The sequence below is a fragment of the Gossypium raimondii genome, chromosome 5, assembly GCF_025698545.1.
Source record: "Gossypium raimondii isolate GPD5lz chromosome 5, ASM2569854v1, whole genome shotgun sequence".
NCBI lineage: Eukaryota > Viridiplantae > Streptophyta > Magnoliopsida > Malvales > Malvaceae > Gossypium > Gossypium raimondii.
Window position 1 is genome coordinate 19,316,249 of NC_068569.1, and position 72,089 is coordinate 19,388,337.

Genomic DNA, 72,089 nt, shown 5'->3' on the forward strand with positions numbered 1-72,089 from the left:
TCTCAAATAAAATAAAATTTCTCTCAAATTTTTATTAAAATATGTTTCACTTTTCAAGATCAATCTTATATTTTGGATCCATAATTTTCTAGACATATTAAACATCAAAAACTTGGTGATAGAGTATATTTATCATTGATGGGAACAAAACACATTAAAGTACATTATTTTTGGAAAAATAAGAAATTATTTCATTATTACATCCATATATTACATTTTATATTAAACACCAAAATTGTAAAAGAGAAACAACGTTATGCTACTTGTTGATCTTCATATCCACCAAGGCTTAAGCACCAGCAAATGGTTTCAATCTGAAATACATAATAACCATGCTTCAACAATAGAGGTATGTATTACTTCAAAAAAAATATAGATATATGTATATCGTTGTATCTTTAGCATTGCCTGTATTCTTTGGTGTATTTCTTGAAAATATATCTGGAAATCCTGAACTAATATCTGCAACCAATTAAGCTATTCATACCACAAGTATTAAACCATGACAAATTATTCGCTGCTTTCTCTCTTATTAATAAATTCTTCCCCAATTTTTAAAGGGTTTATATATACATATATAAATTTACATTGATTGGGGAAAAGATTCGAATCTACCCTTTCTATTATACCCTTATCGAACCTAATGTTTGGAGTGAAAAATAGATAATAATTTAATGTATTTTAAATAATAAATCGACACGTGGTAAGTGATATAAATTCTTTTCAAGATCATCATTTTTTTTTGTCAAAATTGGATAGGATAATAATTTTTGTAAAATTTTATTATAATACCAAAAGAAAAATACTAGCAAAATGTAAAGGGAAAAAAAAATAGAATGAGTTTTTTCTTCACCTCTTCAGTATTGTTGATGGTCACTAAACTAACTATGATTACGACAAAGGCAAGCGCGCCTATCGAACAATAGTATAGCTATGGTGAGTAGGGAATATCGTATCCACGAGAACTAAAAGTACTAGTAATTACTGTTTTTCTATTATTTAGCCGATAAATTGGGATGATTTTTTTAATTTAAATTTACTAATCTAATTAGTTAAGAACGCAATAGAAAATAAAACAAGAAATAATCGAAGAATACTAAAGAGAAAGACAATACCCATGAAAGAATTCACCTAGACTTCACTTATTATTCTGAATCTGAATTAAACGATTTATTCACTTGTGTCTTGATCCGTAAAAATCCCTAAATTATGTTAATATCTCTTTCGAGAGTAAGAACAACTGACTCTAGGTTGATTAATTGAAATCTCTTTCTAATTAAAACCCCTATTGTCGCATTAACTTGATCTATGGACTCCCTTATTATATTTGACTCTAATTCGGTAGATTTATGTCGTCATATTTCTAGGATTGCATGCAACTCCACTCAATTATGCTAGATCTACTCTTAAACAGGGACTTTTGCTCCACTGAAATAAGCACATTACACATGAATTAATAACCCAAAAATATTAAAACATGAAATAAGCATACATAATTGAGAACAAGAATCAAGTATTTATCATGTAAATAAGAAATCAAATAATAAGATTCATTATAGGTTTCATCTTTCATAGGTATCTAGGGAATGTAGTTCATAATCTGAAATGAAAACATCTCGAAGTCAGAAAAACTACAAGACATAAAGAAATTCAATAAAACTTCGAAAGAAGTTAAAAGAATATCTTCAATCTTGAAGAAGATTCGCTTCTGAGTTGGCTCCGGTGGTGTTCTTCGAGTAATTTCTTCAATCTTCTTCAAGTGCCCCCTTAGATCTTCTTCTAATTGATATTTATAGACTTTAGAATGCTCAGAAAGCCTAAAAATTGGGTTTTTCTGCGTGTTTGAGAAACAGCTCTATTTGTTTGATTTTGGCTCGTTTTTTGCTCCTTTTGCTCCCAAATGCTCTCCTAAGTATAGAAACATGAATTTAAAGGATTAGGAGCATCAAATTCACTAATTTACATAATTAATCATCCAAAAATGCATTAAGAATGAGATTAAAATATGTTACTTTTACAGCTTATCAAATATCCCCACACTTAAGCGTTTGCTTGTCCTCAAGCAAAATCCTCAACTCACAATTAAAATTAATCTTTCTCAACTCATAATTCTCATCAATGATGTTTCGTTATAATTCACAAATAATCATACATTGATAATTCAGCTAAAAGAGCACTAAAGATTCAAACAATCCAAGTCGAACATTTTTAAAGCATGAAAACATAGGTATTTCCCCTTATCTAAGTAATTACCATTAATTCAAAATCGACAAGAATCGACATCCTCACTAAAGATTCACTCAAACCATTCAAAGTGTTTAAGGTTCAAGAATAAACATTCAATAGTCAAACATGAAAAGTCATTACCATAAACTTGCATGAAAATCAAATCTCCACCACTATAAAATGAGAAGATACACAAATCAAAAGATTTTTAAGAGGTTGCAATGGGGCTTAGGTTAAGGGTGTGGAGAAAGGCTGAAAAAGTTGGTTAAAATCGAGATTGAATTGATAAATTACCAAACTAGAAAAATAAACAAATGTTGAATTAAAAACAATTACATCAATCGAAAACTATTCATGAATAACACGAGCTTCTTCTCAAAATATGAATTTAACTGTTTAAGCTCAATTAACATAGAACTAAATAATAATCAAGATATATGTTTTTTTTAATTCTCTTCTCTTTTTTTATTGAGAACAATAAGAAATAATTCAGTAAATTAAACAAAAGGCTTAATCAAGCAATTAACCAAATTAAATTTCGATAAAAAATGGAATCAATAAAACGGGAACATTTCTCAATGAGCAAAAAATGAGTTATGGGTTAATATTAATGGGTAAATCAAGAAACGGTGTGTTAGGCTCAAAAGGGTTCACTAAGGGTTAACTATGGAGGTAGGCTTTTTATGGTATAAGTGGGTTAAAACCTAAGTGCCTTCATCATATCAGTGTATCAAATCAAAGGTGTGGTATCGACATGCATAATCTAAGCAAGTTCTAGAGTAACAAATCAAATTGACACACTCATAACCAATAATAAAAATGAGCAAGAAAAATGTATGCTCTAAAGGTTTAAAATCTCACAAAAAATTATGGTTTTTGATGTCAAATTTGTAAATTTAAAACTTCAAGATAATACTTCAATCCAGGGAAACAACTTAAATTTTTTAATCTCGAAAATAGATTTATCATGCTTGATCCTTTCATGTCTTAAAGTTTAAAACAACCAATGCATAAATATCTATGAACTTAATCCAAAACACATCAATAAAAATCACAAGTCGATAAAAATTCATTCTTATAGAAGTATGAGAAATTTACTTAAACACAAGACATAATTCAGGGATTTTCTAATAATTATATAAATAACCTCCCCACACTTAAGATGTACATTGTCCTCAATGGACAAGCAGATATAATCATAGTATAAACAGCATATCATAAGAAAGGGAGAAAACTGAAACTGTCTTGAATATTGGATGAAATCCCCAGAATAGTGAAAAGCAAAATTGTAGTCAAATCTAAATGTAGAGCATGATTCTGAGTAAACTAATAAGAAAATAAACACAAATAGTGAAGAAGATTAAGGGATTAAATCTCGATTAGAGACAACCATAAAAATAAAAATATAGTTCAAAAGATAAAAACAAAATAAGTTTAAGAAAATAACAATAAACATAAAAATAAAAATAAAAATAAAATAAAAATAAAATAAAACAAATGGACTCAATGGTCCTCATCATCAGAAACGTCGGTGTCGTGTGTCGTCGGTGCTGAGGAGGAGATATGGGGATGCTGACAAATCTACTGCAATGTGGCGTCAATACTGTCAAACCTCTGAAAGCAATGCTGCTCGAAGCGAGTGAACTGCTCGGAGAGGTCTGCTAAAGTAGCAGCAGAAGAAATAGGACGGTGACTCGAATGTGGAGGCTGAGGTAGGTCCTCGTGATGGAGAGGAACATCATCAGTGAAGTCCTCGGGTTCATTCTGAGCGTCAGAATAAAATAATCGGTACTGAGAATGATCTACTCCACGAAACCGCTCGATCATCCTCATATGTGTCATGCTCGAGATTTCCTGTGGGGCCATCTGGCCGGTGAGTGTAAGCATAGAGGATTGCTCCGGTGTGTCGAGGAGACTAAAGTATCGAGCAAGTCGAGTCACATAAGGGCCTAAACAGATAGGACCCTTCCTGTTGTGGTCTGTCTGATGGCGGAAAGCTAGGACGATGAAGTATGCTAAATAAAAAATATGTCCGGTGGCCATGCTCCATAGAAAATATGCATCGGTAGTACTAACGACTCCGGTGCTCTCTCTCCTACCAGTTAAAGTGTGAGCTAAAACAGCATGAAGATACCGTAAAGCCAGAGAAAGAGAAGTCGCATTCGAGCGACTCGCGTCATAAAGTGTCCTACTCGCCGTAAGCTCTGCCCAACAATGAGATGGCGAGTAATGGATGTGCCGATGTAGGAGGATGAAATTTTCGGCACTCATAAACTCCTCAGTGTATAGTCCCATAGCAGCGCCAAACTCGTGGACACTTATATGGCGCACCAAGCCACCAAGTCTAAAAATGATGGTGCCCGGCTCGTCATGGGTCGTCATCACCTGCTGGAGAGTGAATGTTAGGCAGAACTCCAGAGTCAGCTCCGTGTATGTGGGCTCAATGATAGAGAAGAATCAATCCTACGAGGTTGTGGTAATAAAGGCGCGAACGTGATCAACTAGGTAGACCTGCTCCAACGCAGCTCAATCAATTCATTGGCCTAGGCCGAATGGGCGCTATCAAAGTAGCTGAAATAAATCCTCCTAGGACCCACTAAAAATCAGAGATAAGGGTGACGGGCCTCGGCAGAGGCGCCCGAGGAAGAGGCCGCGCCAAGTGTCTTCCGCTTTTTTGAAGTGGGGACAACGACCTTAGACTTGCCTTGTTTGTTCATTATGGTGCGCCTGAAAAAGTAAGAGAATTCATCAATAAATAAAACATCACCAAATTTCAATAAGATAAAATCCAAGTAGTGCTAAATAGCAAATTACTCCTAAAACATTATGTACGAATACTCAAGCATGCAAAAACCAGAAAGTGAAACCATCATGAATCAAAGTGGTGAAAAATAAGGAATAATAAATCAAATAACGAATTCGTAACTAAAAGACAAATAATGACATTCTGAAAGCAAGTATAACAAAAAGCATAAAAAAATAAAAAAATAAACAATTCTAATACTAAGAAAAAATAATAAATAGTAATAGAAACAGTGAGCAATAAATGTAAATAATAAACCAACGATGAATCAAAATAATAGCTATAATAAGAAACGAAAATAGTAACATTAAGAATACAAATTAAATGGTAAAAATAAAATGATATAACTAATAAGAAAAATAGATAAGAAACAAACAAATAAATAAATAAAATAGGCAAACGGTGATGGATGGTGATTGGAGGAAGGGTTGCGCATGGTGGTTGGGAAAGAAAGGGGAAGGGTGGTTTGCGTGAGCGTGGAAAGGTCGAGGAAGGAGTGGGTCGACGAGGGTCGGGTCGTGCGTGGTCTGAAGGGAGGAGAAAAGGGAAGGGCGGGGCTTTGGTGGCTAGTCGGGGGGTGGATGGACGTAGGTGAAGGCTTGGAAAAGGGGATGAGAGAAATAAGAGGTAAAGGATGAAGCGCAAGGGTTGGCTCAGGGGTACAAGGTAGAGGCGGCGACGGGGATGGCTGGAGTAGGAAGTTGAATTGGGCAAAGGGAGGTCAGCGGCTTTGGTTGAAAATGGGAGGAAGAAAATAAACTTAGAAAAATAAAATTGGGGCTAGGGATTTTTAAAGGTGACACGCCCGTGTCGCTCTCCCCAGCCCGTGTGTGTTTTAAAAAAACCAACCCAGTCTTCACAAAGCCTCAAACACGCTTTCATATGGCCGTGTGCAACCTCCTTCTCTTCTCCCACGCCCGTGTGGCTCGGCCATGTGGCTTGCCCATGTAACTCTCTAACTTGATTTAAAAATGAAAAAATTAGCTCTAGGTTTCACACGGCCTAAGACACGCCCGTGTGTCCAGGCTGTGTGAGTCACATGGCCATGTCGCCAAGCCGTGTAACTCATTGTCGGACCCCTTTTAGTGTACACAGCCTGGGACACGCCTGTGTGTCCAAGCCGTTTGGGTCAAAAATATTTTTTTTAATTTTGAAAATTAATTAATTTTAAAAATATCATGAGATAAAATTAAGAAAATTAGTAGTGTTAACACTTGGGTTGCTTTTCGAGAAGCGTTTATTCAAAGTCTAAGCTCGACTTACCTCAAATTTGCAAGGTCACGGTGGTTCGTAGAGTTGAAACTCGTTTTTCTCGCTATTAATTTTATTATCAAAATAAGGTTTGAGTCGAGTACTATTTACCTTAAAAGTGCCGAATTCAGAATGAGTTACCTCGACTGTACCGTGTGGGAAGACATTTAGTACCGTAAAAGGAGTTGCTCTGTTTGCATTAAGCTCTGAAGTGGCAATTCGAGGATCCGTTTTATCTAGTAGCACCTGGTCCCTAACCTTAAATTGGTTTGTTCCATCCACATACTCAGCATGGCGTCACTTTGGTTATGTATCGTGTATTCTCAGTTTCTCCTTGATATGTGTCCGTCATTTGTCTAGTTCATCGATTTGTAACATTCTTTCTTCATGAGTCGTTCTATTTTTATCGCATGGACTAGAACGTGGCTCCATCACGTTTTTTTAGGGGTTTCCTGTAAAGAAGTTTGAGCCACAATGTTACTCATATTAATAGAACTCGTATAATCATCTCGATCATTAGATGTCTTAACAGAATCACGAGCTTGGAGTGTAGTCGTGTCATCACCTACACGAAATATTAATTCACCTGTACCAACATCAATAATAGTTCTAGCAGTTGCTAAAAAGGGCCGACCTAGAATCAAAGGTACGTCACTATCCTCATCCATGTCTAAAACAACAAAATCAACTAAGAATATGAATTTATCAATTTTGACAAGAACATCTTCAATTATACCACTAGGAAATCTAATGGTTCTATCTGCTAATTGAATACTCATCCTAGTTTGTTTGGGTTTCCTAAGACCTAATTGCTTAAACATTTTATAAGGCATGACATTAATACTAGCGCCTAAATCAACCAAAGCATTATTAACATTTAAACTACCAATTAAACAATGAATAGTAAAACTCCCTAGATCTTTCAATTTGTTGGGTAGTTTATTTTGCAAAATGGTTGAGCACACTACATTTAGCTCCACATGCGACGAACCATCTCACTTCTGTTTGTTTGCTAATGCTTCTTTAAAAATTTAACAGAATTGAACATCTGTGAAAAAGCTTCAATAAATGATAAGTTAATATGTAATTTTTTTAGAAGTTTAAGAAATTTACCAAATTGTTTGTTTGTGTGGTCTTTCTTCGTCGTATTAGGATATGGCACTCGAGGTTTATAATCGTTACTAACCAATTTTTGTTCATTCTGGCGTACCTCGACCTTATCGTTACTTACCACAACTTCTCGCCTTGGTTCTGATTCAGATTCAACTAACCCTTCTTCCTCACGAACAGTAATTGCATGAAGCTACTTTCTTGGGTTAGTTTCGGTGTTGCTAGGCAATGTACCTTGTGGTCGTTTTGAAATCAACTTCGCAAGTTGACCGATTTGGTTATCGAGTCCTTGAATCGATGCTTGTTGATTCTTAAGTGTTGTTTCAGTGTTTTAGAAGCGAGTTTCAGACACCAAGATAAACTTCGTCAACATCCCCTCAAGGTTTGACTTTTTCTTTTGTTGGTAAGGTTGTTGTTGGAAGCCTGGAGGGGGTTCTACTCTCTGATTTCCTTGACCACCCCAAGAGAAATTGAGATGGTTCCTTCAACCTGCATTATAGGTGTTACTGTAAGAATTATTTTGAAGCTTAGAATTATTACCCATATAGTTGATTTATTCATTTTTTTTGAGCTAGGACCGTAGGGTAAATATTCAGGATTGTTCATTCCTCCTCCATTCGTATTGCACTATATCATCGGATGTACCTACGTAGAAACACATAAACCATCAATTTTCTTATTTAATTGTTCTACCTGATTTGATAACATGGTGATTGCATCTAGATTGAAAACACCGGTTGCTCTATTAGGCTTCGTCCTCATGACTTGCCACTGATAATTATTCAGTGCCATTTCCTTTATAAATTCATAAGCCGCTTCAAGTGTTTTATTATTCAAAGTACCAACGGCTGCTGCATCGATCAACTACCTAGTTGAGGGGTTCAAACCATTGTACGAAGTTTGAACCTGTAGGCATAGAGGTAACCCGTGGTGAGAGAGCACCTTCTTAATAAATCCTTATACCTCTCCCATACATCATATAGAGTCTCTAAGTCAATCTGCATAAAGGAAGAGATATGATTCCTCAGCTTAGCTATCTTCGTCAGTGGGAAGTACTTTAGTAGTAATTTCTCGGTCATTTGATCCCATGTAGTGATAGAACCTTGTGGTAAAGAATTCAACCATTGTTTAGCTTTATTCCTTAACGAGAAGGGAAACAATCGTTGGCGAATGGCATTGTCAGAAACGCCATTTATCTTGAAAGTATCACAGACTTCCAGAAAATTAGCCAAATGAGTATTTGGATCTTTGTCCTGCAAATCATCAAACTGAACAAATTGTTGTATCATTTGAATAGTGTTCAGCTTCAGTTCAAAATTGTTCGCAGTAATGGTGGGTCTCACAATACTCGGTTCAGCCCAGTTAGAGTGGGCTTGGCATAATCGTACCTAGTATGAGGGCAGAATTTGGATTTGCTGGATTTGCAGCAACCACAGGGGGTAGCTGATTATTTTGATTACCAGTCATCTCCTCAGTAATAATAATGTCCTCTTGCTCTTCCACTATACTATGTCGGCTCTGCCTTGCTTCTCTACGGTTTCTGTGAGTTGTACTTTCAATTTCACTATCAAATACTAAAGGTCCCGACGGGTTTCTTCTAGTCATAAACTAAAAGAACCTGTCAGAATCAAATAAAAGAAAAATTAGAAAACAAAAATTAAACTAAAAACAAAAATAAAATGCAATAAAAATAAATGACTAAATTAAAAAAATCGAGTGTTATTAATATTTTAGTCCCCGACAACGGTGCCAAAAACTTGATGGTCACTAAACTAACTATAATTACGAAAAAGGCAAGCGCACCTATCGAACAATAATATAGCTATGGTGAGTAGAGAATATCGTATCCACGAGAACTAAAAGTACTAGTAATTACTATTTTTCTATTATTTAGCCGATAAATTGGGATGATTATTTTTTAATTTAAATTTACTAATCTAAATTAACTAAGAACGCAACAGAAAATGAAATAGGAAATAATCGAAGAATACTAAAGAGAAAGACAATACCCAGGAAAGAATCCACCTAGACTTCACTTATTATTCTGAATCTGAATTAAACGATTTATTCACTTGTGTCTTGATCCGTATAAAGCCCTAAATTATGTTAATACCTCTTTCGAGAGTAAGAACAACTAACTCTAGGTTGATTAATTGAAATCTCTTTCTAATTAAAACCCCTAGTGTCGCATTAACTCGATCTATGGATTCCCCTATTAGATTTGACTCTAATCTGGTAGATTTATGTCGTCTTATTTTTAGGATTGCATGCAACTCCACTCAATTATGCTAGATCTACTCTTAAGCAGAGACTTTTGCGCCACTAAAATAAGCACATTAAAGAATTAATATCCCAAAAATATTAAAACATGAAATAAGCATACATAATTGAGATCAAGAATCAAGTATTTATCATGTAAATTAGAAATCAAATATTAAGATTCATCATAGGTTTCATCTTCGAACTACTGAGATTCTTCGATTTGATGAGTCCGAGACCTAACCTTGCGTTTTACCTGAAAAGAGGAAATTAAAGGAGTGACCTGTAACACCCCCTACCCTTATTCGTCGCTGGAATAGGGTACGAGGCATTACCGAATTAATTTTCAGTTATTACGAGTTAGTTACTATTTATTTACCGAAACATGTCATGACGTCCTTTAGATGGGTCTCCAAAGCCCAAAACATACTCCGGGACCAAACCGGGATTAAATCGAAACCATAGGGAATTTTTTGAAAAATCCCCAAAATTTTTTATGAACTCAATATAATCCATTTATAAATATCCAACCTTCCCTGCAATTTTAAAACAGAGACCAATCCAAACCAACCAATCCATTTCAATCAATTTGATACCAAATCATACTTCTAATATAATTGTACCATTTAGCATATTCATCACTCTTTACTTTAATACATATTCATTAAACATTTTTTGGCATTTATATAATCATCAAACCATATACATGCCATATAAATCAAAAAGGAAATTTACAAAAGCTACCAGAGATAATTTGGATAGTGTGTTCCTCAGTGTTGATCCGATCCTCTGTATATTTTCACATCAATCTACAAGAGACTTTGAATACACTCAAGTAAGCTTATAGAAACTTAGTAAGTTCATAGGCATAAAACATAAATCTTACCAAACATTCATACATTTATTCATTATACACCACTACTAAGTTCACCTGTCAACCACAATCATTAGTGAGTCCCCTTGTATAAACTCACTATCACTTATCCATTTACTGTAATTCTTTTGAGTCCATTTGTCACTTACCATCCTTAATCAAATTAGGAAACGGTTAAAATTGAGTACTTCACCTCCACTTTGCCATAGTATAACTATGGTCTTGCATATGATCACTTATCACTTTCCGAAGCCATAACCCTGCCACGGTCTTATACGGATCACATTTATCACTTGTCACTGATTAGATAAGTGTAGCTAAAGCTACCACTTATCACTTGTCACTTTTCATTTGTCACTGATCAGATAAGTGTAGCTAAAGCTACCACTTATCACTTGTCACTTGTCACTGATCAAATAAGTGTAGCCACTTGTCACTGATCAGATAAGTGTAGCTAAAGTTACCACTTATCACTTGTCACTTGTCACTGATCAGATAAGTGTAGCTAAAGCTACCACTTATCACTTGTCATTGATTAGAAGTACTCAAATCCGACGTTCCGCTCAATTTGATCATTTATTCAGTTTTCGCATTGTTATTTTATTCTCAATCCATCAACAAATATATATCATCATACACTATATAATTCATGAAATTAACATTTAATCATTAAATTTCAGCCATATGAACTTACCTGGGTTGATTTGCAGAATTTGTGAAAGTTCAGGGACTAATCAGCTACTTTTTATTTTCCTCGATTTGCTTCGGGTTCTCGATCTATCATTGTAAAATCATTCACTTATCAGTATTGACTTCACCTTCACTCTATTTCACATCCTTAATGTTTATAACCAGCTTATAAGTAACATTATCTATAATTTCACTATTTACTTATGTATATTCAATGTTGTCCATCTGTGCCATAGTCACTAAATTATTTTTATCTTAAGCTACAGAAATCCAAATTAGGATTTGCTAATTTTTCCTAAAACTGGACTCACATATCTTTTTACTATAAAATTTTCAAAATTTTTGGTTTAGCCAATAAGTACAGTTTATTCTTTAAAGTCACTTTTGCTCTGCTGTCTGACAGTTCCGATCCTTCTTCACTAAAAATTAATTATCTCCTCGTACAGGATTTAGATGATGTTTTTGTTTGTTTATCTTGAAAATAGACTTATTCAGGATTTTAATTATATAAATTTAAGCCCCTAATTATTTTTATTCAATTTTTTATGATTTTCCAATATCAAAATAGGGGAACCTGAAATTATTCTGATCTTGTCTCACAAAATTTATTATATCTCATGATTTACAATTTCATTGCTTACACCGTTTCTTCTATGAGAAACTAGACTCAATAAGCTTTAATTTCATATTTTATTTATCCTCTAATTCGATTCTAAAAATTTTTGGTGATTTTTCAAAGTTAGACTACTATTGCTGTCCAAAACTGTTTTAGTGCAAAATGTTGATTTCCATTTTTGCCCCAAATTTATAGTTCATACAATTCAGTCCTTGCTCAATTAACCCCTCAATTAAGCTAATTTTTTCTCAATTAGTAATTTACCTAGACATTGTAAGTTATTTCACAACTATTGAAATTTATAATTTTCACATAAAACCCTAACTTCAAACTCTTTTACTATTAGGTCCCAAACATTCACTCTCTATTCAATTCTTTCAATAAAATCAGCATATAAATAATTTAAAGTTCTAATTCCATGCTAAAACATCATATACTTCCAGCACATATTCATAGCAACTTTCAACTTCTTTCATAGAATCAAAAACTAATGAATTCAACAAGTGGACCTAGTTGTAAAAGTCACAAAAACACAAAAATTTCAAGAAATAATCAAGAATTGAACTTACTTGCAGTAAAAATATGAAAAACCAACTTAGGAAAACCCTTATATGGCATTTTTTCTGATGAGAATGCAGAAAAATAAAGAGAAATCTAGATAATTCCACTCCAATCCTAGCTTTATTAAGTAAATTTTGTAATTTTCCAATTTTGCCCTTAATTCTCCTTATTTTCTTGCTGATTTCATGTCTTTGCCGTTTAGCCCAAATAGACCTTAGGTCTATTTACCCTTTAAGCCCTCTTTCTTTTATCATTTAAGCTATTTAACCATTTCCCAAAATTTTGCATTTGTTACAATTTAGTCCTTTTTGTTCAATTAACTATCGGAACTTTAAAATTTCTTGACCAAACTTTAATACTAACTTTTTAACACTCCATAAATATTCATAAAAATATTTATGGCCCAGTTTAAAATCTCTGAGGTCTCGATACCTCGTTTTCGATTCTAATTATTTTAATATTTATTTCTAGTACACTATTCACTATTTTAAAAATTTTCCTAACTTTACATTTAACTTATACTCACTCACTTGTCGGATTTAGTGATCTCGAATCACCGTTTCGACACCACTGAAAATTCAGGCCATTACATGAGCTATGAAAGCTCAATGTGATTTTAAAACAAACGTAAATAAGCAGTGTTAAACGAATGACCAAACACACGAAAATCTTAGCAGTTCAATATATCTATACACATTGTATAAGAAAATTAGTACACTAATATTATTATCATAAGTGGATAAAACCTAAGACCTCTAAAAAGTGCACTAGCTACTTAACCATTATGTCTAGGTCATTTATTAGTTACTTATTTCAATTAACCCTAAATATTTTGGGTCGTTAAAGTTTAATGCATACAAGTATTTTGTTGGAACATTGATACTTAACTAATGGAATGCCTAGATCATCTCTATTGCCTGATAAAATAATCTTGTCAGTATCGGTAGAAATGATCTTTCCTTCATGATCAGCTATAGCGGGAACTCCCGAATCTAGAGCCAATTGGCATTCCAACCCAGTTCCAACAATGCACTTCTTGAAATGAGAAAGCGAACCTACTTGGCGTTGCATATTAGAACTCCTTAAAGCCCGATTCGCATCATTATGCTCGATAAAAGGAATGAGGGAAGCTCCAATAGAAAAATATTGAAAAGGAAAAATACTATTCACTACTTTCTCTCTTACTAATAAATTCTTCCCCAATTTATAAAGGAAAAATATACATTGATTGGGGAAAAGATTCGAATCTCCCCTTTCGACCATACCATTATTGAACCAAGTGTTTGGAGTGAAAATTAGATAATAATTTAATGTATTTCAAATAATAAATCAACACGTGATAAGTTACATAAATTCTTTTGAGATCATCATTTTTTGTCAGAATTAGATAGGATTATAATTTTCGTAAAATTTTATTATAGTACCTAAATAAAAATACTAGAAAAATGTAAATCGCAAAAAATTAGAATGAGTTTTTCCTTCACCTCTTCGTTATCGTCATCATCATAAACATCTTTCTCACCATCACTTTGTTGCATGCAAACAAAAATTTGAGAAGAATTTTTCATTAATCAAAGAAAATTAAGGGAATAGAATTGTAAATCCAATTTTTTTTTCTAATCTATGGAGAAAGGTGAGAGATTTACCTGCCCATTGTGAAAATTTAACACCAAATCATGTACAAATTGCGTCAGACCTAAAGTCACAGATTAGAAACATAAAATTACAAACTACCCTTGTTAAAAACATGAATTAAGAAGGAATTTTAGATGATTTTACTCATAAATTTAAACCTACTTCTTGGTGGTAGGCTTGACAATGTTAGGGATTTAGTAATGGAGACAACTGAAGGTTTGATAGTAGCCTCATTACTCACTTTTTCTTTCATCATTTTAACATCAACTAACAAAGAGAAAATGATAAAGAAATGAGAGAAGAGAAGAAATAAGTTTGAACGGGAGAAGAATTAAGTTTATTTGAGTGAGAAGAGAGAATATATAAAGGTGCATACTTGCATTGAGTAATGCCAGATATAAATATATATTGTTAAGGATAACATTTTTATTTAAAAAATCAACACCCCAAAACAAGGTTACAACATTGAAAAACACAAAAACCCCGAATAAAAAACATACATAAAAGAATAACAACAAAAAAAAAAAGCAACTACGCCAACTTTTACACTAATCAACTCAATTCTACAACTTAAAAGGCAGACCAAAGGAAGCAAAGAAAAAAGAAAAGAAAAGAAAAGATATGCCATAAAACTCAAAAACCAAGCAAAGAAGCAAAGGAAAATCTAGGGGGCTAGTAGGGCCCTTTAAAAAGTTCTAAAATTTTAAATTAGTAAAGGTAAAATTACACTTTGGCCCCCTAAAATTATAAAAAATTGATTTAATCCTTTAAAAATATAAAGATATAAACTATAAAAAAAATTAAAATTTCATTCATCCCCTAAAAAATTGTTCTGGCTTCGCCCCTACAAAGAAGCATTCAAATTTTTAAGACTTGTTAAGATTTCAATAATTACATTAAATCCCTAATTATTTTGTAATCATATTAAATCTCACATAAAAGAAAATTTCTATCAAACTTTTATTTAAATATTTTCGATCTATAATTTTCTAGACACATTGAATAACAAAAACTTAATAAGAGAGCACATCTATCATTGATGAGAACAAAACACATTAAAGTACATATTGTGTTTTAAAGGAAGAACATTTTTTTGAAAAATTAAGAAGTTATTTCAGTATTACATGCATATATTTCATTTTATACATTATGCTCTTTGTTGATCTACATACCCGTCAAGGCTAATAAGATTTTAAGAAAAAAATTTTAAGAAAAAATGAATATTGTTAAAATTGATGTTGTCAAAATCTCGATTTTTAAAGTTTTCAAAGCTTTTACTAATGTTTTATCGTCCACTCTCTCTTTTTTCAGTTTTACTTTTAAAAGTTATGTTCCAACGTTTTATTTTTCAAAAATATGATTTTAAATTTAGTTTACATAGATATGGTATGTCATTTAATAGCAATCGATATTGTTGTCAATGCAGGAGGATGTGAGTTTGGACACACTAAAACACATTTATCCTCTTATTTAAATGTTGTGGAGGGGATACAGGTGGTTTTAGGGATGATAGTTTCGAGATATCTCATGCAATTAATTCTTATCTTCTTTTCATTAAAACAAATGAGGCTAATTGATTTTGTAATTAAAAATTATAATTTTTAAGAATTAAGTTAAATCATTAATTATTTTATAATCATATTAAATCTCATATAAAACAAAATTTCTCTCAAACTTTTATTTAAATATTTTTTATCTATAATTTTCTAAGAATGTTCAATAAGAGATCACATCTATAATTTACATATTGTTTTTTAAAGGAATTGCATTTTCTTTTTAGAAAATTAAGAAGTTATTTAATTAGTGTATGCATATATTGCATTTTATATTCAACATCAAAGTTGTAAAATAGAAACAATGTTCTGTTTTTTTGTTGATTTGCATACCCATCAAGGCTCAAGCACCGATGAATAGCTTCCGTCTGAAATATAATTATTAAGTTTCTTTCGTCAATATGTATTTCTTCAAAAAAGGAAAAAGAAGAAGAAGAAGAAGAAGAAGATAAAAACAAAATAGATATATGTATACCGTTGTCTCTTCAGCATGACTTGTATTCTTTGGTGTATTCGTAAATTAGATGTCTTCGCTAATCTTGAATTAATATTTGCAACCAATTAAGTTGTTCATACCGTTAGTATTAAACCGTGGCAAATTATTCACTACTTTCTCCCCTTTTAATACATTCTTCCCTAATTTATAAAGGGTCTATATATACATATATAAATATAAATTGATTGGGAAATGATTCGGATCTACCCTTTTAATCATACAATTACGGAACTGAATGTTTGGACTAAAAAGTAGATAATAAATTAATATATTTTAAATAATAAATAGAAACGTGCATAAATTCTGAAATCATATTTTTGGTCGGAATTGGATAGGATAATAATTTTTTATAAAATGAAATTATACTGTCTAAAGAAAATATTAGAAAATGTAAAGGAAAGAAAATTAGAATGATTTTTTTCACCTCTTCATTATCGTCATCATCGTAAATATCTTCCTCCTCATTATTTCATTGCATGCAAACAAAATTTTAAGAAGATCTTTTCATTATTCAAAGAAAATTAAGGTAATAGAAAAAAATTTTCTGCCAAGCTTTTATCTTATTTGGTCGGGAAAGAATCCATCTCCACTTCAAAATTCACTAAATTGAGGTATCCATTCAAAACTTAAAATACCATCACCAATGGAAAAAAAAAAAGGTGTTGGAATAGAACTTTGAAAGAACAGTTTCAAGAGGAATTGTAAGTTACCATTGCGCTTAAGTCTTTACAAAAAAAGTCACTTCATTTTGAACTTTTTAAGTAAAGGATGAAATCTCAAATTTTGTCAAAATACAGGGACTAACGGTATATTTTACCTTAAAATTTTAACGTCGAAACTAAGGTCTTACCAGAGCGAATGTTTTTCAACTTGGAACAACGAAACCACACTCAAAATTAATCTTTTGGTCAGTTACACTACACCAAACTAATGTCAGGTTTCACACTTTGAAACAAAGATTCCTTGTTTTGTTTTAGGGTGTGCCTTTTTTAGGGACTAATAAATAGTATTAGCCCACTTGCCTTAGTTTTGAACCAATTTAAGGATAAGATCAAACTAGACTGTGGACCTCCAGATGTTTTATATTAACTTTTCAGATAATTTTATCAACATCCCTAAATTATGACTCTTATTCTAAATTGGTCCTCAAATTTCAAGTCATTCTAATTACATCTTCAAACTACCAACGTTATTTTAGTTAGGTCTTTCCGTTACTAAAATCGTTAATTTAATTGTGAAACGATACATAAGATCTTATATGACATAATCTACAATGAAATTTTTAAGAAAAAATGAAATATTATTAAAATAGATGTTGTCAAAATATTGATTTTGAGGTTTTAAAGTTTTTACTTGATGCTTTATCGTTCACTCTTTCTTTCCGATTTACTTTATTTTAAATTTTGCTTTTAAAAGTTATGTTGCAACATCTTTCTTTTTTTCTTTTTTCTAAAAGAGTCCTTTTAAATTAAGCTACATAAGATTTGACGTGTCATTTAATGGGTTTAACAACAAAAGGACTGATTGACATAACTTAGATAGTTTAGGGATGTAATTAGAATATTTTTGAAGTTTGAGAACCTATTTAAAATGAGAATCATAGTTTTGGATGTCTAATGCAATTAATTCTTAACTTTATTTTTAATATACAATAATTACATTAAGTGTCACTTATTTTGTAATCAAATCATATTAAATCTCAAATAAAAGAAAATTTCTCTCAAACTTTTATTTAAATATGTTTGATTTTTAAGATCAATCTTATATTTTAGATCTATAATTTTCTAGACATATTGAACGTAAAAACTTAGTAAGAGAGTACATCTATCATTGATGGGAACAAAACACAATAAGTACATTTTTTGGAAAAATAAGAAATTATTTTATTATTACATATATTGCATTTTATATTAAACACCAAAGTTGTAAAAAAAAAATGTTATGCTCTTTGTTGATCTTCATACCTATCAAGGCCTAAGCACCAACAAATGGCTTCCATCAGAAATCCATAATAACCAAGTTTCCTTTATCAACAATAGTGGTATGTATTACTTCAAAAAAAAAATACATATATGTACATTGTTGTCTCTTCAACATTGCCTGTATTCTTTGGTGCGTTTCTTGAAGATGTCTCAAAAAATCTTGAATTAATATCTGCAACCAATTAAGTCGTTCATACTAGAGGTGATCATGGGTCGGGTCAGGCCCAAACAAAAATGTAGGCTCGTTTTTTAGGCCCAGGCCCAGCTCGGCTCAAAATATGGGCCTAAAAATTTGTCCAAACCTGGCCCAAAAGAAAATTGTTAAGCCCGAGCCCGACTCGACCCATAATAAATATATATTTAATATATATACAATATATATACTTGATTAAAAATAAATATATATTTAATATATAATTTGGGTCGGGCCGGGATGGGCCCGGGCCAAAAAGTTTTACCCGAGGCCCAGCCCGTTTTCTAAACGGGCCTTATTTTTTTCCCAAACCCATATCTCGGGCCTATATTTTTACCCGAACCGTCCCATTTTTCGGGCAGACTATCGGACCGGGCCGGGTAGCTCAACTCATGATCACCTCTAGTTCATACGACTAATATTAAACCATGACAATTATTCGCTCATTTCTCTCTTATTAATAAATTCTTCCCCAATTTTTAAAGGGTTTATATATACATATATAACTATACATTGGTTGGGTAAAAGATTCGAATCTATCCTTTTGATCATACCGTTATCGAACCTAACGTTTGGAGTGAAAAATAGATAATAATTTAATGTATTTAAATAACAAATGGAAACATGATAAGTTCATAAATTCTTTTCAAGATTATTATTTGTTGTCAACTCGTTAGATAGGATAATAATTTTGTAAAGTTTTATTATAGTACCAAAATAAAAATACTAGAAAATGTAAAGGGAAAAAAATAGAATGACTTTATTGTTCACCTCTTCATTATTGTCATCATCATAAATATATTCCTCCTCATCAGGTTATTGCATGCAAACGAAATTTTGAGAAGAATTTTTCATTAATCAAAGAAATTTAAGGGAATAGAAATGTAAATCCAATTTTTTTCTAATCTATGGAGAAAGATGAGAGATTTACCTGCCTCATTGTGATTCATTAGCACCGAATCGTGTAGAAATTGTGTCGGACCTAAAGTCACATATTAGAAACATAAAATTACAAACTACCTTTGTTATAAACAAGAATTAAGAAGGAATTTTGGATAATTTTACTCATAAATTTAAACCTATTTCTTGGTGGTAGGCTTGGCAATGTTGGAGATTGAGTAATGGAGATAACTAAAGGTCTGGTAGAAGCCTCATTACTCATTTTTTCTTTTCCTTTCATCATCTTAGCATCAACTAACAAAGAGAAAAAGATGAAGAAATGAGAGAAGAGAAGAAATAAGGTTGAATGGGAGAAGAATTAAGTTTATTTGAGTGAGAAGAGAGAATATATAGAAGTTTATACTGGCACTGAGTAATGCCAGATGTCAATATATATATATATATATATATATATTGCTAAGGTTATAACTTTTATTTAAAAGATCAACACCTTTGATCATATTGTTATCAAATCTACCCTTTCAATCATACCGTTTCATCATCTTAACATCAACTAACAAAGAGAAAAGATGAAGATATGAGAGAAGAGAAGAAATAAGTTTGAATGGGAGAAAATTAATTTTATCTGAGTGAGAGGAGATAATATATATAGGTTCATACTTGATATTGAGTAATGGCGATGTTAATATATATTGCTAAGGTTATAATTTTTATTTAAAAGATCAACACCCCTGAAATAAGATTACAATATTAAAAAACACAGAAACTCAGACTAAAAACACACCTAAAGGAAAACAATAAAAAGGTAACTACGTCAACTTTTACATTCATCATTTTAATTTTACAACTTAAAGGCAAACCAGAGGAAGAACAACAAAAAAATGAAAAAGATATGCCATAAAGCTCAAAAAAAAAAGCAAAGAAGACCATTTTTAAGACTTGTTGATATGCAATAATTACATTAAGTCTCAAATTATTTTGTAATCACATGAAATCTCAAATAAAAGAAAATTTATCCCAAACTTTAATTTAAATATTTTTATCTATAATTTTCTAGACAAATTAAACATTTGAAAGAGAAGAAATAAATAAGTTTGAATGAGAGAAAAATCAAATTTCTTTGTGTGAGAAGAGAGAGAATATATGCATGCTCACATTGAGTAATGTCACATATCAAATATATATATTGCTAAAGCTAAAATTTTAATTGATAAAATATCGACACCCCAAAACAAGATTACAATATTAAGAAACCATAAAAAAAACCATTAAAAAACAACAAAATGAATAAGATTCACCTAAAGAGAAAACAACAAAAAGGCAATTACAACAACTCTTAAACTCGTTAGCTCAATTCTAAAACTTAAAAGGCAGACTAAAAGAAGAACACACACACAAAAAGAATAAGATATGCCATAAAGGCGAAAGCACCAAACAAAGAAGCATTGTTATATTTAAGGCTTGTTAATATTCAATAATTACATTAAGTTCCTAATTATTTTGTAATCATATTAAATCTCAAGCAAAATAAAATTTCTCTCAGACTTTTTATGTAAATATTTTTTTATCTATAATTTTTTACACATATTGAACATTAAAAACATAAGAGAGATTTACCTTCTCTATTGTAATTCATTAGCACGAAATCGTCTAGAAACAATGTCAAACCTAAAGACACGATTTAGAAACATACAACTAAAAACTATCTTTTATATAAACATGAATTAAGAGGGGATTTCAAATGATTTTACTAATGAACGGAAACCTATTTCTTGGTGGTAGGCTTGGGGCTATTGGAGATTGAATAATGGAGACAATTACTAAAGGTTTGGTAGCAACCTCATTACTCAAATTTTCTTCTTCATTTATCAACTTAACATCAACTAATAAAGATAGGAAGAAGAACAAATGAGAGAAGAGAACAAATAAGTTTGAATGAGAGTAGAATTAAGTTTGCTTGAGTGAGAAGAGAGAGAATAAATAAAGGTTACACTGGCATTGAATAATGCCTGACGTAAAAAAATGTATTTATTTTGTTAAGGTTGAAATTTTTATTGATAAAATTCCAACATCCCAAAACAAGGTTACAATATTAAGAAACCTTGAATAAAAAACACACACCCAAAACAACAACAAGAAGAAAACTACACCAGCTCTTACACTCATCAACTTAATTCTGCAACTTAAAAGCATACTAAATGCAACTCAGTTTATAGAGAAAGACACCTCCTGATGCAATTAATGCCCAAAATATAGGTGATGCTGGCAAAGTAATCAAATTTAAAACTCTTAATAAAAATATCATCCAGCGTTTGAACAACTCGCTCCTAAGATTTATTCACTAAAAATCTGTTGGAACAAAGAGACAATAACAGGCTGTTTTGTATCTTGCTTGAATAGCAAGCCTCGAGCCTTGTTGAAGAAACAAACTCAGAAGCAAAACAGAAAATGAAACTAGCAGGAGAATAACAGAAAAGAGAGAAGAAGGAATGAATGAAAAATGAGCTGATATTTTTTCATTAACTCAAAACAAGGCATTAAGCCATTACATATTTCAGTCAACAAGTAAAACAAACAAGTAATCACCTAATCAACTACCTAACTCCACTAATTTGCATTGAAACTTACAAGATTAGCTTGTACAACTTGCATTGTCGACTTTTCACCAATCAATATCAAAACATTTACCTACTTAGTTCAACATGAACTAGATTACAAAACAATCAAAATGGAACTAAAACAAAGAAGTGGATTGGCGACTTCAAACTTCAGATTCTTTGCACACAATGGCACCATCGCTTGTCGCTATTTCTTCGAGCATGACCACCTTTGCATGTCGTGCATGGCCACCTTTGCATGGGAACTAAACTTAACACTCCTCCTTAGTTTCCATGCTAGTAACACCTAATTTCCTTTTGAATTTAACAAATTTAGACACATTGAGTGCCTTTGTGAAGATATCGCAATTTGCACTTCAATCGCAATGAATCACGATTTCATGAGCTTGTTCCATCTCCTTATAACATGCAACTTAATATTGAAGTGCTTGGTTCTACCATGAAAATGGGATTTTTGCAATTGCAACAATGCAGATTTGTTGTCGCAATAAATCTCTGTTGCCTCTTTTGGTTATGGTTTAAATCACCAAGATTTTTCTAAGCCATATGGCTTGATTCACGCAGATGCAAGAAGAACATATTCAACCTTCGCATTTGATTGTGCCACCGACTTTGTTTCTTAGAACTCCAAAGAAACATGCCCGAGCCAAGACTAAATGCATATCCGGATGTGCTCCTCATGTCATCACTCGATCCAAATTTCATCACTATCAACATAGCCTATCGCCTTCATGTTTTCAAATTTTTTGAACAATACACCATGATCAATGGTGCCTTTGATGTATCTTAGCACTCTTTAGTCGCTTGAAAGTGCTGATCATTGCAGCAATTCATGTATCTCGATAGCACACTAACAAAGAAACATGATATCGGGTCTTGTTGCGATCAAATACAACAGACTACCAATGAGACTCTTGTACATAGTCTCACAAATTGGTTCACCACTCCCTTGCCTCGAAAGCTTCACTCCAATGACCATTGGTGTGCTTGTTGGCTTGCGTTCTTCATAGAGAACTTATCCAGATCTTCATAGTAAAAGAACTCGACTAAGAAAGATTCCCTTTTGCTTGCTTCACTTCCATTCCAAGGAAGTAGTTCATTCCGCCTAAATCGACATTTCAAACATTTCCATCATTTTTCTTTTGAAATCTACGAGCATTCTTCTATCTCCTCCAGCTTACAAAGAAATCATCAACATAGAGTGACAGGATAAGTCGAGTTTCACTTGGTTCTTCTTCACATACGATGTTGGTTCACCGGACTTCTCTCAAATTCCAAACCGAAAGGTGTAAGAGTCAATTCGAGCATACCAGCTCGAGGAGCCTGTTCGCACCATATAAAGCCTTTTTCATCAGACACCATGTGTTCTTTGCCGCTGATCACAAATCCTTGAGGCTGCTCGATGTAGATCTCTTCTTCCAGGAAACCATTGAGAAATGCAGACTTAACATCAAGCTGATGAATGGTCCACTGATGTTGAGCAGCCAAGGCAACTATCATTCTAACTGTGTCAAGCCTGGCTACTGGTGCAAATGTTTCCAGGTAGTCCAGACCATACCTTTGGCTAAATCCTTTGACAACAAGCCTGGCTTTTAGCTTGTTCAGACTGCCATCTGCATTCTGTTTTACTCGATAGACCCATTTTACTCCAATGGTCTTCTTTCCAGCAGGTTTATCAACTAGCTCCCATGTCTGGTTCTTCTCAATCATGTTGATTTCATTGACCATAGCTAGTTTCCAGCCTTCATCTGCCTCAGCCTCTTCAAAACTGCTAGGTTCTGCTATTGCAACCTGTGCCCTTTCATAAATATCATCTAGGGGCCTTGTGCCTCTCACAGGCACATCATCAACATCCATTTCAGGTCCTAGCTGCTCAAGTTCAGCTTGATTAGGCACTAGGTCTTCTGAAACTGCTTCTGGCTCATTTTTCTCCCAATTCCAGCAGGCTTTTTCATCAAAGATGACATCTCTGCTCACCTGGACTTTGTTTGTCAAGGGATCCAGAACCCTGTAGCCCTTCTTGACTGAGCTGTAGCCTACTAGAACACCTGGTTGAGCCCTTTTAGAGAGCTTGTCTCTCTTTGCTGCTGGTATTTGTGCATAACACAGGCAACCAAACACCTTCAGATGTGCCAAAGAAGGCTTGAAACTGAACCAAGCCTCGAAAGGTGTCTCGGATGCAAGAGCTTTGGTAGGAAGCCTGCTCAAGGTAAAGCAGCGATGTTTATCGCCTCACCCCACATGGTTTTGGGCGCTTTTTTCAAACAGAGACATCCGCCATATCCATCGAGCTTCTATTCTTTCTTTCACTACCCCATTCTGCTTGAGGTGTGTAGACATTTGTAAGTCGATGTTTGATACCAAGATCATTGCAAATGGCTTGAAACCGAGTGAAGTGTACTCGATGCCATTGTCCGTCTTATCGATTTCACTTGCAACATGTTTCTTTCTCTGTAGCTTTTAAACTTCACAAACACTTGAGCTACCTCGGACTTGTGTTTTAAGAAGAAAATCCAAGCAAAACCTTGTAAGATCATCAATGAAGAGGATGAAATACTGCTTTTGCTTTGAGTGATTCATCCTCATCGCCACATACATCGAGTGCACCACCGCATCTTTCAAGAGCTCTCCAAGTCAATTTGTAGGAAATGGCGGTCTTGCTGTTTCCCCATCCGCAAACTTCACATACATCATCATGCTCCATCGAAATGGTGAAGTTCTCTGCCAAACCCTCTTTGGCCATACGAGCCATTGATCCGAAGTTGGCATGTCCAAGCCTTTGATGCCAAAGCTTGGAGTCATCAATGAGGTCAGGTATGCTGAGTTTGAGTCATTTGCCCAGTGAACCTCAAAGCATTTATCACCATTGTGATCGTCATAAGGCTTGATCCACTTGGATCAAGAATGTGGCATTGTTTGTCCTTGAACACAATGAATAACCTTTCTCGGCGGTTGAGCTATCTTTGAGAAGGTTTCATCAATCTCGCACCAACAAAGACATTTGGAATGATCTTGTTGCTGTGGGAGTACATATCAAGACTTCTCCTCTTCCTTCATCCTTATAAATGACCATTTCCAACCTTGACCTTGGTTTTATAACTTCGTCCAAGGTTTTAAACAAGGAGGCATCTGGTGACATGTGGTTAGTGCAACCACCGCCCAAAGAACCAAATTTTTGAGCATTTCTTCCGAATACATTAAGCGAGAAACAAAGAAAGACTGTTCTTCTTGGTCACTACAGATCCTCACCTACTCGAGCTTCAACCTTTGATGCTGAAATTGATTACGCCTTGGCTTACTCTGCTTTTTGAGCACCCTTTCAACATGGCCCTTCTTCTTGCAAGTTGGCATCTCGCATCCGCCTAAACCAAGATCTCGTCTTCGGATGACTCGGCCTCTTGCAATGTCTGCAGGGCTGGTCATTACTCCTTGCGATGTCGTCTTAGGCTGTTTTTCCAAGGCCTTTTGCCTCTTGCGACTTTGAAGCTCGAGGCTTCTCCGCCTTGGCATTGAATGCACCTTCCGGTGATCTTCACTCTGCTAGCTCTCCTTTGTTCTGAGCATAGAAAGTGTTGATTAGCTCACCAAAGAGATGGTAGCAAGGTCTCTTGAGTCCTCTAAGGAGGATATCTTGGCCTCATATCTCTCGTGCAAAGTGGAGAGGACCTTTTCCACAATTCTTGCCTCATCAAAGTGCTCACCAAGGAGCCTTATACTGTTAACCATCGCTATGATTCTGCTCGCATCTTTTCACTGCTTTCTTCTTCCTTCATCTTTAGATTCTCAAATCCTTCTCAAATTTAATAGCTGCTGTTGCCTTGTTCTCTCAAAGCCTTGAAACTCCTCCTTAAGCTTATCCCAGCCTGCTTTGGAGTCTCACAGCCATAATTCGTGAAGATGACATCCGATACACGCTTCGGATGCGGACATGGCTTTATGCCTTTTGGTCCTCTCATCAAGATGTTTGCCTTATCTCGAGCTCTTGGGATTAGCCTCGGTGGTCTGGCTCAAGATCTGTGTTAACAACTTCCCACGATCAAAGGCCCGCAGGTAAGTCTTCATCTTGACCACCATATGTGGAAGCCATCTCCATTGAAGACCGGTGGGGCAGCGGTGAAAAACTTGAGGAAGACATTCACTTTCTTAGTTTAATACAACAGTCCACTAAGAATGAAGCTCTAGATACCAATTGTTGGAACAAAGAGACAATAACAGTCGTTTTGTATCTTGCTTGAATAGCAAGCCTCGAGCCTTGTTGAAGAAACAAACTCGAAGCAAAACAGAAAATGAAACTAGTGGAGAATAACAAAAGAGAGAAGAAGGAATGAATGAAAAATGAGTGATATTTTTCATTAACTCAAAACAAGGCATTAAGCCATTACATATTTCACCAACAAGTAAAACAAACAAGTAATCACCTAATCAACTACCTAACTCCACTAATTTGCATTGAAACTTACAAGATTAGCTTGTACAACTTGCATTGTTGACTTTTCACCAATCAATATCAAAACATTTACCTACTTAGTTCAACATGAACTAGATTACAAAACAATCAAAATGGAACTAAAACAAAGAAGTGGATTGGCGACTTCAAACTTGATTCTTTGCACAATGGCACCACCGCTTGTTGCTATTTCTTCGAGCATGACCACCTTTGCATGTCGTGCATGGCCACCTTTGCATGGGAACTAAACTTAACAAAATCAAAACTCTGTAATTGTTGACATCAATCAGCACACTTGAGAAGTCCCCACAAAATTCTCATTTCTGCAAAATTCAAGGTAAATAATCAGATCCTCTAAGTGTAATTAGCTAAGGCAGATTTAGCATAATTTTAGTGGTAATATTGGCTGGTTAGACATTCTACATTTCGAGTGCATGAAAGTTAAGGCAAAGCTTAGTTATGTTCAGAAAGCAGTAATTACCTTGTACTTGGCAAATAGCCTGAGATGGGGATCAATTGGCAGTCCAAGCTCCTCATACATTGGATCATAGAGTGAATTCATGATTGGCCTGAAATCATTGGACTCTTTAGTCAGCATTTTCAACAGTTAAGACAAACTTATTCAGGATAGACAAATGAAGCCTGTAAAATTAAACAACCTTGGAGGAAGAAGGTTGCCAATGTCAGGACTAGCACTAGCTTCAATCGGTAGAGACAAAGAGTTACTCATGATTTGTTCAGCACTTGGTGCTTGCGGCTCATTGGTTTCTCCCTGTAATTAATGAAAGACCAGACATTATTAACTTCAAATCGTATTCGGTTATAATAGAAAAAAAACCATACAACAAAGCTGAATGCTATTACTTGATTAACCTTTTTCCTTTTTAAATTGATTAGATTTAGTTTGTTATATAAATTTGAGAATGAAATTACTATATCTGAATATCGAGTTTCCCTTAAATAAGTAACCGACAAACATAAAAATAAATAAAAATGATTTGTCACGATTTGACTTGTCTATGGGGTATGGATCATGTCGTAAGAACATAAATTAAAATTGTTCTCTTTAGGCTCTCATAAGCTCAACGAAATTTTGTTATTTCCAGTTGAATCTCTAAAAATTTGAACCCATGTCACATTACACAAATTAATGCAATTTACATAATAGATACCAGTTGATCTACATGGATTTGAATGTTTAGAGGCGCACCTAATAATGACAAAATTTTAAGAGATATGTGGATGCCCATAAATAACAATTCCAAATTATGTATTCACATAATCCATGTCCCTCAGGATGAAATGATGGTTAATACTATATTCATGAGTGATGTCTACAGCAATTTACAGTTATTTTAAGACCCAAATTTCTTGTTTTCAATCCAAGTTAACACATGCAAATATTCTATAAGTTATGAACATAAACAGTATATAGAAAATATTGAATCCAAATTTGAGTAAAGTTAATAATAATATACCCTGAGGCGCTTGAAAGCTGATGATTCTCCCACTTCGAGTCTGCTCCTTGCATTGCCTCGCGGTTCGGAAGTTCCTTGCTAAGCCAATTTAAAAACAAAATAACCTCAAAGATAGAGGAAACAAATTAATTTAGATCCTAATGCAGGAATGCTGATGAGATGATACCTCACTGTGGTAACTCAGTGGCGTTTGCGTAAGATTAGGAGCTGATGACCCAACAGTTTCCTATTCATTGTTGAATTTGGTTAGGAAATTATATAATTATTTCCAGGGAATCTTGTTAGTGAGAAAGGTATTTTACATGCAGAAGAGATGAGTTCAGGAGTAAGTTAGACATGGGAGTCCCAGAGCTAGGATATGTAGCTGTTGGTTTTGTAGTTTGATTCAGAAACCCTCGTTGTTGCACAGCTACAGGCCTGTAAACGAAGTTTAAAATCTAAATCAAATAACAAGAGTAGAATTTAAGCGTATTCAATGTGTTAATGATAAACTTAGTCCTCAATAAAGAAATATAAAAGGGTGATTGATAACAAGAAAAGGGAATCAAAATTCACCTAGACAGCTCAGAATTATGATGGTCTTGATTTGGTAAATTAGGCATAATTGACAATAGATTACTTGCTTGCGGATCTTGAGCTGGTAATAGAAGGGAAGTGAAAGCCAAATAGATAGACTATGATTAAAAACTACTTAAAACAATATGCATTGGGTCATAAATTTAACTTGAAAAGATAGAACACACCAATCCCAAATTTCTTTTCGTCTAGGCTTAGTTCTACAAGTATCTAAGGGTCATGTTGAATTGGGTTCAAACTGAAATTTCAATTTTGGTTACCTAAGTTCAAGGTGATTCCAAAATGTAAAAATCATAACTGAGTCGTGTCTAATTGAGTCGATCAGATAGTCCAAGCTTTGAACAAATTTACTTGTTTTCTTGACAATGAAATCTAGAAGAAAGATAAGTTGTACGTACCTCAAAGGAATGAAAATTTCATGGAACACGATGCTACCAGTTTGTAAATTATATAGTCCAAGTGCCCATGGGAGTTGATTATTTTGATAGGAGAATTGTTGAGCCCTAAAAAATCAAAGGAACAAACAGTTGATTCTCATAAAGTTCCCTTTAGAAGATATACCAAAGTAGATAAGAGTAGAGATCGAATACATAAGCTCCATAGGCAGTGAATGCTTAGTCAGGTCGGAATTCTGGAGCAGTGAGCCAGATGCATTAGGCATACCGGCCAATTGATTAAGCAACTGCATCGGGTTACTCAACTGCTGGGGCCTATATTAGAAATACGAAAAAATCAATCACAATATGGTTCTAAATTTCTTATGTTGATGTGATATATAAATTATCTACAAAATACCTTGGAGGTGTAGAAGCTCTCGGCAGCATTAAGTTGTAACACAGAGGATCGGAAATGTTAGTTGCTTTGAATTGATCAACTAGTGACCTGAAATCCAAAGAAACAACGTACACAGTTAGGTATATATCTCAGTACTATTGTTTCGATTCCAAACAAGAAGATTGAGGTCAGAAGATATCAATTCAATACCCTGGTGCCAAAGACCTATAAAGATCAGTCTCTTTATTACAAAACCAAGTAGGGGCTGGAGTCTGGTTGGTTTTGGTAGATTCTCCATTCAGAAATCTGATCCCAGTCTGCTTATCATTTATTTCAAACTCAGTCGAGAAAATGCGACCCATACTAATCTTGAGTTAAAGTAAACAATATTTATACTCACTGGGCTTTGAGGGCACAAATTTGGGTAGTGAACTGCTCGCTGATTGCGATTGGAACGAGGGTTTCCCTTTTTCTTTTCAACCCCATCAGCAAACAATATTTTCTTGCCTTTATCGAGGGGTTCTACCCGTTGAGGCCTATTACAATGTTAGAAACACGTCATGTTCAATTGGTAGAGGAAAATATCATGCATCTTTACTTTTAAAAGGTCAACAAAGGAGTCAACATACCGTTGAAGCTCAGCACGGAGGCTTCTTCCAGTTTGAGTATTGAGCTTGTTTGCTGGACCTGAATTGCCCGAATGCTTTGAGTGAGATGATTGAGTTGCAGAGCTTCCATTTTGTGGGATATTTGCCGCCTGCTTGAGATAAGAGAAAGTCATTGTCTGTTATTATTCATCATGTTTTAGAAGCTGGAACTGACTGATTGGAATGGGTTGGGAGAGGTACCAATGCCAGAGAGAATGACTGTGTTGGCTCCATTATAAGAGGAGTAAACGAAGTTGATTGTTGTGCAGCTGTGGCATCACCACCTGAAGAACCACTGCCTTCAATTCCTGGAGATGTTGGCTGCATCGGCTTCTCGTTCGACCTCCCATGCTGAAGCAAAGGTTCATCAGTAGTGCCTGCAGGTGATGACACCAACTTCGCTTTCTGCTATCGGCAAATACAACAATGTTTATATCAGTCAATGGCAAGGAATAAATAATCTGAATCACGGTCCATCCTCTTGTTCTTGTAATATTCACATTAGTTTTGGAGAACTAACAGGCAAAGGATTTGAGTCGACATTGAAGTTGGCATTCATTTGATCCAGCTGAGGCTGATCATCTCCTGCTGATGCCAATCCAAGTTCCAGTTTCGCATCCTCCTGCTTAAATTGCACTCAAAATTTTCCATGAGATTATACTTATTTCAAGTAAATGAACTAGGCATTGATGTTATAAAATTACTCTATGTAGGGATTTAAACAGCGACCACATCACAAGGTTACTATCATTATTTTGCAATACAAGTTGATGAGTCCAAGACATGGTCAGTGACAAATTAAATAGAAAAATGGAGATGTACCGATGCTTTCTGCATCCGTGATGCTTCTAGTTCTTTTGCTGTATACTCAGCAAGTAATGACCCTGATAGAGACAGGTTTGGACCATTATTAGCCGAGGGAAATTCAGGGACTTCATCGTCATGATCAAAGGCAGGGAGATTGAACTTGGAAATTGGCTGCTTATTTTTTTGCATATCCTCATCCCCATTAGAAGCAAATAAGTGGAACTTCAAATTAGCTGCTTTTGAGCTACACCCTTTCTCCATATCTTGTTCTGCTTTAAAAACATATAAATAAAGCAAAATAGGGAAATTAAATCAGTCGGATGTTGAAGTTATATAAAGAAAAAGAAAAAAAATTATGATATGTAGCTCCAAAGAATAAAAAATAAAACAATACTTTTACCATTTTATTTGGATAATTTTCAAGTAAGATATCTTTTTGTATTATTACTTTTTGGTGGACCCATGGTAATGGTATGTTCTTACATTTGCCGTCTGAGCAAATACGGGAATAAGTTGACCAAGTGAAGCCAGGAAGGATTCAATTCAAGTCCAGATATGCTTTCCTTAAACATTCACTATCAAACAACACCATATTTAATGATATTTATTATATCATATTTTCATGATAAAAATAAACATTATACCAAAAGACTTATAAATATATATTGGCCCTTCAGTTCAATTTTACTAAAATGAATCCTTTAATATATGTCCGACTACTTACAGTATACAATCTATTTAGTATAATCATAACGGACAAAACATACACAAAATAGGAGCGAAACTCATAGATTATAATTGCCAATAATACCAACACCTCATTGACTTTATTTATTTATTTATTTTAAACTCATTGTTTAAGTTTTTCTCAAATAATAATAAAATTATTCTAAATCTTATTTTATGTATACATTACACACTTCTAAATCCATTCATTTTAAGCACAATAATTTTAAATTTTATACAAATTAAGGTGATGTCTTCCTTGCATTCTCAATAAAATGGATATAGATTTAAGTTTATAAATGATGTCACAAAAAAGTTTTCTGAACTTTTAATTTTACCTCCAATAGATCCATAGCATCAATTTCAAACACAAAATAATAGGTCGATAGTATCAACGTCAAACACAAAATAATTTATTTCTATAAACGTAAATATAAATAGAGATATACGTCGTCCAGTTCATTTATATCTTTTGTTTTCTTTCGAAAAAGAGACGGAATAATAATTAAAAGGGAGTGATTAATTAGAGATAGATATTGAAAACATCAAAAGCACCGTTAAATGATTGAAATCAATCTACTATGGTGATAAATGAAAGGTAGAAAGAGGCCTTTACCTGATGGAAGATGGTATGTTTTGGTGATAAAGGAGACCACAAGAGAGGCAAGCAATGGGGCTAAAGGAGGAGGAAGCTTAAGCACAAAAGATGGGAATGTGATGTGAAAATTGAAAACTTTGAATGCTTATTTATAGGGGAAAATGGTATGCTTCTTTTTGGTTTAAGTGTGGTTTTAATTTTTAAACGTGTGTTAGGATAATTTTAATTTGATGTATAATTTGGGATTTAATCTAGTAGTACTATATATCTTTTAATTAATTAATTAAAATTTTTAGTAATAACGATTATAATTTCTGTTTTGAAGACATTAGCTCAAAAAGACATTTAAATAAATAATATCTTTTATTTTAAGAATTGTTATATATATATATAGTATATATGAGGTTTAAAATTAAACAAATTTAAAAATAAAATGTTATATATATTTCATAAGAGTGATTATAGAAAATATATAATAATGTCAACAATTAGACATAAATTTTAAAATCTGAAAATAAAAAGATTAAATTTTTATAATAAAATATAAGGAATAAATTTCACAATTTAAAACATATTTTACCCAAGTATATATTAAATCAGTGTGAAAGTAAATATAGTTATATATAAGGTGATGATGATTTGTGATTTTGGACATTTACCTATATTTGCTTGTAAATATGAATCATTATGGTTAGCATTTAATATAATTAATGTACAAATCCATTATAAGATATTGTTAACTTATTTAAAACCCTTAACACCTCATTAAGAAGATTTTAGAAATAAATGACTTACTGTTCCATTTAAATCTTTATTGCTTTGTGAGATGATACCAAAACTTGCCATAAACTGTAAAAAGAATTGACAGCTCCATACGTAGCTGTATTTATTTCCTACTGTATTCTTAAAACTATAGTTTGAAAACCATTGGCATTAAGAATTAAGACAAAACCATTCCTTTTTTTTTTATATATAATAATTTATTATTAAGTGGGATAAATTTAGTACATATTAGAATTTTAATATTTATTAAAAGTAAATGTTTATACCCAAATGTAGATTGGTGGGCCTAACGCTTGGGCCTAAAGAAAGGGCTATTTCGGTTTCTCCACATCAAAGTTGGTGGCATTTTAAAACACTACTACATAATCTGGATGAATTTATACAAATTCTCAGAAATATATATATATATATTTTGTTTTAAAATTCATTTAATAATAAATTTTTATTTTAATATTATTGAATACATGTTCAATTTTTAATACTTTTACAATTAATCTATATTAAAAGAGACATATAATTTAGTGAAAAAAGAGTGACTCAATCCTTATACTTTTTAATAATGTCCTTCACCATATTAGCTTCATTAGACGATGCATCCCAAAATATAATAATGTAGGTGACAAAAAATAAATGAGTCACCTTTGGTCCTCCTTTATCAACTTTAACACCTTTAACAACACCATCTCGTCTACCAAGCTTTAAAAGTTCAAAAAGCCTTCAATAAAAATAAGGAACATGTAATAGGCCAATTTAGTCCGGGTTCACAAAAAATAATAAACTCAAAATAATAAAATAAAGTCCAAGTCCAGTCCAAAATTGTATCATTCGGCCCAATCGGAATAACCCATTACTTGAAAAAGGATATGCAATCTTAGATATGATAAGATTTTGTAATCTTAGAGATTTAATTTGTAGATACCCTTTAAATCTTAGCCGTTGATGTAATTGATCTATACCGTTGGATTTGGAGAGGCTCAACTATAAATAGAGGCCTCCCCCTTCATTGTAAAACACTGGAGTTTGGAGCAATAATAATTCTTAAGAGCATTCACTCAAATTTCTCCTTCTCTTGCGTTCTTATTTTCTGTGGCTTGTTCTTATTTTGTTTTTCGTTTATCTTCGTTTCTTTTTAAGTTGCTTTCATTTGAGTTGGATTTTGGTGGAGGAATTTCGTTGAATCTTCATATTGTGGGAGTAAGGCTGACTTAAGCGTTTTTTTAACCTTTTTTATTTATCCATTTAATTGTTTAATCATTAATTATTCTTTTACTTTTATTCGTTTATTTATCCATCAATTTTCTTATTTACACATTGTTCATTCATTTAACCATTCTTATCATTCTTTTATTTTTTCCATTAATTATATACTTTATTTGTTTTTAATATTATGTCACACATGTTATTTATATTTTAAAACTCGTGTTATAAATCATCCATTTTAAATTGTTTGATTATTTGCTTTAAATTTTTTCCATATATTATCAATTGCAATTTATTTTTATACTATCTATTTTTTCCATATTTTGGCCCTCGGTTTGGTTTTATTCTCATTTTTCCTTTTAATTACTTTTGAATTCAATTTCCTCACTAGTTTGATTTAATTTGCTTGTGTTTTATTTATTTTAGTATTGATTATTATGTTTTTTTCAAAATTTTCAATCTGATATTATTTGAATGTTTATACTTATTATTATTAAATTAATCATTAAAATTATCTAAGTATATTGTATATTATTATTTTAGATTTATCATGTTTTATTATTTGTAATTTATCAATATTATTATTTTAAATTTATTGTTAACATTATTTTAAATTTATCATGTATATCTATTTCAAATTTATCATTAATATTTTTAAATTTATTATATACTATTATTTTGGATTTATCACGTATGATTATTCTAGAATTATCATCAAAATTTTTAAATTTTATATGTATTATTATTTCAAATTTATTATATATTATTTATTGTAAATTATCCAATTCATTTCAAATTGTAGATATTATTTGTATTAATTTGTACATTCATATATATTATTTGTTTTAACTCATATATATTGTTTATTTTAAAATTTTGAACGTATAATTTATTGATTATAATTTCTCCTTTTGCCATTGATTTCTTTAGTATATCTTTTAAAATTGATTATTAATTCATTTAATTTTAAAATATTAATATTGGTATTTATATAATGTATGATTGAAATTATTGTTGCCATGCATGTTTATATTTGTTTATTAATTATTTGCTATTCATTAGTGTATGATTCATTTACAAATTATCCTTTTGCGTCATATATTATCATTTAATCACATTACATTTTATTCAAAAGTTTATAAAACAAGACTCGATATTTAAGACTTTCGAGAAGATTATGCCTTAACTTACTGGGCTTCAATTTTCTCGTTAAATTCAAAATAGCCGAGTATCCCTTTTTCAATAAAATCATACAAATTTCAAATAAAAGCTTATTCTCGAGAATTCAAAATGTTATATCCTAACTCACTGGATACGACGTTTTGTTATCTCAAAATCAGAATTTTAATAAAAACAACTTTGTATGTTGTCATCGGAACTTCAAAGAATCGTACCCTAACTTACGGGGTTTCGATTTCTTCATTAAAGTAAGATGGCCAAAATTTATTTAGCTTTCAAAATAATAAATTTCAATAAGGATTTTAAAAGGGGAATTGTTTTGATCTCCTCAAATTTTCAATATTCGACATTAAGACATTAATTAATTAACTAGGTACCAATTTTAGGCGTTACGAGGGTGCTAATCCTTTCTCGTACGTAACCGACTCCCGAACCCATTTTTCTGAATTTCGTGGACCAAAATCGTTATTTTTTATAAAATCAAATTTTTTATTAAAAACAACTACTTTTTCAGATGACCCAATCACACCTCATAAAAATAGATTGGTGGCGACTCCATTTTCGTTTTTAAATAAAATTCGACCCTGTTTAAATAAAAATGGTTTCGACAAAACAAATAAGGGCTTCGTGGATCTTTTCGCCGTGTTAATGTTTCATTCCAAAATTAGTTCTTGCTTAGTAGTCAAATGTCTAGGACAAAAACTTTCACCATCGATCAAACGTCCTAATAAGAAACAAAATAACCGAAGCATTTCATTTTGGAATTTGACATAAACCTGAAATTTTTATGCAAGGACTATTGAATATCAACACCAACTTATTAGAAAATAAGTGTAAGTGTTTTGTTAGAAGGGAATGAATCCCACATTGCCTAGGAAAAAAAGGCAAAGGAATTATGAGTCTATATAAAACCCATATCCCATATTGCTTAGAAAAATAAGGATAGTAGGACCTTGGGTCTATATAAAGACCCATGTTATAAGTATTATTTGCACCAAACTAAATATCAAATCTTCTATTTAATTTTGTAAATTCCTCCTTCAATTTCTTATTTTGGAGTGTTAGGAGGTGTAGTCAAATTTTAGTTTTGTGGTCTTGTGGGCGTGAGTGTTTTATAATTGATATCAGAGCTAGGTAGTGTGGAAAAAATTTGGTTCGAAAATGATTTTCTTGCATAGCAAAAAATAAAATTTTTAAAACTGATATGATTTTTGATATTTATAGTAATAAACTTTAGACTAATATCGTACATGCGTTTTTAGATAGATGAGTTCTTGTTGTTTCTGACTTTCAACCGAACGATCTTATCCGCTATTCTCTTACCATGAATTGTTTTGATTGTGGACTCGATCAAATAGAATCAAATACAGAAACTATAAATAGTTTTCTTTTTGGGTGAAAACGAAAATTCTCTTCAAAATAGAAACCAACAGAATTGTTATTCCGGAAAAATAGCCCCACCGGTCTTATCTATTTATAAGGAGATAAAGTAGAACCATTTTTGAATTATAGAAGTTTATTTCAACTCAAAAAAACAATCATGCTATGAGCAAGGCTTGAGTTACAACGTTGATGTGCAGATGAGGCTGATGAAAGAAAGTCATGCCAAAGGAGGGGCAAGACCATGACAACTACGAGAAAGGGCGAACGGAAACCATTGAGTTGTTTCTTGTGTGATGGACCACACCATGTTAGGGAGTGCCCACGGTGAGCAAGGTTATCAGTCATAGTAAAATCCTATAAGGAATCAAAAGCCAAAGGTGAGCACCATGAAAAGCCACGAAGGTTGGTGCTAGTTGATTGTGCCAATGCAAATAGAAATGAAGTACTACAAGTCAAGCCACAAGGGCATCGACAAGGATGGGACTGAAGGACAACGTTCTATTGAGCAAAGTGATGAAGGTGGTCATGAGAACCAACATGTGGATTTATAACAAGTTAAGACAGAAGACCAAGTTGCAAACATATTCATAAAAGGTTTTTGTGGCAATAAGTTCGAAAGCTTTTGTTGTTAGTTTGGCATAGTGAAAGTTGGTGTTGAGGGGGAGTGTTGAATATCAACACCAACTTATTGGAAAATATGTGTAAGTATTTTATTAGTAGGGAATGAATCTCACATTGCCTAAGAACAAAAGACAAAGGGATTATGAGTATATATAAAATCCATATCCCACATTGTTTAGAAAAACAAGGATAGTAGAATTTCGAGTCTATATAAAGACTTATGTTATAAATATTATTTGCACCAAAACAAATGTTAAATGTTATATTTGGTTTTTCAAATTCTTTATTTTATAGTGTTAGTAGGTGTAACTAAATTTTAGTTTAGCAAGTCTATGGCACTCATATACTTCAAAAAACCGAAATTTCCAAATTGTTTTGCCATGGCCGTCGACATCAGTCTATGAGGAAAGCCATGAATTTGAACCAAAAAAATTCGCATAAAATAACGATATTCGCTTAGATTTATTTGCCATGGTTCTTCCTCGCCGCCTTCAATCGTCAGTCCTGCAAGATTAATATTCATTACTGTATCAATCAACAGCCAGAAAAAAAACAAAAGAGGGAAATGAGAAAAAATAAAAATCCGAAAAGAGCAAAAAAAAGAAAAAGAAAATTTGCTACAAGAATATCAAACTATTTTAAAGGTACATTAAAATTTATTAATTGTGAAGTTAATACCAAATAATAATCCTTTTTAATTAAACTTAAAAGTATTATGCTAAATTATTTGTATAATAAAATAATGTCAAAATGATGATGAAAATACAAAGTCACCGTTGAAGCCTAGCCAAAATATACATACATGGGTGATCTACTTATTGCCCAACCCTTAGGGTTTAAAAAATCAATCTTCCTTGCAATGATATGAAATTAAATTAAAGATAATTATTTGATATGCAGGCAGTTGAGACTCCACAATTGTAGGATTAACAAGTTTATAAGTATCATTAATCGATATTTAAAAGAGTAAATTACACAGTTGATCACCTAATTTTCATAATTGTTATTTCGAGCATCGAAAGTAAAAAGTTTACAATATGGTCATTGTCATTACATATGTAATAGGCCAATTTCGGCTTGGCTAAAAAACCAAAAACGAGGCCCAATAAGGCCCAAACTAATAACACTGTACAGCCCAAAAAAAAAAAGGCAAACTCCAACAGCAAGCAGCAGACCAGCGCTGTACACTCCCACGTCGCAATAACTGCCGTTTCCCCTAGCGCCGTGCACGTTCATCCTGCAAATAAGCCACGAACCACGAATAGCACAAGGAACAGAAGGATAACAAATATATTAAAAGAAAACAACTGATTGTAAAAGGGGGGGAAGTGAAAACTCTTTTTTTGGGGGAGTTTTTCAGGATTGAAAGGGAGAAAATTAAAAAAAAAAACAGATCAGGGAAGGAGAGAAATTTTGTAAAGAAAAATTGAAAGAGAATCAAAAACAATTGCTTGAAGGTAATTAGTCAACTCTATTTTTCTTTTCTTTTGACTGTTTTGTTCCTTTTATTTCTTTTTTGTTTTTTTTTCCTGCTGTCTTTCCTTGTTTTTAAAACGAAAGCGAAGCAAAGAAGAGGGAGAGGGGTTCTTACCAGCGGTAGCGCTCCGTCGTGGTGCCGTCATGGTCGTTGTAGTTGATCGGAGATGGGTCTGAAATGGTGGAAGGGGGGCTGCGGCAAACTCAAAAATGACAGACAAAGGGAATGAGTTTTGGGTTTTAAAATGGGTTCAAAATGGGCCATTTGCACTATTGGTCCTTTGTTTTTTTGGGTGATTAAATCAGTTTTTTTATATTTTTAAATTAGGCAATATATTTTAATGTTGTTTTTAGTTCAATCCATGTTGCTGCGCAGTACTTGACCGGTTTGGATAATTTTCTCTTTTGATCCTCCTTCTGTTACGCGTGATTTAATTTGCCCTTTTTCTCATTTTCAATTTTCGAATTTAGCCTTTAAATTCTATTTATTTTCAATATTAATCCTTAATTTGTTATTATTTTTTAAAATACTATTAAATTGTTTATTACTATATTATTATTAGCATTTATTATTATTATATTATATTATTATTATTATTATTATACATATATTATATGCGCATTATGTGATAATATTTATATGTATACACTTTAAACATTTTATATACTTTATTATTATTATTTATTATATATGCGTATATACATTTTACTTTATAATATTTATATGCTTTCCATATTTTATAATCTATAGATGTTTATACATGCTTTTATATATGTATATATATTCATATATTATTCAAAACTTTTATAAATATATTTTCCATATATTTTATATATACATATATGCCCATATTTTCATAATTATTAATACATTATGCTTACATTTTTATTTTTATGTCAACTCATTATATTTTATAATTATGTTCTTCTTATAATTCATGTACATATATAATTTAAATTAAAGTAATGATTTCATGTTATGCATCAACATCTTATCATACTTTTAAAGAAAAATATATTTTGATTTTGGTCAAAATACTTAAATCATCATTTTTTTAAAAAATTAAATATTTGGCAATCATGATTCTCGAGAAATATCGTGTCCTAACTTATTGGATCGTGATCATTTTTCGATAAATTTAGAAAGCTAAGTATTTATTTTACAATAAATTTGCAATTTTCAAATAAAACCTTATTCTCGGGAATTCAAAATGTCGGGTCCTAACTTACTGGTCGTGACATTTCGTTATCTCGAAATACGAATTTCTAAAACAAAAAGAAATATTCGGTATTTTGAAGATTTAAAATATTGTGCCCTAACTTACTGGGTGTGGTGTTTTATCTCTTTGAAATGAGAATGTTTTGTCATTTTAAATCCATTCACGGGTTAAAAATTTCTATTTTAAATCTTTTCAAATTTTCGACATCAAGACATAAAATAATCAAATTTGGTACCGATTTTTGGGCGTCACGAGGGTGCTAACCCTTCCTCGTATGTGAATCGACTCGAACCTGTTTTCTCAAATTTTGCGACTGAATTGTTTTTTTGGTGAGCCGATCACACCTTAATAAAGGATCGATGGCGACTCAATTTTTGTTTTAAAGTCGATAACTTTTATTTTGTTTTCAAAAATGGTTTCGACAACTTGGCGACTCATTGGGACTTTCGAGAGTCGAGCCATAAATTGATTATTTGGTATCTTTTGTCGAGAATTAAAGATTTTTTAAACCATGATTTCCTTTTGCATTCATTGATTTTTCATTGTTATATATTTGCTTGATTAGCTTAAGGTCATTAGCTTATTTGCATTTTGCATTTCATGGTCAATTTTACCCTCTAAGTGGGAGTGAGAAGCTAGTCCTTCGTGAGGTTTTCACCTCCGTCGAGGTAGTGGATCGCTTTGAATACATCTGTACCTATGTCTTCGTGAGATTTTCATCTCCGTGCGACCATAGGAAATGTATTCCCAAAATGAACTTCGATGCAGTATGAGCCTATAATGGGTGAGGATCGAGGAATCTGCTGGTTCGGGTACCATTTCCCTAGAAATCAAACCTCATATAGTGAACCTTAGGAACCCACCCTAGGTAGAATTACTTTGAACCTTAGTAGAGACCTAATTAGGGGATTTTACTATTTCTTGGTTGTATTGTATTTAACTGTTACTGACTTTTTGTGTTTTACTCTGATTGCATGGCATTACAATTACATGGCATTCCATTATAAAGAGGCGTTGGTTCGTATTCGATTGCTAAACAGAAAGTTTATCATGGGAAATGGGTTTCTTGATAAAGTGGAAGATAATACGGTTGCCTAAATATATTCTAAGAAACGCAAGAAAGGTGATGGAGGAGTGCATGACTTTACTTTGTAGCCCGATGATTCAAGCTGATTATTCAAGAGTTTCTGACATTCCAACTGCCTTAAAGAAGCTGAGGAGCATTACGGGGATGGACAGACGTTGGATTATAACCAGGATCAAGCAAAAGGGAGGTAGAGGAGATACCCCTTTTGAAGGATTCACAAGATTTATCTTAGCATCCAGATGAAGAAGGAGAGGATGTCTTTGCCTAGAGTATAAAGGCAAAGTCGTATATATATATCCGCTTTATGTAAAGAAATTTGTCTTCTAGTAAAGTTTTCTAAATGGAATTGAATCAGAATCAACGTCTCTTTTTGCATTCATATCATGCATTTGCATTACATTGCATCATATGCACTAAAATCCACCAAAAGAGCCTAATCAATTAAAATTATTCTCCAGTTAACCTGGAAACCAACCAGCCAACTCAGCACCGTTACGGTACAAGAGCGAAATTAAAAAATATGGACCAAAGGTTGGAAAAGCTCGAAGGGTTCCAAAAAGAAATGCAAGATTAGCTTCAGCAGCAAATGAAGGAACAACTCGAGAAAATTCAACAAAGTCTGATGGATAAAATGGAGGAATCACAAGGAAGTATGATGACAAAGTTAACGCGATTGTTGACCGAAGGGAAAGATAAGGGAAAGAACTCTGTAACAAATATTGAAGAGGAAGACGAGGATGGACTCTAGTATCCTCCAGGCTTCACTCCTTTACATGTGCAGCACCAAGCGAAAGTGTACCCGCATAAATCTTCTGTTACGATTAGGCCTCAGCAAGTTCAAACCGATGCTTTAAGGTCGATGAATTTTCAGGTCGAATCAGGCTCCAGTCCTGAGAATAATACTGCCAATCCTATTGTTTCTGATTTCGATGAGGCAGTTGAAAAAGAGAAAATAAAAGAGGAATTACCAAAGCAATTTGAAGAAAGATGGAGGTGGATTGAGGAGAAATTCAAAGCGATAGAGACTACTGAAGGATGTCATGGGATGGATGCTAAGGATTTAAGTTTAGTACCGGATTTAGTGCTTCCGTACAAGTTTAAAATGCCAGATTTCGAGAAGTATAATGGGACCACCTGCCCTGAAGCCCACATTACTATGTTTTGTAGGCGAATGACTGGGTATGTCAATAACGACCAGTTATTGATACACTATTTTCAGGATAGCCTCACGGGGGCTGCGTCAAAATGGTATAATCAATTAAGCCATGCTAAGATTAGCTCTTGGAGGGATTTAGCACAGGCTTTTATGAAGCAGTATGGGCATGTAGCAGAAATGGTTCCTAATAGGATCACTTTACAAAACATGGAGAAAAAATCGAATGAAGGTTTTAGACAATATGCTCAGAGGTGGAGAGAGGTGGCAGTGCAGGTCCAGCCACCGCTTCTTGAAAGAGAAATAACGATGCTTTTTGTAAACACGCTAAAGGCCCCTTTCATCACACACATGCTAGGCAGTGCCACGAAAAATTTTGCTGACATAGTCATGAGCGGTGAGATGATTGAAAGTGCTGTAAAAAGCGGGAAGATAGATGTTGGAGATAATAACAGAAGATAAAATTCAAAGAAAAAAGAAGGTGAGGTAAACAACATGAATACACATAGCAAGTCAATTACGGTGAATCAGCCCAGAAAGGTGGTGGCAGGTCAACAGGGTTCATCAAAACAGGAATCTGGTACAAGGCCAAATAATGAGAGGCCTCAGTTTACACCCATTCCTATGTCGTACAAAGAGTTGTATCAGAATTTATTTAACGCGCATATTGTTGCCCCATTTTATTTGACCCCCTTACAGCCTCCATATCCTAAATGGTATGACGTAAATGCACAATGCGATTACCATGTAGGAGTTACGGGGCACTCCATAGAGCATTGTACTGCCTTTAAAAAGCTTGTTGAGAAGTTGATTCAGATGGGGGTTGTCAAAATAGATAATTCATCAGGTACAGAGAATCTATTACCCAAACATACTGATGCAGGGGTAAACATGGTAGGTGAATGTATAGGGAAGAAGGTCAAGGAGAATATTGCTGAGGTAAGGATCCATTTGAGAAGGGTTTGGAAGGAAATGGTAAGAAGATGGTTAATTGTTTCAGATTCAGTCGAAGGTGACGAGACTTAAAATTGTTGTGAGTTTCATCATGAGGTGGGACATGAAATTCAGGGATGTAAGAGGTTCAGAGCTCTGATCCAGAGCATGATGGATACTGGAGAAATGGAGTTTTTTGAAGAGGAAGAAAGAAAGGAAAATATATGTGCATCAGAGTCAGAAACGAGGATTCCGAAGATAATCATCTCGCGCCCTAGGGTTACTAAAATTGGGGCACAAATGACACAGAAGGTTGTTATTCAAAAGCCGGTAAAGTTTTTGTATAAGGATAACAGGAAGGTCCCTTGGAATTATGAATGCGAGGTAACGATTGCGGGGAAAGAAGCTTCAGTTAGTGTTGAGAGAGAAAACCAAAAGACCGATTTTTATACGAATACCGAGGAGTATTGTGGTCGGATAAATGCTGAAACAGAATCAGTAGAAGGAAAAGTCTTTGCAGCAGAGCAAAAGGAAGAGAAGAAGGCTGAATTAAGGCCATTGATTAATGAGCCAATAAAGGAAGAAGAAGCCACTGAATTCTTGAAAATTTTAAAACACAGTGAGTATAGTGTTGTAGAGCAGCTACATAAACAGCCAGCTCGTATATCTGTGTTGACTTTGCTCAAGAGTTCAGAGGTGCATCGAAATGCGCTAATGAAGGCATTAAATGAAACTTACGTGGCAAGTGATATTTCTGTCAACCAATTGGATCGGTTGATCAACAGTATAAGCGCTGATAATTTTATCTTCTTCAACGATGACGAAATACCATCTAGAGGTATGGGGTCTACTAAAGCTCTGCACATTACTGCTCGGCACATTACTGCTCGGTGTAAAGGAAGCTTGGTGTCGGGAGTTTTAATTGATAATGTGTCTATATTAAATGTACTGCCCTTACCTACTCTCAATAGGCTACCTGTGGATAGCTCACATATGAAAACATGTCAAAACGTGGTAAGAGCATTCGACGGGACGGAAAGGAAGGTTTTGGGGAGGATTGAGATACCGTTGCTGATAGGCCCGAATACTTATGAAGTAGATTTCATTGTAATGGATATCAGACCTTCATATAACTGTTTATTAGGCAGACCTCGGATACATTCGGCGGGGGCCGTGCCTTCAACGCTGCATCAGAAGTTAAAATTGGTGACAGAAGGACGATTAGTGACAATAAATACCGAGGAAAGTATTATTGCGTCAATGACCAGCAATGCACCATATGTGGAGACGGACGAAGAGGCGGTGGAATGTTCTTTCCGGACTTTAGAGTTTATTAATACAATATTTATTCTTGAGGGAATAGAATCGATCAAGATATCCAAGACTACAAGAATGGGCCTTCAATTAATGGTAGGAAGAGGAGCTGTACCCGGAAAAGGTTTGGGAAGAGATTTGCAAGGAAGAGTTGAAGCACCAGTGATGAAAGAAAAGTTTGATCGCTTTGGTCTGGGTTATAAACCAAATGTAAAACAAAGAAGAAGGGAAATAGAGAGAAGACAGGAGAGAAGAAAGGCACGCCTGAGTGGAAATGAAGTTAGTTGGGAGCCTATGGTTTTTCCGCATATATCCAAGACCTTCGTGTCAGAAGGGTTTATTCATCCGGAACAAAGAGTGGTTGAGGTGGAAGGTGTTGAAGAAATATTGGGAGATGTTCATATCAATGCCCTAGACACAGCTGAAAGAGAGACTTGGCTAGAGATTCGCCCTTACGAGCCTAGAAGTGATCTAGACAATTGGACTGCGGAAGAGATTCCTGTAGTTTTTAGAGCTTGTTCAGAGTAAATATGCAGAACATCCTTGTCGATTTGACTTAAAATATAATTTATTTATGGATTAGGCACATCTTGGATATTATAATAAATATACTTTTTCGTATGCATTTTTGAGCCAGTATTCTTTTATTCTTTTTTCGAGTAATTATTCTTTTATTCTTTTTTGCTACATCATTCTTTATTCATTTCATAATCATATTTTGTTCATAAATTCATATATTCTTTGTATATTCTTTGGCATCTATCATAGGTCCCCGGATATCATTGATATGAGTGACGCTGCTTCAGACTCAGAATCACCTTTTGAACGAGATAGATGTTTAGAAGGATCACAAAATTTTGAAGATGACGTAGACTGTGATGTATCTCCGGACTTATTGAGAATGGTAGAAGAGGAGGATAAGCAAATCTCACCTCATAGAGAATCATTGGAGATTGTGAGTCTAGAGGAAGGAAAAGAAGTAAAGATCGGAACTGACATTTCTGCCAAGACAAGGCAAGACCTCATTGAGTTACTCCGTGAATTCAAAGATGTCTTTGCATGGTCATATCAAGATATGCCTGGGTTAAGCACTGATATTGTGGTGCACCGTCTTCCCATAAAAGAGGATTGCAAGCCAGTTCAGCAGAAGCTCAGAAGAATGAGGCCTGACATTGTGCTAAAAATAAAAGAAGAAGTCAAGAAGCAGTTTGATGCCGGGTTATTGCAAGAGGTTAAGTATTCAGAATGGGTAGCTAATGTTGTCCCTATCCCTAAGAAAGACGGGAATGTGCGAATGTGTGTGGATTACAGAGACTTAAACAAGGCTAGTCCAAAAGATAATTTTCCGTTGCCTCACATTGATACTTTGGTAGATAATACTACAGGCTATTCATTGTTTTCTTTCATGGACGGTTTTTCTGGATATAATCAAATAAAGATGTACCCAGAAGACATGAGAAAGACCACATTTATCACTTTATAGGGAACATTCTGTTATAAAGTGATGCCCTTTGGATTAAAGAATGCGGGGGCAACTTATCAAAGAGTTATGGTAACTTTATTTCATGACATGATGCACAAGGAGATTGAGGTTTATGTTGACGATATGATTGCGAAATCCAGAACGGAAGAGGAGCATGTTCAAGTTCTGCGAAAATTATTTTTGAGACTAAGAAATTTCCAACTCAAGCTTAATCCAACAAAATGCACATTTGGAGCTAGGTCGGGGAAGTTGTTAGGCTTCATAGTCAGTGGGAAAGGAATTGAAGTTGATCCAGACAAAGTCAGGGCAATACGAGATTTGCCTCCACCACACACACAGAAGGAAGTACGGGGTTTTCTGGGAAGATTGAACTACATTTCTCGGTTTATCTCACAACTGACTGAGAAATGTGATCCCCTATTTCGTCTCCTAAAAAAACATAATCCGGGCGTTTGGGATGAAGAATGCCAGAAGGCTTTTGACAAAATAAAACAATATTTGTCTAATCCTCCAGTGCTATCACCACCTAATCCGGATAGGCCATTAATACTGTATCTAACAGTATTTGACAATTCCATGGGGTGTGTGTTAGGCTAACATGATGAGACAGGGAGAAAAGAAAGGGCAATATACTATCTCAGTAAGAAATTCACTGATTGTGAAGTGAGATATTCAGCTATTGAGAAGTTGTGTTGTGCTTTGGTTTGGACAACTCGAAGATTACGACAATATATGTTGTATCACACGACATTGCTAATTTCAAAGTTAGACCCCTTAAAGTATATGATGGAGTCGACAGCTTTAAATGGAAGGATGGCCAGATGGCAAATCTTGCTTTCTGAATTTGACATAGTGTATGTGAGTCAGAAGGCTGTGAAAGGGAGCGCAATAACTGACTTCTTAGCTAGCAGAGCCTTGGTAGATTATGAGCCTTTGAACTTTGATTTCCCAAATGAGGATTTGATGTATGCGACAACCGTTGAAGAAAATCCCCAAATGGATTAGGTGTGGAAGTTAAATTTTGATGGAGCCTCAAATGCTGTGGGTAATGGAAATGGGGCAGTCTTAATATCTCCAAGCGGAGATCATTATCCTTTTGCTAGCAAGCTGGATTTTGATTGTACAAATAATATGGCAGAGTATGAAGCGTGCATTATGGGCATTCGTGCAGCCATCGAGCGAAAAATCAAAGTGTTAGAAGTGTATGGGGATTCTGCACTAGTGATATATCAACTCAAGAGAGAATGGGAAACAAGGGACTCTAAACTGATCAGTTATCGAAAGATGGTTCTCGAATTGATGGACGAGTTTGATGACATTACTTTTTGTTATCTTCTACGAGATGAGAATCAGATGGCTGATGCGTTGGTTACCTTAGCCTCCATGATCCGAGTGAATAGGTTAGATGACATAAAGCCTATCCAAATGAGTATTTTTGAAACCCCGGCTCATTGCTATAATGTCAAGGAAGAAGGGAAGGATAATCATCCCTGGTATTTGAATATATTGCGATATGTAAAGAATCGTGAGTATCCAGATCAGGCAACGGAGAATGATAAAAGAGCACTGGGAAGATTGGCTATTGACTATGTTCTAGATGGAGAAATCCTGTATAGAAAATGGAAGGATCAAGTATTGTTAAGATGTGTGGATGCAGTAGAAGCTAGAAAAATTCTAGAAGAAGTCCATGAAGGTATCTGTGGCACACATGCGAATGGTTTCACAATGGCCAGGCAGATCATGAGGTTTGAGTATTATTGGTTTACTTTGAAAGGGGATTGCATCAGCTATGCTAAGAAGTGCTATAAATGCCAAATTTATGGTGATAAAATGCACGCACCTCCTTCACCTCTTCATGTTATAACTTCTCCATGGCCTTTCTCTATGTGGGGTATGGACGTCATTGGGCCAATATCGCCCAAGGCTTCTAACGGGCATCGCTTCATCTTTGTGGTTATTGACTACTTTACCAAATGGGTGGAGGCTGCTTCATATGCAAACGTCACGAAGTCAACAGTTAGCAAATTCTTGAAAAAGGAAATCATATGTCGATATGGAATGCCTGAGAGGATCATATCTGATAATGCACTGAATTTGAACAATAGTGCAATAGCGGAGGTCTGCAGTCAATTCGGGATCAGACATCATAACTCGTCGCCATACCGCCCAAAGATGAATGGTGCAGTAGAAGCAGCTAATAAGAATATCAAGAAAATTGTGGGAAAGATGACCGAGACTTACAGGGATTGGCATGAGAAACTACCATTTGCTCTCTTTGCTTATAGAACGTCTGTTAGGACGTCGACTGGGGCAACACCTTTCTCTTTGGTTTATGGCATGGAAGCAGTTTTACCTATTGAGATAGAAATTCCTTCTCTCCGAGTATTATCTGAGTTGAAATTGGATGAGGCAGAATGGGTTCAATCTCGTTATGATCAATTGACTTAATTAAAGGGAAAAGGATAAAAGCTATCCGGCATGGTCAAATGTATAAAAAACGGATGATGCGGGCCTACAACAAAAAAGTTCGTCCTAGAGAATTTAATGAGGGCGAGCTGGTGTTGAAAAGAGTCCTTCCTATACAAAAAGATTTCAGAGGGAAATGGATGCCAAATTGGGAAGGCCCATATGTTGTAAAGAAAGCTTTTTCAGGGGGAGCTTTGATTTTGAGTGAGATGGATGGCAAAGACTTGCCAAACCCTGTAAACTCGGATTTAGTTAAGAAATACTTTTCTTAAAAAAAAGAAAAAGAAAAGAAAAAATAAAAAGAAAAGAAAAAAAAGAAGAAAGAAAGAAAAGAAAAAGAAAAAAAGAAAGAAAGAAAAGAAAAGAAAAAAAAGGGAAAAGGAGAGGCCAATGTGAAAACCCGTAAAGGGCACTTTGAGACCAAATGGGATTTGAGTTGAAAACCCGGAAAAGGGTGGCTCAAATGCTGATCAGGTGACGCATTTGGTGATCTTACAATGATTGAACCAGTAGGAAAGGGGACGAAACATCTTGGGGCATCGACAGAGTACTGTAGATCTTCTAAGCACATGTCAGATTCAGAGTGGTCTTCAGGAAGTCTGTGCAGAGAAGTTCAAACAGCGATATCTAGGACACCTAGTCTTCATATTATTTATATTGAATTGCTTATTCTTTGAATACTTTATCTTTTTTCAAGATACGAGTCAATTCCTCTTTTATTCTCAATATTATTGATAATTTATTCATTTCGAGCTATGCTCTCAATTCAATTCTATCTATTCATTTTTTTCTTCTTTCTTTTGGGCAAAGCATGTTGCATTAGAATAACGATTAATAGAGTAATAAAACTTTTACAAAGGATTTTGCATATTACTTTGGAGGTTTCTAAATAATATGGGAACCTGAAACATGACTATTGTTTAGAACACATTTGGTTTAAAGGTGGGAAATCTGAGAGGGAAGAGTCTAAATTAAGACTATCTCTTTGGATTTTATTGTCAAAAGCATTGATTAAACAAAATGACAAGATGTCGTGTTGGTGACAAAGCGTCAATGAACCAATAAGCAATGATCACCTTGTAATAAGAGGATGCTTTCTCGGAGAAGAAAATCTTTCATTTGTGCATAGGCATTTGGTATGACACCTTGAGAATGGTATAGAAGTCCAAAGTGTTTCACATTGCGATAAGGGAAGATCGAGAAGTCATGTTTTTCTACCCTTGGGTTACAGTGAGAAGATGATACAAATTTTGTGTCCTAGTGGATTAAACCCTGAAGTTTACAGTGGGGGCAAGTTGATTAAGTGTTTCTGCGGAGATGCTAGCTGAGCAAGAGGACGTTCTAGTGCGTCGGTGATAAAGTCTTAGTAAACTTTGAGTAATGATAACCTAAGCGGGGTCATTCTCTAAAAATAATATTTTACATTCATTCATACACGTCTAGTTAGGAGCATTTGATTTATTCTGATCATAACATCCTAATCATTAGGCATAATTAGGTTCATAAATTGAGTTATACAGGTCATGTTCACCAGAGAACAAACCGGTGAAACTTCAGTCTTATCTCCCTGAAATTACAGTGGAGCAGGCAGAATAAATCAATCATATCTCCCTGAAGTTGCAGCGGAGTGGATTAACATCCAGATCTTATCTTTCTGAGGTTGCAGAGAGCAGATCGCATCCAGTCTTATCTCCCTGAAGTTGCAGTGGAGCAGACAGAAGAAATCGATCCTATCTCCCTGAGGTTGCAGTGGAGCGGATTGACATACGGATCTTATCTCTCTGAGGTTGCAGAGAGTAGATCACATCAAGTCTTATCTCCCTGAGGTTGCAGTGGAGCAGACTGAAGACCTAATCCTATCTTCCTAGCATTGTAGCGGAGCAGATTGAAGCCACGATGGCGGATCTTATCTCCCTGGCGTTAAGGCTTGGATTAGCTGAAGTGGAGCGGATTGAAGCTGTGGGCAGCGAATCTTATCTCTTTAGCATTACAGTGGAAAAAGATTGAAGCCACAACAGCGGATTTTACTTCCCTGGCAGTATAGTGGAACGGATTGAAGCTACGACGGTGGATCTGGTTCCCCCGACATTGCAATTTAAAAGATTGAGGCCACAACGGCTGATCTTACTTCCTTAGCGGTGTAGTGGAATATATTGAAGTCACGACGGTGAATCTTGTTTCCTCGACATTGCAGTTAAATAATATAAAAATCCTATCTCCCTGAAGTTGCAGTGGAGCGGATTAAAACTACAGATCTTATCTCTCTGATGTTACAGTAGAGCAGATCGCATCTAGTCCTGTCTCCCTGAAGTTACAGTGGAGTAGACGGAAGAAACCATAATCCTATCTCCCTGACGTTGCAGTGGAGTGGATTAATTCCTATACATCTAAAGACACAGAAGGTTAGAACGAGGCTATTTGAAGAAGAAGAGCACCAATGTCCAACATGATCGGGCAAAATTGGCCATTTCTAGAGTCTTTGCTCTGTTCTCGTTACACAACAACGAGCAAAGAGGGGCTGCTGTAATAGGCCAATTTTGGCTTGGCTAAAAAACCAAAAACGAGGCCCAATAAGGCCCAAACTAATAACAACATGAGCCCAAAAAAAAGGCAAACTCAACAACAAGCGACAGACCAATATTGACACACTCCCACGTCACAATAACTGCCGTTTCCCTAGCGCAGTGCACGCTTCATCCTGCAAATAAGCCACGAACCACGAATAGCACAAGGAATGAAGGATAACAAATATATTAAAAGAAAACAACTGATTGTAAAAGGGGAAGTGAAAACTGTTTTTAGGGGGAGTTTTTCAGATTGAAAGGAGAAAATTAAAAAAAAAAGATCGAGAAGGAGAGAAATTTTGGAAAGAAAAATTGAAAGAGAATAAAAACAATTGCTTGAAGGTAATTAGTCAACTCTATTTTTCTTTTCTTTTGACTGTTTTTGTTCCTTTTATTTCTTTTTTATTTTTTCTCTTTGTATTTCCTTGTTTTTAAAACGCAAGCGAAGCAAAGAAGAGGAGAGGGTTCTTACCAGTGTGGCGCTCCGTCGTGGTGCCGTCATGGTCGTTGTAGTTGATCGGAGATGGGTCTAAAATGGTGGAAGGGGGGTTGCGGCAAACTCAAAAATGACAGACAAAGGGTGTAACAACCCGGTTTTGACTCTAATCGGACATAGTGGTTTCGGGACCACAAGTCCGAGTCAAAAAAATATTTTAATGTTATTTTGTGTGTTTATTATGTGTGAATTTAATTGTGTGAAATTTTCGTGTTTTAATTTTGTCATTTGAGTGTCCGATTAAATAAAAGGATTAAATCGCTTAAAATAAAAATTTAGGGGTTAAATCTAAAAGTACCTAATTGTTGTTGTCTTTTAAAATGGGGGATTAATGATGCAATTAGACTAAAACATAGATAGTGGGTGGCAAAGGACTAATATAACCTTATTATATATGTTTTGTTTATTAATTATTAAAGGTTAAATAAGTAAATTAATAAATAATGTATAGTATAATAAAACAAAGCATAAAACAAGCCATTATCATCTCTTTTGTTGGCCGAATGTTGCAAAGAAAGAAAACATCCATGGCATTTAGGGTTTCGACACTTTACTAGCTTGATTAAGGTATGAAATTGTTTGATTTTGATAATTTTACGTTTTGAGATCGTTGCTTTGAATACTTCAAAACCCATGTATTAATTTTGTGAATTGTTGATGATTTTGAAATGTGCCATTGATGAATGTTTGAGTTTTGTCATGTTAGTTGATGAAATATGAAATATATGTGTTAGATTAACATGTTTTGTCTTTAAATTTTAATGAATTTGAGTAATTAGAGTTAAATTGTGAAAATAAATTTTGAAGGACTAAAATATGAAATAAATGCAATGTGTGGACTTGTATGAGAACCATGAATATTCGGCTCTTGTGTGGTATGGGCAAATTTTGTGTATTTTGTGTTTTGTGCAAAAGGACTAAATTGCAAAAGTGCAAAATGTTAGGGCAAAATGGTAATTTTCCATTTATGTATTTTTGAACTTAATTGAATGTTTTGATGAATAAAAAGGTTAAATTTGATTATGTTTAGATCAAGAAACGAAGAAAACGAATTTGGATCGGGGAAAAATGAAAGTAATCGAATAGTCGATCGTGTCCGCTGATATCCGAGGTAAGTCTATTAGCAATTAAAATTTATTATGTTAATATTTATTCATGTATACTAATTGTATTTGGAGTTGAGCTATAATTAAAAGTATATTGATTGAGTAAATTTTGAAGTATGGATGATATTTATATATATAGAATGTTCGAATATAAAAGTATAATCTTGTATAGATTTATGGGTTGAAATAAAGGTAAGAAATGTATAAGAGTATAGTTGATATTCGAATAAGCATGTATATATATATGTATATATATAATGCTAGAATATATATATATATATATATATATATATAAAAGTTATTGAAATTAGTTAAAGTATGAATATTGCATAGGTATAAATTCTTGATTTTAATTAAAGAATTGTATAATATATATATGTAGGCATATATATGTATAAACTCTTGGATTTATTTGAAGTTATGTAACCCATAATTGTAAGAGAAGTTTTAAATAGATATGTACATGTGAATTATAATTTATATATATATATGCTATATTTGAATAAGCATGCTTACATATATGTATATGTTCTTATAATGAATTTTAAGTATGAGTGTTATATATATATATATATATAAATATAAATGTACATCTATTATATATTTGATGAGCTAAAATTTAAAAGTATATGTATTGAAATTAGGTATGGAATTATATATTGATATACATGGTTGATTGTATATATATATATATATATATATATATATATATATATAGGTTTAAGATTTGCATTGAATTAAAAGTATAAATTTTAAATGCTTGCATGATTCAAACATGGACTACCCATTTTCTTGAGATAGAGTTGAGATAGTGAATTATATATAAATGTTATGAATGTATGTTGCTATTAAGAAATATACGAGAAACATCCTTGTATCTGTGAAATTGAGATTATCAGGCTAAGCGCCTAGCAGGCTACGTGCCGGTGATTTGAATCGGGTTATAAACCTAGCAGGCTATGTGCCGGTGATTTGAATCGGGTTATAAACCTAGTAGGCTACGTGCTAGTGATTTGAATCGGGTTATAAACCTAGCAGGATACGTGCCGGTGATTTGAATCAGGTTATAAACCTAGCGAGCTACGTCTTGGTGATCCGAATCAAGCTATAAGTCTAGCGTCTATGTCTTGTTGAATCTTTTTAATTAAGTGATTGTATACATTGAATATATATATGTATATGATTTGGTTATTTATATTGGATTAATATATGAACATCATTGCTATGTTTTTGAAGAGCATTTAAAAGCTCGAATCTTTGTGTCTGTAAGTATATATATATATCTATCGTTAGGCATATGTGAACTAAAGTATATATACATATATGTGTGCATTCGGCAAGTGTGGCGATAAGTATATTTGGAATATATATATATGCAATTAATGATGATGTATATAACTTAATTTTTATGTATATAATGATAATACAAGTGATCGTTAATCAGTATTTTGGATATGCTATAAACTTCTTGAGTTTTAGAAGCTTACTTTGATTGTTTTTGTTTATTTGTTTATAGATTTTGGAGACGCGTTACGAGTTCGGGATCGTCGACTTAGTCTATCACACTATCGACCGTTCTTGGTATTTTGTATATTTTGAACTCGAACCTATGGCATGTATAGTCTAGTTAATATGTTTAAATTATTTTTTTTATATGTAAATATGAGCCATGCGAAAATGGCTTGTCTCTTTTCGTTTTGAATTTGGTATTAAAGAATATGTTTTAATGGTCTATTTCTTATGCTTAATTTCGGTTTAGTTAAAAATGGCTTGATCATTATGTTTAAACTTAGTTTTATATATATTCTAGGTGGAATGTTCAATGTGATTGATTTAAATGATTCGACTATGGCATAGGTCTATTTGTATAAATGATAATTAGTATGATTGATAGCTTGATTATATTTCTTGATTGGCTGTGTTTGTTCGGTAATGCCTTGTAATCCTAATACGGCAACGTATACGGGTTAGGGGTATTACAAAGGGAATGAGTTTTGGGTTTTAAAATGGGTTCAAAATGGGCCATTTGCACTATTGGTCCTTTGTTTTTTTTTGGGTGATTAAATCAGTTTTTTTATATTTTTAAATTAGGCAATATATTTTAATGTTGTTTTTAGTTCAATCCATGTTGCTGCGCAGTACTTGACCGGTTTGGATAATTTGCTCTTTTGATCCTCCTTCATTACGCGTGATTTAATTTGCCCTTTTCTCATTTTCAATTTTCAATTTAGCCTTTAAATTCTATTTATTTTCAATATTAATCCTTAATTTGTTATTATTTTTTAAAATACTGTTAAATTGTTTATTACTATATTATTATTAGCATTTATTATTATTATATTATATTATTATTATTATTATTATACATATATTATATGCGCATTATGTGATAATATTTATATGTATACACTTTAAACATTTTATATACTTTATTATTATTATTTATTATATATGCGTATATACATTTTACTTTATAATATTTATATGCTTTCCATATTTTATAATCTATAGATGTTTATACATGCTTTTATATATGTATATATATTCATATATTATTCAAAACTTTTATAAATATATTTTCCATATATTTTATATATACATATATGCCCATATTTTCATAATTATTAATACATTATGCTTACGTTTTTTATTTTTATGTCAACTCATTATATTTTATAATTATGTTCTTCTTATAATTCATGTACATATATAATTTAAATTAAAGTAATGATTTCATGTTATGCATCAACATCTTATCATACTTTTAAAGAAAAATATATTTTGATTTTGGTCAAAATACTTAAATCATCATTTAAAAAAAAAAATTAAATATTTGGCAATCATGATTCTCGAGAAATATCGTGTCCTAACTTACTGGATCGTGATCATTTTTCGATAAATTTAGAAAGCTAAGTATTTATTTTACAATAAATTTGCAATTTTCAAATAAAACCTTATTCTCCGGAATTCAAAATGTTGGGTCCTAACTTACTGGTCGTGACATTTCGTTATCTCGAAATAAGAATTTCTAAAACAAAAAGAAATATTCGGTATTTTGAAGATTTAAAATATTGTGCCCTAACTTACTGGGTGTGGTGTTTTATCTCTTTGAAATGAGAATGTTTTGTCATTTTAAATCCATTCACGGGTTAAAAATTTCTATTTTAAATCTTTTCAAATTTTCGACATCAAGACATAAAATAATCAAATTTGGTACCGATTTTTGGGCGTCACGAGGGTGCTAACCCTTCCTCATGCGTGAATCGACTCCGAACTGTTTTCTCAAATTTTGCGACGAAATTGTTTTTTTGGTGAGCCGATCACACCTTAATAAAGGATCGGTGGCGACTCCAATTTTTGTTTTTAAAGTCGATAACTTTTATTTTTGTTTTCAAAAAATGGTTTCTACAACATACTTTTATCATTTTATTCATCAGTCGTTAATTTGCTATTACACGCACTCATTTTAATCACTCAACTTTAGTAAATTTTCATTTTGGTCATTCATTTTGTCTTTTAATTTCTTTTGTTTTCTTTTTATTTTTAAGATTTAATTCTATTTTGCAGGAAAATATGAGTTTTATACGGAAAAATACAAGTTAGAAAAATAAATTTATCTTTTAATTTCATTTATTTTTAAAATTAATTTTAGTTCTTTTCTTAGTAAAGGGAAGGGAAAACCTAGGGTTTTACATGGAATTACCGGATTTTTATAAGAAAAACTTGAGTTTTTATGGAATTTTTTTCATTTTCTTTTCCTTTTGCTTTTCTGAAATTAATTTTAGTTTTTCCAGTAAAAGAAAAAGAATGAGTTTTATAGGAAATTGCTTGGATTTTTTTATGAAAACTTGGATTTTATAGGAAAACCCATTTTATTTTTTAATTTCCTTTTATCTTTTTTAGAATTAATTAATTTTTTTTAGTAAAAGGAAAAATCTTTGGTTTTATAGGAAATTACTTGAGGTTTTACAAAGAAAAACTTGAGTTTGTACATGGAATTGAGTTACAAGTGAAAACTTGGGTTTCAACTCAAGAACTGAATAACTCAATTCCTGTAAAATTTTAAGTTTTTAAATAATAAAATTAATTCTAAAAAGGAAAACAAGTGATCAAAATGAAAAGTTATTAAAGTTGGATGACTAAAATGAATGTACATAATGACAAATTAATAGGGGTGATTAATACGATAAAACTATATAATAATAGTGATTAAAATGATAATTTTGTAACAACAGTGCTCATATTACAAACATCTTTATTTTAGCTGCCGAAAAGGAAAAATTATAAGAGATGAGTAACTAATTACATAATTTATCCAAAATAAAAATACATAAATGGAAAACATAACGATTTCTTTTAACTTATCAAATTATGATCCTTAAGTTAAACCCTTTGGTTTTGATATAATTTAGCCAAAGGTGACATTTGAACTCAATCATACGTTTTTTTTTATTAAAACTTCTATATGAAATAAAAGTAGTGAAAATCATCCTTGAAAAAGGAATACTAAAAATCATAACAGTCGTGAACCTACTCTATCCGTATGTCGGTGAAATTAACTACCACATCGTATACATATAATGTAAATTTATGTGGCAACGAATAAAAGTAGTAAAATTAAAATAGAAAGGAGATGAGGAGATCCCAAATTTGTCAAACTGGTCGGTCCTCAAATTAATGTATCTTCTTCTTGGTCAATCCCAGTCTTCTAGGAGGCATTTGGGATAAGCTTGGATATTTGACACATCAATAGTATCCATTTTTCACGTTTTAGTTTCGATTTTCTTTACCATCAATCAAACCCTAAATTGTTATTTATTGAAAAATAAAATACTTTTATATCAAATCCATTTTTTTATAATTAATAATTTTAAAATTCAATAATATAATTGAATATAAATTTTGACTCCATCCAATATCTACTACTATATATTTAACGGACCAATCTTTCTTAAATAAAATAAATAATTAGATATTTTAATTCATTTAAAACTTGACATACATTATCTACGTATCCAATAAGTTTTTGTCGAGTTTTAAATAAATTAAAAATATTTAATTTGTATAATATCTATTAAATATTGATGAAAAAATTCTTAATCAATAGGATAGAAATATTAGATTAATTTAAAATTTTAACTACGGTTATATTAATAAATTTAATTATTAAATTATTAAAATTCTAATGATAACATATAAAATTATTATTTTAATTTTAAACCTTGTTATAACGTGTCAAAATTTAAGCAAAAAGCAAAAGCAAACAGACGAAAGGGAGCAATCAGATTTGTAAATCAATTTAAAATACAGATATGATTTGAAAATGGGAATACCAACTACCCTACTTTTATTTTTAATTTTTCGAAACCTACCTACTTTATTAAAATTATTTCTTTCCTGCTTTTATCCTTTTCATTAAATTGACAAATTCTTACCTCTACTACATGTATTTTTATTTATTTTGGCTGCGTGTTTATTTGTATACATTTGTAGAATTATCGAAGGTAATGTGTTAGCCCAAATAGAGTTATAGCAATTTAAATTCAATAACATGTCCTTTTTTTAAATATATTTATTCTTTTTGATACCGTGTTTAGAATTATTTTTAACATTTTTTCAATCATTAAATAGGAGGGTAATGCACTTTAATGCGTTTAAATTCACGTCCTCCTGATAGAACATTGATGCTAATCGAATTAACACTCAATCGACTCCACATATCATTTTAGAACTTTGAAATAACATTTATAATATTTTCTTAAAGTTTCTTGGGCACGTTTTAGACACGTAGTTGAACTAACAAAATTGATGTGAAATTTTGTTTTACTTTTTTCTTTTTTGGGTAAACTATACGTAATGGAGAGAATTTTATTTTCAATATAGAAAAATCAAAGAAAGGTCACCTATGTATACCATATTTATACAAACCCATACAGTAAACCTCTTGTTTTGGAAAATTTAGTCTGCTTAGATTTATGATTTATCATTAAACCAACAACTTGACCTAATTTGGAGCTCTCACCACTCAAATTTAACCATTTGTTTTCTCCATAACTCTTCCTCCTTATTGCTAAATGATTAGTGTCATGAAGTGGAAAAAATCCCATTCCCATTGCCTGAGGGAAATATGTTATGGGCCTCGAATATAATGTTGTCGCCTAACAACCCTTATATTTCCCAGGCCATTTGCTCAGGTCTTTCCATAAAGTCTCCAAGAAAAAGATAATGCACATTTTTTTCAAGGTTAACATATCTCATAGGATTTTATACTCTTTCACGTTTAATATTTTTATTTTATTTTCAGAATTTAATCTATTTATTTTTCAGTTCAATTATTAACACTGATTTTTTGTTAAATTTGTTGGCATAATATTTTAAGATAAAAAAATACTTATTTGGTAGCAATATAACTAAAAAATATATTAGAATGAACCTGAATTTAACAAACAATGTTAACAGTTAGATTGAAATTTTAAAATCTAAAAAATAAAATACTAAATGAAATAAAAAAATTAAATTACAAATTTACTAAAAATACATAGATTTATGACATATTTTAACCCAATAATATTATATTTCACATGGAAACTTTACATTAATTCTCTTAGTATTAGTTTGTTTCATATTTACATGATGGAGCAGGCATTAGGGTTTTCATCACTGAACATGTTGGAGTAGCGGTCGTCGACGGTGGTCTCAGTGATGTTGGCAGTGTCGGGAACCTTCCTGACATGATTGGGTGGTGCCTTCTTGTCATAAGCTTGAGCCACGTAAGGGTTCGCCACGAGGTTGTATGGCACATAGGGCCACAGCTCCACCTTCTTCTTGGTCGTCTGGGCTGCCGCCAGTACTTTCTTTGGCTCTACGTTACCCGTCACCGTCGCCTTTTGCTGCTTCAAGTCCACGTCCACAGACTTAGCCCCTACAAAAACCACAAACAACAGCATTAAACAACCTCAATAAAAAGAAAAATGTGAGGAGTAGTCTTACTATGGAATAAAACTGTTTCAGTTTAATTGTAATAATACCCTTAACTCCGGAGAGAACTTTCTTGACCTTACGGGCACAACCTTCACAATCCATCCTGATTTTGAGAGCTACAGTTTGAGTTTGCTTCTTCTTCTTTTTCTTCTTCATGCTGCTAAGCAAGTCGGAGATGTACTCCAAGGTGCCTTCCACCCCCATTTTGTGTTAACTTTTCACACGAATGAGTGTTTTTCTGCCGGTGTGTGTATTTATATAAACCAATGGCTAGCTAAGTAGGTTAAGAAGGAAGCAAATCTTGGAAGGGTTTGAATTGGATTTGGGTCTAAACAAGTTAAGACATAGATTTATTGTAGGATATTTAGGTTGAAGAAAACGACTAATATGCTTGTATGGATATATAAAATAAGAGAGGAACGTAAAGAGTAGAGAAAAAGGAAGAAGGTAGGGTTAGAGTGGTCATGGGCATGGCTAAGCTTGTATGGATTTTATAGCGACTAAAGTAAACGCGTCCTTAAAAAGAATATTAAAATCAACTTTAGAAATAAAAATGACGCTAATTTAATTTTACTGCTAAGATATTAGAAAAATGCTTTAACTTTTTTCTTTTTCTTTTCTAATGAAGGAAACATATTCAAAAGGAAATGCTTTGAACCTTAATCTTTTACTTGATTTAACTATCGGAACGAGCTTAGTAACTAATCTTTTAGATTCGTAGGTTCATGAAGAGGTAGATATTGACAACAAATTTTAAAATTATTCTATCTTTGAAAATGAAACCTTGACTATTGATTAAAGTAAAAAAACTCAAAATAAATAAATAAATAAATTTCAATATTTAAATTTTATTCTCTAATAATTTCAAATAATAAAAAGTGGATATATTTTCCAAATTATGCGATTTCTTGAAGAAAATCAAGAAGATCTCTGATGATCCCCATATGTTTTGATGTAACATAAACGTTTTTAAAATTAAATACTATAAATTACTATACATCTTTTTAGCTCATCCAAGTCCATGCATTAAAAATAGAAAAACTTGGTTTTCATTTCATTTTCCGTGTGATCAATAATGGAGAAACGTTGCGCGATGACATCAGAAGTTGCCACGTAGGAGGTGGAGGAGAGCAACACGTGGACATGGAAGCTTCAAAGTGGGGTTAGCAGTAGAAACGTGTTGGTCATCCCACTCAAGAAATTGTTTTGATTGATTGGATTTTGATTTGGCGGTGGCATTGTAGAAAAATTAAAATAAAAATTAATTGAGACTTGCTGAAAATAGTGAGGAAGCACAAGCACTGACAGATGGCCCAAAGTAGGCCCACTTCCACCATCTCCCTCAAATATTCAAGGTTTAGATTAAAACATGAATCTTTAACACTTAAAAGTTGTCAATTCAATTAAAATTTGATATACAAAATTATAAGAGTGCTTTTTTATATTTTATAAATCAATAAAAGAAATTAAAATAATGGCATTTCAACCATATGTAAAATTTTAACTTGACCATCACAGTATTATTTGATTTTATATAAATTTTTGGTGGAAATTTTTAATAAATGTATCTATTACATATTTCTTATCAGTATAATATAAATATAGTATATTTCTATATATAACGTAAGTTATATTGAAATGAGTTTTTTTGTCTTTTATATTTGATTTAATATCAATAAAAACTTATATAAAATTTGAATCTAAAACATAATGAATTTTAAGTATATAAATTTATCTATTCAACTAAAACTTTATTTATTTTTCATTTAAACTTTTAATAAATTATTTATTAATGAGATTACTATTTGGTATCTTGGTAGTGTAATTTTTAACTTCATAACCAAAATTTATAAATTATCATGTATCGCATTTTTTAATAATTTAATATAGAATAATATTTTAGTACACCTTAAAGGACACTTGTTATCACCAATTCCTTGCCCACCAGCAGTGTCCAAATTATTTTCCTTATCAGTTATTTGGGCAAATTGTTAAATCCATAATTAAATTAAATTGGTGATAAATATCAAATTTATTGATTATTTAATTTTACTATATCTTGTAAAATATTAAATTTAAACCCGCTTATAAAATATATAAAAGAAAAAAGTCTACCAATAGTTAATGGGGTCACTACACCAAAACAGGCTTTTAGCGGCGCTTTTTACGCCTTTAGCGGCGCTAAAAAGCGCCGCAGATACTTTTAGCGGCGTTTTGAAAAGCGCCGCAACGCTAATGAATGCGCCGCTAACTTTAGCGGCGTTTTTAGAAATAAACGCCGCTAAAGGTGTTGGTCTATAGCGGCGCTTCAAGCACAAACGCCGCTGAAGACTAAGACCTTTAGCGGCGCTTTAGTGGAAGCGCCGCTATAGATCAGGGTCTTTAGCGGCGTTTTTTTCTCAAACGCCGGAATAGACCCTGATCTATAGCGGCGCTTTGACTACAAACGCCACTAAAGAACCTAATCTTTAGCGGCGCTTTCCCCTAAAACGCCGCAATAGATCCTGATTTATAGCGGTAACCACAAAACGCCACTAAAGAACCTAATCTTTAGCGGCGCTTTCCCCAAAAACGCCGCTAAAGACCATGATCTTTAGTGGCGCTTTTTCCACAAACGCCGCTAAAGACCCTTATCTTTAGCGGCGCTTTGACCAAAAACGCCACTAAAGGCCAACACCTTTAGTGGCGTTTTTTTTTAAAACGCCACTAAATTTGGCAGATTTGTAAAATAAATTTTTTTATATTTTCAGCCCTCCTGTAAAAACAAATCAGAAGAAATCATATCTAAACCAGCCAAAAGTAATAAATCTATATATTAAACAAATAATAAATATCAATAAATAAAATAAATTTCGTATTATTCTTAGAAAAATATTAAAAGTTAAAATGGTAATTAAAAGTCAAAATCGAAGTATATTTACACGATAGTCTAAGACGGCAATTGCTATGCATTGTTGAAACATCTTCATCATGCTCAAGTCTTTCTGGAGTTCATCGAACTTTGACGCCGCTCTGCTTCCCTCGCCGCACCTCTCGCTTCCTCGCTTTAGCCTCTGCTTCCTTCATTGCATTTCAGATTTCTCTAGCCGCCTCTACTTCTCTTCTTGCCAGATCTGCTTTAAGTCTTCTTTGGAGTTCTTCATACTTTCGTTGAACCTCAGCTTCTCTCGCTGCTGCATCTGCTTTCAGTTGTAGCTGGAGTTCTTCATATCTTTTTTGAACCTCAGCTTCTCTCGATGTTGCCTCTGCTTTAAGTTGTGTAATTTGCTCAATTGTTGTCGCTTGCATCTGAGCCATCTGGTCTCTTAACCTCTGAACTTTAGCTTCGGCTCGACTCCCCGAAGGCATATATTGTTGCGAGCTAGATCCAAAATATTGGGATAGGTTAACAAAAGATCCTTGAAATCGAACCCGACCATACCTTTCAGGACCCAAAACTTCAGTGATAATCCGGTTATCAATGTCGTCAATATGAACAGAACTATCACTGGAAGCAATCGCTTCGTACTCCACCTTTTTATCCTTTAATTTTTCCTAAAAAATAAATCCTATAGTTAGGAACGCAATATATATTAAAAAAACCCAATGCAACATAACTTAACAATATTTGCATTACAATAAATGAAATAAATCATTAGAAAATAAACACTATAAATTATTAAAACAATTTAAATTGTATTAATTAAGCAAACGTACCATAATTTACAGACTTGAGAGTCATAGGGTTTCCATCTTTCTTCCTATGTGTAATGTCAAAAGTTGAAGGCGTCCAACTTTTGACCGACGACGATTCCTACAATACAATAGTAAAAATATTAATGTAAGTAAGTAATAAATATCGCCAATATTAAAAATTGAAAATACCTCTGCATGAGCTACACACGCAAAACTTTTCGACCAATTTGTGTGAGTGAATTTTTTGTTCTTTGCCTACTTTTTTTCCAACTTCTTCACGATCCTACATTATGAAATTATTAGTACGTTAATTAGGAAATACTATACACCAAAGTAATTACAAAATTTTATAAGTTACACATACCTCTCCTTTCTTCGAAGTCCAAAATCTAACGACCTCTTCCCATTGGTACCTCAGCATTCCCGGCGGGACATTTTGTAATCTCTCCTTGAGTGTTGTTTTTGTCTTAAAATAGTCTTTCTTTAAAGTGCTCTTATGGTCTCTCCATCTTTTTCCCAATGCCTTCTTTACATAAGCATCGGAGACCTCTAGAGTAAATCTCGCCTACAAAAAGCACAACTTAAGAAAATAAATGTAAACGAAACTTAAACCCAAGTATTATAAATGACATACACGTTTTGTTACCTTAATGTTATCCGAGCTTGGTTCTTGTTACTCTCGGGCACTTTATGCCATGACTCAAGTTAATGGGTAACATATTTGCATTCCGTGCTAGAATGCCCATGTATCTGCTAAAAGCGAGCTTCGATCCAACAGTGACCAAGCTATTACTGGATACTTGGACACGCTCGACTGGATCTAGGTCGTATAAATCGCTTTCGATACAGTACCGTACGTCCGCGACCTCTCCGCGTCCGACCAGTTTCATCTGAAAAATAAAAGTATTGTAATATACGAAATTTAAAAAAAAAACAAACAAGAAGTCAACACACATGTAAATTAAATGTTAAATTACTTTGAACTTCTATAGGTTCCTCAGGTGTAACCGGAACATTCGAAGATCCAATAGCAGTCTGTTGTTCAAGGTCTTTGTTTGTTTCATGAGTTTGGAGTACCTTGAACAATGTGGTGCGATCGCACTTTTCTTCTAGGCATTTTATCTGCAATACAAATAAATTTGTTGAAAACTTAGTATACAATTACAACAATAATATCACATATAAAATAGTTGAAATGTCATCATTCGTAGATGTAATTAGATAATCGTAAAAGCTTACTACATTATAATTCGTAAATCTCTTCATCCGTATCCTGGCGGACCCATTGAAATTGTGTACTAGTACTAGGGATGTTTTCGTTTAAGTTCGCTCGAAATGGCAAAGTTTGTGTTCGTCGTCAATGTCATCTCTACTTCCACCGCCTATGTCAAACAAGTCTCTAGGGATGTTACGAGTACAACGTACCAACCCTCATCGTTGGGTCTTTTGAGTAAAAACTTGTTTGACTTGAGAAGAAAATACATACTGACTCATCAATCAATTGTTGTCCTGTGAATCAATCGAGCAAAGTTTACCATTGTGAAACCAAATTGATCTTGCTTGATTCCACGTGCGATATTAACATCGGCCCAATCACCTCGAAATAAGACAACTTTCCATTTGCCGTAGTAATCCAACTCAATTATGTCGATAAGAAGTCCAAAATATTCCACATTTCCTCCACAGGATTATTGTCCCTAGCACTAGCATAACTTGTAATTGAGGAATTAACCACTATTCCACAATTTTATGTTCTCCTCAATCTCTCGCGATATTTTGTATGAAATCGAATCCGTTTATGAGGAACGCACTATATCTTTTAACCACCGATTTGGACCTTGGGAAAGCCATTTAACTTCGGTGACGTTCTTCCCACTCAAACCTATTGAATGGAAAGTAAACCGAGTAATTAAAAATGTTTTGAGTAAATGTTATTATTTGTCGGTGAAAGCTCCAATTACATACCGCTTGGCTTAACCATTCATGAAAAGATTCGTAAACAACTTATTGATATCTCGATGTTGTGTTCTTCGGAGCTTGAACGAGATCTCAATATTTGTTTGTACTCACTATGTTAAAAATATGTTCACTTTGTTAGACTATAAACAATTTTTAAATGATGAATATTTATCAAATTTCCAGAACTTACTTGCGTAAAGGTTCGATTGATTCATGGTGAAACAGAACATATCGATGTGCTTGAACCCATGATAAATCATCTAATTCTGCAATTTCAACTTTACCGATTGGTTATCCAAAACTTTGGAACAAATAAGTCTCGGCAAAGTTATGATCCGTGAGTCCAGCATTTCTATTTGGTCTGTTCAACCTTGTTTCAACATCTTCCAAATATCTTGAACAGAAGGTCATACATTCCTCTGCCAAGTAGCCTTCAGCAATCGATCCTTCTGGATAACGCTTGTTGCGGTAATAAGACTTTAATTTGGATAGGAACCTAAACACGGTATACAACATTATCAAAAGTTGTAACTAAAGGCATATAGGTGAATGAAGGAAAAATTTAAAAATTGTAATTAACACCTTTCTATGGGATACATCCATCGATAGAAAACAGGTCCGCCAAGAATTGCTTCATGCGGGAGATGGATTATCAAGTGAACCATAATAGTGAAGAAGGAAGGTGGGAATATTTTCTCCATGTTGCATAAAGTTAAAGCGGCTCGATCCTGTACCTTCTGAACTTCTTGAACATCCAAAACTTTGCCACAAATGACTTTCATTATATTGGATAGTTCAATTATACAAGACGTCACCTTCTTCGAAATACAACATCGTAGAGCAACTGGCAGTAAATCTTGCATTAAGATGTGATAGTCATGTGATTTTAGCGAATATAGTCTTCGATCTTTAACACTAACACATCGAGATATATTAGATGCATATGCATCTGGAACCTTTATATCCTTCAACACCATGCAGAACACTTCTTTCTCTGTCTTTGACATTGAGAAAATAGAAGGCGGCAACCGATATTTACCATTCGGAAGTGGATTCGGATGAAGATCAGGTCGAATTCCCATCTGAACTAAATCAAGTCGACTCTGAAGATTGTCTTTTGATTTTTCGTCTACATTCAAAATTGTATAGACAATGTTTTCGCAAACATTTTTCTCAATGTGCATAACATCAAGATTGTGTCATAAAAGGTGGTGCTCCCAATAAGGCAACTCAAAAAAAATACTTCTTTTTTTCCACAAGTCCGCCTCATTAGGATCATCCTCTTCATCGGAGTTATTATCAGCTTCATCATTTGATCTTTTATTTCTTTGCGTGTTTGCCGGTTGATTCATCTTCCCATAACTGAAATTCATATCTTCCAACATTAACAAGATTTCAGATCCACTTGTTTGCGAAGGAGCTTCTCTGAACTCTTCAGTACCGTCAAATGTCGAACTCTGAGATCTAAATCTATGATTTTTCGGTAACCACCGACGATGCCCCATGTAAGAGAACTTCTTCCCATTGTATAACCATTGCGAACATGTTTAGCAAAGCACAACAAGGGCACGATAACGACCCTTGGTACTCCAACCGGATAAATTGACATAAGCGGGGAAGTCATTAATGGTCCACATCAAAGCTGCACGTAAATTAAAGTTCTCCTTTCTCAGCACATCGTATGTCTCGACACCAGCCCATAATTATTTTAACTCTTCAATAAATGGCTATAAATAAATGTCGATATCATTCCCGGGCCCTTTCTCTCCAAGGATAATCATAGATAAGATAAGGAAAGATTGCTTCATGCAAATCCACGGAGGCAGATTGTAAGGAACAAGCACTACTGGCCAAGTACTGTATGCAGTACTCATGATCTTGTAAGGATTAAATCCATCAGATGCTAGGCCAAGCCTCACACTCCTGGGATCACTTGCAAAGCTTGGAAATTTATTGTCAAATGATTTCCAAGCTAAAGAATCTGCCGGATGCCTTAATAGTCCATCATCGGTTCGTCCTTCATGGTGCCACGTCATTGACTCCGCTGTCTTCGACGACATGAAAAGCCTTTGAAGCCTTGGTATCAGCGGAAAATACCGCAAAATCTTGACCGGCTTCTTTCTTGGCTGTGCATCATTTTCATCGTCGTTCCCATCTTCTGTGTTTCTATTTATCCAACGGGATTCGCCGCATACATGACAGCACTGTTGGTTTCTTCGATCGCCCTAGTACAACATGCAATCATTCGGGCAACTATGGATTTTGTTGTACCCAAGACCTAAGTCTTTTATCATTTTCTTCATATCTTTGCATGACTGAGAGATTTTTGCAAACGGAAACATTTCTCTCAAAAACTCTAACAGCATTGTCAATGAGTTCCCGGTCCACCCTCCCAAACATTTTAACTGGAAAAGACGAATGGAGAAAGATATTTTTGAAAATTTCGATCCCTCATATAGTTCTGAGTTCATCTCATTAAGTAGCGCGTAGAACTTCGCCGCTTCTCCATTCGGCTCTTCATGAGGTACACTTCTTCCCTGTTCGGTAAAAGCATTTCCACCGAGATTACAATCATCAGATACCACAAAGTCGGCTGGGAACGACCGCAAACCATGATTGTGCATATTAAATGCATCCCAAACATCCTTCCATGTCATCCCTCTAATGATCGATGGTAAGCATTACCATCATAAGATACATCCATCCTTGAGGAGGAAGTACTAGGCGGGCATTCTCCATGAAAACCATTGTTTATAACCCGAACAAAACCATCAACAATTAGATGCTCGTTTACAACTTCACGATAATGCCGTTTATGTTCACACACTTCTTACACGGCAAAGAATCATGTTCTCTTGGCTTGCATATTGAAATGCAAAATTTAGAAAAGTCTGTACTCCATTTCGATAATCGTAAACACCCTTGACAAATTCATCCAAGAGCGATCCATTTCTTAATTATGTATGTCCGACATTGACAATAAATTGCACGGGTTTAAGATTTAGGAATAAGTGTAATTAAGGTATGTAAGTTATTATTTAAGTTAAGGTATAGTAAATATCACGGTAACTTATAAGTGTATTTAACTTATTTGAGTTCCACCACATAAGGGATATTTATGTAAGTTATGTAAGTTATGTATTAAGTAAATTATGTAAGTTATGTATTATCTAAGTTATGTAAGTTATGTATTAAGTAGGTTATGTAATTTATGTCTTATGTAAGTTATGTAAGTTTTGATTTTGTGTATTATGTAACTTATTTAATTTGATCCGGTTATGTATTATTATGTAAGTTACTATTTAGGTTATTATGTAAGTCATTATATATGTTGGTTATGTAAGTTGTGATATGATTAATATTTATGTATGTAAGTTATGATATGATTGATAAATTTAAGTTATATAAGTTATGTATTATTACGTAAGTTATTTAAGTTATATGATTGATAAATTTAAGTTATTTAAGTTACGTAAGTGGTGTATTATGTAAGTTAAGTAAGTTACGTAGGCTATGTATTATTCAAGTTATTTATGTAAGTGGTGTATTATGCAAGTTATTTATGTAAGTGGTGTATTATGTAAGTTATGTACGCTATGTATTATCTAAGTTTTTATGTTATTATGTAAGTTATGCAAGTTTCTATATAAGTTTCTATGTAAGTTATGTAGGTTATTATTTAAGTTATGTATTATGTAAGAATAAATAAAATTTTATTTAAGTTATGTATTATGTAACTGTATATATAAGTTATGATATGATTGATAAATTTGAGTTATCAAATTTTATTATGTAACTGTATATATAAGTTATGATATGATTATTATTATGTAACTGTATTGTGTATATGATTACATATATAAGTTAAGAATAAATAAATTTTAGCATTAATTTGACTCTTTTTAGTAAAGGTTCAATACACAATAATTTTATGGAGAAAAATTAGTTCATATTCCCTTATTTTTTAAAGGTACAAATATAATTATATCAATATTTGTGATCACAAGTAATTTAACTTAACAAACTAACCAATCAACACGCATACAGTTACATTCGTTGTAGCACTCTAACCTAAAATCTTCAAGTTTTCAAAGCTTCAACCTTGTTTGGTTAACTAAAGTGGGAACCTTTTATTTTTAGGCCAACCATCTTCATAGAGATAATACAAAGAATCCGAAGGCATGGTGAAGGATGAAGAAGGAAAGCTCTTTTCTGAGCTCTTCAAATCCATTGAAGAATATGAGAAATCTCTTGAAGCCAAACAGTCCCAGAATCCATGACTTGATTGAAAAAAAAAAGGGGGGCTTCTTCTTGCTATATATGAAACTTTATGTTACCCATGTTATTCGAATTTTAAATATATATATAAATTTTAAATATATATATATATATTAAAAAATTATAAAAATATTATTTAATGTAAGTAATATATTACAAATTTAAAGAAAATTAATTACTTTTAATTAATTATAAATTTTCATCAAAGTAAACACTAAAATTAAACAACCTACTTTCAAACGTTAAAATGTTCATCAAATAAAAATTATAAATATCACATTAAAAAATGTTAAACTCGTTTTAAACCTTTCATAATTACGTACATATAATCATGTCTACATTAGTGTTGTGTTTTAATTACTCATAAAATGACACATATTTTGCAATGCTAGTGAGGAAAAACACCTTAGTTACAAAACAAAATAATGAAAGAATAAATCAATGTCACCGATTACAGTTAAAAAAGAAAAAAAAATTGAAAAACTCACTCATTTCTCTCGATATTATATCTGTTTATATAACCCCATGAAGGAAGAGAGGTTTTTCCATAGTTGGAAAAAGTAAAGAACTTGCTTTCTAGGTTTTCAGGCTCACCAACTCTCTTCCCAAGCTCTCGTTTCAGCCAATTAAGAAGACATGGAAGTGGCTGTTGAGGTAGAAGCCTGTGTATTTTTTTGTAGATTTAAACAAGCAAATCTCTTTGCTTATCATGGATGATGAGCAAATAAATCCTCACCGACAAAAAATTAAAAATTGAAACCTCACCGACAAAACATTAAAAATTGAAACCTCTGTGAATAACATCATAAATCATCGCTTCAGCAAAACATTAAAAATTGAAACCTCACCGACAAAACAAAAAAGAAAAAAGAAAAAAAAGACCATCTCAAATGAAACATTTTAGTCTGCATAAACCCAGTCTTATTTGTCTTGCAATTAAAAGAAACCAAAAAGAAACAAAAACTAAGGGCAGAGGGAAAAACATAAGAAAAATAGAAGAATAGAATAATCTTACTGATTTCTCTGACGGCAGAGGAGTGTGACGGTAGAGGCCTGCGACGGTCCACGAGTGCGACGATGCAGCAGATTTGGGGAAGGTCTGTCTCGTCGAGGGCAGCAGGCTAAGGTTCTTTATTTGGGGGAATTTTGGGGAAAATAGGGAGGGGAATAGAACCAAGGTTTTCGGGTATGGGGAAATTTGGAAGCAGAAATAATTGAAAATTTGCGGCGTTTCTACAGTAGCGCCACTAATGGCCACAAAAACGGTGACGTTTTGTTTAAACAACAGCCCAACCTTGCGGCGTTTTTATAAACGCGCCGCTAATGCGCACATTTAGTGGCGTTTTTCCCTAGCGCCGCTAAAGCCATTAAAATCGCAGACTAAAGCTACGCCGTTTTGTCTATAAAATTAAGAATTTTGTATGCTTTTATTCCAAACGCCGCTAATGTCTCGTTTATTGCGGCGTTTTTAGTGGAAACGCCACTACGAAATCAAATTTTATATTGAAACGGCGCCGTTTAGGTATTCCATAGTTTTGTTAAGTAATATTTATAATATATAGTAGTAAAAATTATAAATTTTAGTGTTTTAACTAATATTTATAAATTTTAGATAAAATTATAAATTTTAGTGTTTTTATTTTTTATTTTAATTTAATTCCATTTGTTAATTTGGTCCTCTCCTAAATTATCAAATGTTATATATTAATTTTTTAACTTATTTATTAGTTTCCTTTAAGTAATATTTATAATAAATTAGATAAAATTAACATTTTTAGTGTTTAAATTTCATTTTTATTTTCTATTTTAATTATCTTTTATTTTCTTCCACATTTGTGGCGTTTTAAAGAAAACGCCACAACCTAAACTCAACCCTATTGAAAAATTGCAATACATATTTATGCGTTTTTACAAAACGCTGGTAATATCTACCTTTATGCGTTTTTGCTGAAAACGCCACTAAAAATTTAAATTTTTCTACCCAAACGGCACCGTTTTAGGAAATTTTAATACATAGTAGTGGCGTTTTTTTTGGCAAACGCCGCTAAAGCTCGCATATATTTTTTATATTCAATTATTGTATCTTTCATATAAATTTTACATAAAGAATTATTATAATTTTAAGTAATATTTAAAAGAATTAGAAAAATTTTATTTCATTTTTTTGTATTTTATTTTTCTTATAATTTGGTCCTATCCAATTTAAATAATTGCCTATCTATCCATATTAAATATATCAAATGGTTTAGATTAAATATTTTTAAATATAAAAGCATTAATTAATTGTATAAAATTGTATCATTTAACAAATCTAAAATAAACCTTAAATCTTAAATTAACCATTCAATATACATAAAGTCTATCTATTATATATCTCTTAAATAATATAAACTATACTCATAATTTCAATATATTAAACTTATTATTATATCTTTTACAATTATATAAGAACATATTTAATATATAAATAAAAAAACTAATTAGTCTAAACCTTAAACCTTAACCCAACCCTTGAAACCCTAAATCCCTAGCTCTTAACCCCTAAACCCCCTAACTCCTAACCCCTAAACCTTAAACCATAATCCCTAAATCCATATATAATCCCCAAACCTTAAAATAGTAACTCCTAAACTGACCTTCAATCTTAAATTAACCATATACCTTAAGCCATATAAATCCTAAACTATAATGATAATTAATTAAATATTTTAAAATATTTGTTATCTTATCCTTTTCAATTATATATGAAATTTAAAAACATATTTAAAATATAAATAAAAAAATTAATCTAAACCCAAAACCCTAACTCGACCCATGAAACCCTAAACTATATATCCTAATTAGCTCTTAACCCCTAAACCCCTAAACCTCTAACCCTAACCCCTAAACCTTAAATCCTAACCCGACCCTAA

General features: G+C 33.0%; 2 protein-coding genes, 2 long non-coding RNA genes and 1 other non-coding gene across 5 annotated transcripts; 2 read left to right on the forward strand and 3 right to left on the reverse strand.

Moving 5' to 3' along the window:
- Positions 1–8,312: 8,312 nt before the first annotated feature.
- LOC128041469 (small nucleolar RNA R71) lies at positions 8,313–8,421 on the forward strand. The gene has a single exon (XR_008196490.1). It is a non-coding gene; the product is annotated as a small nucleolar RNA R71 (small nucleolar RNA).
- An 18,274-nt stretch (positions 8,422–26,695) lies between these two features.
- On the reverse strand, positions 26,696–27,767 carry LOC105767601 (uncharacterized). The gene is made up of 3 exons (XR_008196073.1): positions 27,693–27,767; positions 26,874–26,986; positions 26,696–26,783 (listed from the first exon to the last, which is right to left on the reverse strand). It is a non-coding gene; the product is annotated as an uncharacterized LOC105767601 (long non-coding RNA).
- Positions 27,768–37,969: 10,202 nt separating this feature from the next.
- On the reverse strand, positions 37,970–38,777 carry LOC105767568 (uncharacterized). The gene is made up of 2 exons (XR_001125540.2): positions 38,578–38,777; positions 37,970–38,223 (listed from the first exon to the last, which is right to left on the reverse strand). It is a non-coding gene; the product is annotated as an uncharacterized LOC105767568 (long non-coding RNA).
- A 3,640-nt stretch (positions 38,778–42,417) lies between these two features.
- Positions 42,418–48,390, forward strand: LOC105767108 (uncharacterized). Its single transcript, XM_052630246.1, is given in 5 exon segments — positions 42,418–42,861; positions 42,991–44,693; positions 44,938–47,113; positions 47,174–48,092; positions 48,095–48,390. Coding segments are annotated over 5 exon segments (5,538 nt in total).
- Positions 48,391–58,783: 10,393 nt separating this feature from the next.
- Positions 58,784–59,728, reverse strand: LOC105767484 (heavy metal-associated isoprenylated plant protein 24). Its single transcript, XM_012587035.2, has 2 exons — positions 59,313–59,728; positions 58,784–59,206 (listed from the first exon to the last, which is right to left on the reverse strand). Exons 1-2 carry the CDS (start codon positions 59,467–59,469, stop codon positions 58,911–58,913), a joined length of 453 nt encoding a protein of 150 aa, XP_012442489.1. The 5' UTR covers positions 59,470–59,728; the 3' UTR covers positions 58,784–58,910.
- Positions 59,729–72,089: the final 12,361 nt, after the last annotated feature.

Bases quoted from the DNA above. Each gene is read 5' to 3' on its own strand.
- LOC105767484 (XM_012587035.2), bottom strand. From the start codon at position 59,469: ATGGGGGTGGAAGGCACCTTGGAGTACATCTCCGACTTGCTTAGCAGC. The intron at 59,207-59,312 runs GTATTATTACAA...TGGTTTTTGTAG, and splicing joins AGTTCTCTCCGGAGTTAAGG to GGGCTAAGTCTGTGGACGTG.